This window comes from Pseudochaenichthys georgianus, unplaced genomic scaffold (genome assembly GCF_902827115.2).
Source record: "Pseudochaenichthys georgianus unplaced genomic scaffold, fPseGeo1.2 scaffold_907_arrow_ctg1, whole genome shotgun sequence".
NCBI lineage: Eukaryota > Metazoa > Chordata > Actinopteri > Perciformes > Channichthyidae > Pseudochaenichthys > Pseudochaenichthys georgianus.
In genome coordinates, this window is record NW_027263441.1 from 1 (window position 1) to 58,208 (window position 58,208).

Consider the following 58,208-nt stretch of genomic DNA (forward strand, 5'->3'; position numbering starts at 1 on the left):
TTTTTGTACGACTACCCCTCTAAAGCACAACATGGGTCAAAAATGACCCGCATTCATTTCCTATGTTATTTCATGCATGGCTGTGTTTCTTTGCTATATCTTTTAAAATCTATGTATTTAACGATTTCATATTACAAAGTATTTCTTAAATATCTTGTTTTTGATTATCATAAATCATTATTTTCATTTTCTAAATTGTCTACATTTTGGAACTAAAATAGTTTTTGTATTACTACATCAAATTTACACACATGGGTCGAAAATGACCCGCATTCATTTCCTATGTTATTTCATGCATGGGCATGGCTGTGTTTCTTTGCTATATCTTTTAAAATCTATTCATTTCATCATTTAATATTGCAAAGTATTCATTAAATATCTTGCTTTTGATGACCATAAATCTTTTTTTTTTCATTTTCTCTGTCTATATGTTGGAACTAAAATAGGTTTTGTATCACTACATCAAGTTTCCACACAGTGTGCATCTAGACCGGGTGACGACACTACCTATTGACGCAGCAACCACTGTAAGTTATGTGAAGGAAATATTTTGTTTAAGTGTTTGTACCAAAAAGCATTTTGTGTTTCACATAGGTCTGCCATAACTTAGAGCAGGGGTTTAAAGGTTTAAAGGTTAAAGGGTTAAAGGTTCCGCTTTCCTGTTGGGGGACTGTGACTAACTGCCAGAGGACTTTAACAGACTGTCTTTGTCTCTGAATCCAGGTGTTTGTAATTATCGATCAGAAGACGCGCGAAATAGAGGCTCCTCCTTGATTATCTGTGTAGATTTGCGCTGTGTTTCTGTGTAATCTTCAGTGTTGGCTGGGGAATCACATGATGAAGTCGTGTGAGAACCCTGCCAATGCTCCCGGCCGTGGCTCTCAATAAACTCAGGTGTTTGATATAAAGCGGACTCCAGCCTCCATTCCTTCCATCAACATTGCTGAGCAGAAGTTTCTCTCACAGATTGGCGTCACGGAACAGGCACCTTCAGATCTTTGAAACATTGGTGAGTACATTTCTATTTTGAGATTGACTCGCCAGCGTTTGAGATCAACGGTGTATTAAAATTACCTGAGAGAACTGAGCTGCTGCATTTTTTTTGGGTTTCTCTACTCATTACATCTGGAGGCTAATCTATAACCTCAGGAATCGGTGTCAAGGGGATATTGTCCTGGCCGATTTCCCCGTGTTTGTTGCTGGGACAGGTGTCTACGAGCAAACACGGCTTATGTGAAAACTATGAGAATATTTGGGGCTAATGATAACCTAGGAATATCGAATTTCATCGATCTCCTCTGTGTGTGCTTCTTGGAATTAACTCACCAGGCAATTACACACAACAAATATTCAGAGAAACTTTTGAGAGATGCACCAGCAAAGTGGATTTTCTGAATTAGAAGCAATGTCGCAAGATTTGTATTTAAACAAATCGCCGAATTTAGGAGTTTTCAGAGGATAAATAGCATTTCTGCTGAGGTGCCGATTCTCCGCCCCCTGGGGAGAGCTGCACGTAGAAAAAAGGAGCATACAGCATTATCCGCGATTATTGACGCTTTTGAACTAAAGAAAGTGCTCAATGTGTGGTTTGAGAATGTTGTATGAATTGCTGAATTTGGCTGTGTTTGCTGATACACGGGAATTATGAGTATTGAGGGCTCTCATAATTAGTGGCCCCTCTGAAAGTCTCCCTAATTCGGATTAAAATAGGCTGGAAGAGTTTTTGTCAGGCTGAGTTGTTGAGAGTTTTTATGTTTGTTTGTCTAACTGCAGTGTTTGTTTGTATAATTGTTTCGTGTTTGTTTGTCTACCCGCCGTCTTGTGCATGCGTTGTAACAACTCATAATGAATCAGTCCACAGCCAGGGTAAAATGAACTAAAACTTCAGTTATTTCACCAAAATTAAATGACTTGAGAGAAATAAAACAATAATGTAAAGATGAAAAGCTCAAACAGCTCAATGTTGTATTATTTGTTTCATTTATTCTTAAATCTATGTATTATATGGTAATAATGAATAATAAAAAAACCGTAATGTATTGAACACATTCCAAAACAAAGAAGATAAGACAGAACCAGACTCAGACATGAGGACTGGCTTATCTATAGCCAGTTGAGAAGCACTTGAGGTGCTTGGCTCTGTGAGGCCTGATGTACTTATAGGGTTCTGTTTTCTTCAAGGTTGTGTCTTCCTAGTCGAATGTACTTAATGTAAGTCGCTTTGGATAAAAGCGTCAGCTAAATGCAATGTAGTGCAATATAGTCAGACAGTAATTGAAACTTTTGCGCTGTTGCTGCAAAATGAAAACCTTGTTGATTGTCTGTTTCCAACTGGCCACTGGAATCAGATAATTGATATACGTTGAAGTTCAATTACAGTTTAAATATAGTTTAACATTCTTTATTAAACTGTTTCAAATTATTTCTAGTACAATTGGTCTATACAGACATTACTATAATCCTAATAGTTGTCAAATACTGAGCTTATGAACAATAGAGTAAAAGTCACTGGTTAAGCCAGGATCAATATACTTGTTGAGGTTTTATTGTGCACATAATAAATGTGTTTAAATGAATTGAGCAATTTTTTTAAAGGAGTATAATGTTGCAATTTTTAAGATAAGTAATTGCAGTTCAAAGGTAGATGTTTTTTTCTCCTTCTCTCGTTCACGAGCACACAAAATAAATCATAAACATTTCCAAATCCGAACAGACAGAGAAGTAAACTAAACTATTTTGCTCTTCATTTTTAAATGGGATTTTCCGCTACATAACAGAAGACTTAATACAGGACTTAAAGAACGTTTTAAAGACAAGTCATGGAGAGGTTTGCATTTTGGACGGAATCTCCCCTTTCCTCTGCTCCTAAAATCCTGCACCCGAGGTCAATCACAGGCGTGACCTTTGGAGGGGCAGAGAATCTGAGCAAGACCACAGAGCGACCATTGGGGGTTTTATGGCCTAAAGGCACAAAGAAGAACATCTGGCTACCCCCAACCAAACAAACAAACACACACACACACACACACACACACACACACACGCACGCACGCACGCACGCGCACGCACGCACGCACGCACGCACGCACGCACGCACACACACACACACACACACACACACACACACACACACACACACACACACACACACACACACACACACACACACGTGTAAGCAGTGGTGGGCCGTCAGGGCCAGCAAGGCCTTCTCTGCTGGCCTAAACATCATCAGAATATAAATTTAATTTTGATATATTTTTTCCACAAATATGTATTAAATTATTCCCCATAGTCTATTCTTTTCATTTCATAGCTTTCCTCTTGGTTGCGCTGCTTCCAGCCTCAGAACAAGATTTGGAGGGCTGGCCTTTATGTTAGAGCTTTTATCCAATCATATTTCAGCCATAATGTGTTGCCAGGGTCCAAGAAATCTGCCCTTAGGCCTTCAGAATCAACAGTGCGGGCGCCTGTAGCTTAAAGTGAACGGAAACAAAACTGTGGCGTTAACCAATCAGATTTTGAGTTGGCGACAACGGGCCAGCTAGCAGGCGTACGATGACGTCAGCACGTGCACGTCTTTTGATTGGATACGCACTATTGAGAGGCAGAGCTATGTAGAGCTAGCAAACTGAATTTGAATTTGAACGAGCTAATTTGTGTAGATTTCTACAAGCTGTTTTTTTTCAACCCACAATGGCTGAAGGAGGAGAAGAGATCGATTTGGTCGCAGATATAATTACAACGCCATTTTCAAGACGAACTTTTCAAGAAAAGCTAGACATTGTGAGAAGAGAACGGCCAACCCCGACGCTAGCGAGCCTATCACAGCTGGGAAAAGGGTTTGTCCGCCACTTTCAAATCACTAACTACGAGCGGTACCCCTGGCTCACAGCCTCCGAGAGGCACTGCAAATTGTACTGCTGGGAATGCCTGCTATTTGCAAATGATCGATTTGGTGTTTGGAGCCACACTGGATTTGCAAACTTGAGTTGTCTAACCAAGGCAGCAATGAGACACCAAAGCACGGCTGGGCACTTACAAGCAATGGTGCTTTTGAAAACCTTTGGGGACACCCGAGTGGATCTACAGCTCAACGAACAAGTGCGCCGGGAAACGGAGCTCCACAACGAAAGGGTGAACACAAATTAATTGTTTTCTTTTATTTTCAGTGAATAGTTTGTGTCTTTATCGTCACGTTTCTTAAATGAAACTGCTTTGGGTGCGACAATGCGCTGTTTAGTGAACAAACTTGTTAAAGCTCACATACTTTTGGTGGACTTAATAAAACTTTGTAGACTAATGCCTTAAAAGCCCCTTTTATTTTTAAGTTTTGACAGTATCCAAGCGATCTTAAAGCTGGTAGTTTAACACTCTTAATTGTAAATGCGGATATATTGATTATAAATGCTTCGGAAATATTAATATAACTCTGTTGTACTTGACTATGTTAAGGTGATGCAAGGCCCGGTTATACTGCGTTTCTGTCTAAATGTATAGTTTCTAGAGCCATGGCGTCATAATGATGGTATTAAGAGGTGGAATAATTCAGGTAGGACTGTGTCGGACATCACTGAAGGCCTAGGTGTGAAATGCACGGCCCGCCACTGCGTGTAAGTGATTTACAGTTACTAAATCAGCCTACTATCACCTAAAGAACATATCTAGGATTAAAAGACTAATGTCACAGCAGGATCTGGAGACACGTGTCCATGCTTTTATCTTCAGTAGACTGGACTACGGCAATGGTGTCTTCACAGGTCTCACTAAAACATCTATTAGGAAGCTGCAGCTGATTCAGAACGCCGCTGCTCGAGTCCTCACTAACACTAAGAAAGTGGATCACATCACTCCTGTTCTGAAGTCTTTACACTGGCTTCCTGTGTGTCAAAGAATAGATTTCAAAATACTGCTGCTGGTTTATAAAGCACTGAATGGTTTAGGCCCAAAATACATTTCTGACCTCCTGCTAAACTATGAACCATCCAGATCTCTCAGGTCTTCAGGGACTGGTCAGCTTTCTGTCCCCAGAGTCAGAACTAAACATGGAGAAGCAGCGTTCAGTTATTATGCTTTTAATTGAACTAGTCATATCTTAGACCGCACTGTAACTTTTATCCATGTAACTTCTCCTTTTTAATGTTAAATTGAACTATTCATATTTTAAACTGCACTGTAATTTTTATCCATGTATTTGTCCTTTTAATGCTTATTTTATTAGCTTTTCTTTTAATGCTTAATGTCTTTCATTTTTTTTAAGGCACTTTCAATTGCCTTGCGTTGAAAGGTGCTATATACATCTGATGGAGATGGATAGAGGCATTTATTTTAATTGTAGCAGTCAGTTTGTGGTTCTGGCAGCATTGTTGAGCATCTTTCATAGATGTGTTTTCATGGTTCGGGCACCTAGTTAGGATGCCACCTGGGCGCCTCCCTAGGGAGGTGTTCCAGGCACGTCCAGCTGGGAAGAGACCAAGGGGTAGACCTAGGACCAGGTGGAGGGATTATATCTCTTCGCTGGCCTGGGAGCGCCTTGGGATCCCCCAGTCAGAGCTGGTTGATGTCGCCAGGGAAAAGAAAGTTTGGGGCTCTCTGCTGGAACTGCTACCCCCGCGACCCGACCACGGATAAGCGGGAGAAGATGGATGGATGGATGGATGGTGTTTTCATGCCTCTGTGTAAGGCTTAGTCTTTCTATCTGTATAGCCACTGGTGTAACTAAGTTCATAAACTCAACAGGGACTATACTTGAGCACTATTTTGAGATACTTGTACTTTAGTTGAGTATTTAAATGTTTTGCCACTTTATTCTTCTACTTCTACAGTTCAGAGGTACATGGTGTATTTCTACTCCGCTACATGTATTTCATACCTTCAGTTACTTTGCGGATCTGGATGAATTATGTGAAATATAATCAAGTGTTAAATCAGACTTTAGTTCCACCTGGAGTGAATCCACCAGCTACCCTGCAGTCTACAAAGTACTTCAGACTAGCTGCAGGTCTACCAGATCAATCATTATAAAACACATCATATATTATTCTGAAATGGACCAATCTGCACAACGACTACCTTTACTGTCGCTATTTCCACTATATTTTGATGAGAATACTTTTCTACTTTCACTTGAGTAACATTTTTAATGCAGTACTCTTGCTGTAACGTAGTATTCCTACACTCTGGTACTTCTACTCAAGAACAAGAATACTAAAGCTAACGTTAGCCGGAAAGGTTTTTCAGTTCGCTTCATGCTGAAAATGAAATAGGACCCCACGGTTTGATGATTGATAGGTGTGGGCTGTCTTCCATTTTTCACACACAGGACAGTGGGGGATATCCACCCTTATCCACAAATGTAAAGTAGTTCACACAGCCTTTTTCCTCTGTGAGGAGCAGCAGGTTCAGCTTCATTTAAATATGTCGTGTAGTAATACTGTCGATGGATTTATTTTTCATCTCAAGAGAGAATGTGTATTTTATGTTAGTATTTCAAAAAAATCCCCCCAGACAGCGCCGCTGTGGGGTTGGGTTTTCAGCATGTCAATTTTGTCACACAAATGTGCCTTTTTATTTCATACAGTTCCATTTGGATTGAGACAGGGAAATAATCCAAACCTCATGCGTGGCGTTTCACCGTCAAGGGGGCGATATAGCCATCTGTATGTCAAATATGTCTTATATGTCTTAAATGACATGATGAATTGGAAATGGGGGACCCTGATGTAAACAAGACGAAAGTCTTTCTCTGGTCTGCATCCCCTTGACAATTGTATTTTTTGAGCTGTACTGTACCCAATATACAAGCTGTTAATAAACTTTTCAATCAATCAATCAATATGTAATTACATTTCAAATACTGATTTGAGCCCCACCACTGTATGAGTTAGCCCTACCATAGATTACCCAACAAAAAAAAAAAATACTCAGGAGCTGATAAGTCAATTAATTGCTTATCATGACAGGCACACAATAAAACAGTGGAAACAAACATGTGTTTGACTTTCATTAGTGAATGAAACTGGGTGCCCTTTTATAGTCTGTGTCCAATATTGTGCATTTATATATATATTATATACATATCCTACATATATGCTAAGGTCCCGCTACTGACACGATAGCAGTCATTTCGTGCGCATGTGTGTAATTAAACCCATGATATCGAAATCTCAATCCAGCCAGGTACCCAGAGTTGGCAACCTTGCCCATGCCCCAAATAATATTTGTATTGCAGATCTACATGAATCACACAAACGACCTATTTTGGATTCAAAAGGTGACAAGTTTGCATACCTGCTTGTCATCCATTTCATTACAGAGCTGGGAAAATGGTGTATTGATTAGATTCTGATCCGTGCAAGTCCTATTTTAACTGACTTTAGTTTCTAATATTAATGATAATTTGATTTCATCCCATAAGTAATTATTTAAATTAACTCAACATTTCACATGATGGATTAGTGTTCCACATTTCCCCACTAATTTCTTTTATGATTGAGCCACTGGTAAAGAGAGACATTGATGATCCTGTGTTCCGTTTGTTGTCTATGGCTTCGGACGGCTTCACTAAAAGTCACCCAGCTCTGCCCTACTACAGACCGGCTGAGTGCAGTCACAGAGATGCTATGGCTGCGCTACATGACATTAATGGTCTGGTCCGAGAATGGACACCATTTCCTGCTCCCAGAGAGAATGACATTCCTCAAACTGAACTTTACAGCCGTTGATACTGTCTCACATGGGTTTGCTCCCCCCACCGAGCCATGAACTGAAAGCTTGACGTCTGCTCTGAACACTTGGAAGCCTCCCTGTCACACCAGCTCCAAACCCTTGGGTCAGTCAGATGAGTCAAACGGCTTCACTTGGGCACAGAGGTCAGAAATATGACTCTCGTTACCACAGAGTGGGTTTGTTTGTTTTTTAAGGCTATCCATACTGCTATGCAGAGGATGCCTGCAGGTTGGCAAGCTGTGAAAAGCCCCTACCATTTTTAGTATAGGCCTGTTGTCAGGGGCCTGTTACTGTCTACTACATATATTCACATTATATAGACCATGAGGCTGCACGGAGCTTAGGCTAAAAATACAACCATTCTGTTCTGCTCTAAAGATTCAATTTATAGATTCTATATCAAAATAGTTTGTTCTTATTGTTTCCAATGATAACGTCACCTTAAGTGGAGGAATGCAAACCTGTTTTCAAATGTAAGGTTTTGAATTTGTTTGACATTTCTCAGTAAAGACACCCTCAGACGCCCACTATCATTCATGCTATGCCTTCAGTGGTGACTCAGATGTTAAGGGGGTTGAAGCTGTTCCTCCCAAATCAGAGATGCTTTTTTTTTTTTTTTTTTTTTTCAACAAAGGTGTGCATTTCCTGCATAATATATGGTTCTCACAATTGTTTTTGTTAGTTGCGCACAGCTGATACTGAGTTTTCTCGAGTGATGGATTATGACCTCTACCATGCTTACATGGACTCGTATGTTTTATTTCATATCTAACTGAAGTAAGAGACAATAGAGAGAGCTGTGGAGGAGAGAATAGAAAGAGAGAATAGAGAGAGAGAATAGAGAGAGATGTGGAAGAGAGAATAGAGAGATGAGGATAAGAGAGGGATAGGAAAGAGAGAAGAGTTATTTGCAAGTTGCGTGCTGATACTGAGTTTTCTCGATTAATAGCTTATAGACGATACCATGTTTAAATAGACTCCTACGTTGTTATTACATTATGTGACATATGTAAGAAAAGGGAGGGGAGAGTCAATTATATTTGAGTAATTGATCTCATATTGAAACATTAATTTCTCAAACCTATGTTTATGGAAGAGGAAATGTACTTCTGATAAACTAATCTTTTATCAAACGGTAAATGGTGAATTAATATAATATTTAGAATAATTGAGAACGGGTTATATCCACAGGGACTAGCTCACATTTAACTTAAAATAACATTTCTCTGCTTTGGACTGATGAGTATATGATTCTTGCATGTTAAATGACTAACACAAACCTTACATGTATGCATGTGCATGTGTCAGGAAGGCTCCCAAATAATTCTGAGGGGCCTATCGTATTTTTGTAATTGAATGATAATGTGCTAATCCATTACTTTGAGTTGTCTGCACTCAGGAAAACATCCCTATCAAGTGTTAACCCAATCACTAGGACAGCTCTGAAGGTCAAGGGTCAGAGAGAGAGGGTCACACCCTCTGGCTGCAGAGAGCACCCCCAGCCACGGGCAAGGAGGCACGAGGTCGTTCGAGATGAGAGGATTCTAATCTTCAACTTTCTGATGGGATGGGATGCTTCTTCATCTTTCTGCTCAGACAACTCTGCAGGACGAGCGATGGCTTCAGAGGCTCCATGGTTCTTGGAAGGGCAGATTTCTTCCTAACCTCTCCCATCACGGGGGTGGCATCTGGATGTGCCACTTGGAATAGGCTCTGCTCTCAAGCAGATAGCAGAAGGAATGCAGGCAGATGAGCCTCTGGTTCACTGGGAGATCATAAAGTGCTCACTGAATGAGCCACAAAAGCAGAGCAATTGGGGGGTTTGAAATATGGTGCTCTGGGGAAGAAGAGTTTTGAGCCAATCAGCACCTCAGTGCTAATCTACAGTATCGGGATGCCTTCACACACCAGACATTCTGTGTCATAAAGAGAGGAGGAGAACGAGTCAGGAGGACATGTTCTTCGAGCTCTTGTACAAAGATAACATTTGAATTGAATGACCAGATGATTACAGATGTACAATTAATGATTGTTTTTATATTTCCGATGAACAGATATGTGTTACATAGTGGTGACAAATATATTTTGTCAGATCAGATTACACTTTCACACTAAACAAAATAAATTAATTGATATTTTCAGATTGACAATGTATTGAACAATAAGATATTTCTAATATTATAACAGACAATGTTACTATCCTTAATCATTACCAGGTAAAATGTACAACGAGGAAACCAGATTACCAGGTTCCCAATCCAGGTGCTACTGCATGCTACATTTAGGTAGAAAAACAAATGTTCTATCCACTCCACTTAAATACTCAGCAGGTGATGTAGATTTTTCAAAAAGGCCTTAAATCACTCCTTTTAAACGAACTAAAACTAATTCTGCAGCAAGTTCAATGTTAGACTACGCACATGAACACAATATTAGCAACTGTTTGCTGTGCCAAAATATGCCAGAATCTATGCATTCTCCCATGTTTAGCCCAATTCCTTTCACGAAAGCTGGTTTAGTGAGCTGAACATAGCATCCAGAATTAGCGAGGAGGCTGAGGATTGGTACATCTTTTCCCCACAGACTCTGAGCAATCTTAACAGTACGAGGGCCTAGTCTCTCTCATTGTTGATACAGTAAATACAATTACCTGCCTGACGGTTTCACACGAATAGATATTTTGACTTTTCTTTCCTCAGGTTGTTGAAATAAAATGCCTAACTTTTCCTTTTCAGATGTTAAACAAATGTATTTGAATAAAATGTATGTAGTAAAGTGCCTTACTCTTAAATAAGTGTATTGAAGTAAACGAAAAGTAATGCTAAAGATTGAGGACACTGTACCTTTACAGATTACAGATTGATCGATTCATCACTGTGAATTTATACCTTAACTGTGAATTTTTAACTGAATCCCTATTGATTCTGATTTTATACCTCAATTGGATTTCTTATAATCCTACATTCTAATTGTGTTTTAATTATGAATTGCCTTGAAGTAAATCTTTAAAGATGTAAGCTGAATTTGAATTTGTGTTTGATGAATGAGATTAACTGAGGGATAAATGATAAAAGATCTTGTTTTTGAAACATATATTTTACTATTATATTTTTGTATTGCATATGTGTTATTATTGTGCTTTTTGACAAAAGAAATCAAACACTGAAGAAAGATGATTTTTCTATTATGGTTGTCTGTATCAACCATTGTGATTGGCTGTTCCAATCTTATTCTGTTTTTGATGTAATTAATGTAATGAGGAATCCACCCAACTCTGAGGACGTTTTATTTGATTCAAGTAGTGACTGAAATATTCTTAGACTAATGTTAATTGGTTATCAATGAATTGATAAAAGCGTGGATCTGTGAAGGAAATATTTTGTTTAAGTGTTTGTACCAAAAAGCATTTTGTGTTTCACATAGGTCTGCCATAACTTAGAGCAGGGGTTTAAAGGTTTAAAGGTTAAAGGGTTAAAGGTTCCGCTTTCCTGTTGGGGGACTGTGACTAACTGCCAGAGGACTTTAACAGACTGTCTTTGTCTCTGAATCCAGGTGTTTGTAATTATCGATCAGAAGACGCGCGAAATAGAGGCTCCTCCTTGATTATCTGTGTAGATTTGCGCTGTGTTTCTGTGTAATCTTCAGTGTTGGCTGGGGAATCACATGATGAAGTCGTGTGAGAACCCTGCCAATGCTCCCGGCCGTGGCTCTCAATAAACTCAGGTGTTTGATATAAAGCGGACTCCAGCCTCCATTCCTTCCATCAACATTGCTGAGCAGAAGTTTCTCTCACAAGTTATATTCTTGTTTAATTAGACTTCTCCGTTTCATTTATTCTACTCTGTATAATTGTTCTGTAGTTATTGTAGCTAAAACGGCGCTTTTGAGAGATTTTAAATCTCAGATCTGCTCAAGTGAACCTGTTACACAGGTCTCAGTGGGGCACTCAAGCCTGCATTACAATATAGGCAGGGCCACTCTGCTGTCGCCCATCAGCTGTAGAGAGTTAACTAATTAGAGGGGCGTGGCCCCACAGCTGTGAGAACTCAGCAATCAGGCGTCCATTTTAGGTAGCTCTTTCCTGGAGCGTCAGCGTCAGACAGACAAAGACATTGGAGTCCTGCGGGAGTCACGAGGGTGGCAAAGAGGAGGCAAATCCTCCTCTGATTACGCTAATTACCGCTGGTGTTTTATTTTCTTTAGTTTTCTAGCCCCTCACGCTATAATCATGTGTATTTTCTCCATTCCTGTTCATGTGTCTTCTCGCAATTATCACTGGCCCCGTGTATCTCCTAATCGCTATAACCGGCCTGCTCTCGTCTATCCCACATGCTCCACTGAGATCCAACATCTAGTTTCAGGCGGCCTGTGGAACTGCCAGTCAGCTGTTCCTAAGGCTGACTTCATCTCTGGCTCCGCCTCCCTGCAGACCCTGGATTTCCTTGCTCTCACTGAGACGTGGATTACTCCATCCAACACATCCACCCCAGCAGCTCTCTCCACAGCATATTCCTTCTCCCATACACCCAGACCCACTGGCAGAGGAGGTGGCACTGGTCTCCTGCTCTCTCCCAAATGGAGCTTTTCCCTCTTCAAGCTTCCTAACTTCACTCCTTCCACCTTTGAATTCCATGCCGTCACAGTAACCCATACTATACAATTAATCATTGTTGTTCTCTACCGTCCACCAGGCGCCTTGGGGGACTTCTTGGAGGAATTAGATCATCTCCTCTCACACATCCCTGAAACTGGCCCTCCCGCTGTACTTCTCGGAGACTTCAACCTCCAGACAGGGAAGATAGACGAACTAACATCTCTGTTAACCGCCTTTGCTTTCTCACTGTCTCCGTCGCCACCAACTCATAAAGCTGGCAATGTCCTTGATCTCATATTCTCAAGGAACTGCACTAGTTCTAAACCCACTCCACACATCCGATCACTTCATTTCATTCTCTCTACCCCTTTCCAAACATAACAAACTAATCTCTTCTCATCCTACACCTGTCCGCCGTAACCTTCGTTCCCTCTCCCCCTCTACCTTGGCCTCATCGGTGCTCTCAGCCCTCCCTTCCTCTGACTCGTTCCAACTCCTGCCTCCAAACTCTGCTGCAGAAACTCTCCTCTCTACTCTCATCCTCTCTGGACTCTCTCTGTCCTCTCACATCTCGGCAGGCTCGTCATTCCCCTCCTGCTCCCTCGCTAAATGACGCACTGCGTGCTAATAGAACCATCCTTCGGGCAGCAGAGCGGAAACGGTGGAAATCCAAACACCGTGACGACCTCCTAACCTATCAGGCTCTCCTCTCCTCTTTCTCTGCTTCCATCTCTCAGGCAAAAAGCACTTTCTTTCAAGATAAGATCCAATCTTCCTATTCCAATCCCAAAAAACTATTTTCCATCTTCTCCACCCTCTTGGACCCTCCCAAAGCCCCTCCCCCCCTCCTCCCTTCTGTCAAGCGACTTTGTTAACCACTTTGAAAAAATAGTTGATGATATTCACTCTTCTTTTTCTGACTCACCTTTACTCACCGCTGGGTCACCAGACCCTCCTTTCACTCACACACTGACCTCCTTTTCCCCTCTATCTCCAAGTGAGGTTCTTACCCTCATTACCTCTGCCTGCCCTACCACCTGTCCTCTGGACCCTATCCCTTCAAACCTCCTTCAGGCTATCGCTCCTGATATTCTACCGTTTCTCACCCATTTCATCAACATTTCTCTAACTTCTGGTCACTTCCCAAATAGTCTTAAGGAGGCAAGAGTAAACCCTCTCCTAAAGAAACCCACTCTCAACCCGTCTGATGTTATAAACTACAGGCCTGTCTCTCTCCTCCCGTTCCTGTCTAAAACACTTGAACACGCTGTCTTTAAACAACTCTCCTGTTATCTCCATCAGAACAACCTTCTGGATCCGCACCAGTCTGGTTTCAAGGCAGGTCACTCCACAGAAACTGCTCTCATTGCTGTCACTGAGGAACTGCACACTGCTAAAGCAGCCTCCCTCTCCTCTGTCATCATCCTGTTGGACCTGTCTGCTGCATTCGACACGATCCTCCTTCGCACTCTCCAAGAACTTGGAGTTTCAGGCTCTGCACTTTCCCTCCTCACCTCATACCTCAAAGACCGTACCTACAGGGTACCTTGGAGAGGGTCCGAGTCCGACCCTTGTCAATTAACAGGGGTCCCTCAGGGCTCTGTTCTTGGTCCCCTCCTCTTCTCCTTGTACACTCGCTCGGATCAGTCATGAGCCCGCATGGTTTTTCATACCACTGCTACGCTGACGACACCCAATTAATTCTGTCCTTTCCCCGCTCAGAGACCCAGGTCGTCGCACGCATCTCTGCTTGTCTAGCTGACATCTCTCAGTGGATGTCTGCTCATCACCTCAAGCTCAACCTTGACAAGACTGAACTGCTTTTCCTTCCGGGAAAAGCTTGTCCCACTCTTGACCTAACAATCAACATCGGCACCTCTGTTGTTTCCCCGACTCAGACTGCAAGGAATCTGGGTGTGATCCTAGATAACAAACTGTCCTTCACTGCAAACATCGCTGCTACAACCCGTTGCTGCAGATACACGCTTTACAACATCAGGAAGATACGTCCCCAGCTGACCCAGAAAGCGACGCAGGTTCTGGTCCAGGCTCTCGTCAGCTCACGCCTAGACTACTGCAACTCACTCCTGGCTGGTCTACCTGCATGTGCCATCCGACCTCTGCAGCTCATCCAGAATGCAGCGGCTCGTCTGGTCTTCAACCTTCCTAAATGTTCCCACACCACGCCACTCCTCCACTCCCTCCACGAGCTTCCAGTAACTGCTAGAATCCACTTCAAGACACTGGTACTTGCATACCATGCTGCAAATGGATCTGGCCCTTCCTACATCCAGGACATGGTTAAACTGTACACCCCAGCACGTGCACTCCGCTCTGCAGCTCGCTGCACCCGCACTGCGAGGGGGACCCAAGTTCCCATCAGCAAAAACACGTGGGTTTGCTATCCTGGCTCCAAAATGGTGGAATGAGCTCCCCATTGACATCAGGACAGCAGAAAGCTTACACACCTTCCAGACTGAAAACTCATCTCTTTCGACTCCACCTCGAGCGATAGAATTACTAACAAAGAACTGCTAACAGAGCACTTATATACTAATAAAGGTCTGGCTTATCTACAGCCAGTTGAGTAGCACTTGAAATGTTTGGCTCTACTGTATGAAACCTGATGTACTTATATGATTCCGTTTTCTTCAAGGTTGTGTCTTCCTGGTCGAATGTACTTATTGTAAGTCACTTTGGATAAAAGCGTCAGCTAAATGCAATGTAATAACATGGGTCAGAAATGACCCGTGCAAGTGTGCATTTGATAGGAACCTTTCATTTATAAAATGTGTGTAGTTAGGAACATTTTTAATGTGGACAACTTTTCACTTGTCAGAATATGGCGCTGGTCAGAACTAAACAACTGGACAACATTTCACATTCCACTCTTGTCAGAAGGAAACAGGCTGCGTCTTCAGATCTGATTCATGTAAGTCTTGTTTTACCTAAGAAAAAGATATTGAGAAAAGATAACTGCACATAACATTTGAACATTATCCCTACCTGTTGGGAAAGAGAAATATTACATAAGCATATTCTATTCTAGCTAGCATTACATTAGCATATTCTATTCTAGCTAGCTAATGTTAGCTTGTGTTAGCTAGGTCAATTCTAGATCGCGGTCGTTAATATTAGCTAATGCATACATGCCAACTCTCTTGCCAGATCATGTATGAAATGTAATCATGTCTTACACAATAAATACGCTATACTATTTTCAACCCATTTGTCAATCTGGAAATACATACATAATAATAAATAAATACGTTTAAATACAGTCATATAAAGGTATAAGCTAATGTCAGCTAGGGCAGCAAAATAAAACTTGAATTAGAAAAGTGTACTGTATAATTTATCAACTGATGTTGTAAATATTATTTAGATTTTCTTCATCCACAGTATGGCTCGTCACACTCATTCACGTTTCACGGCTGAAATGGTCATCGAGATGTTACATCAAGAACAGGATAAGGAAGATGGAGCAATCCTTGATTCTGACTCTGACCTCTCTGATGATGACGTAGACTATGTGCCACAGGGTCAAGCTGAAGTTGCTGGTGATGAAGAAGACTCCTTGGACGAGCTAGAAGACTCGTCTGATGAGTCCTCTGAAGAGGAAACTCAGATCCAGGCCAATAGGATAAGTAAAAAGGGGTCTTACTGGAATGAGCAATCCCCCACTCAAGGCAGAGCAAAAACCCATAACATCCTGAGGAGGTGTCCAGGACCCGTATCTGGTTGAACAATCATTTCACCAAAAGATGCCTGGGAGTTGTTCATTAGTGATAACATCATAGAGGAGGTTTTAAGATGCACTAACTTAGAGGGACGCAGAGCCGCAGCAGCAAAAGGAAAAGAGTGGAGATGCCTCGACAAAGTGGAATTCACAGCATGTATTGGTTTGACCCTCCTTGCAGGGGGGGACAAGAGCTGGGATGTGGCCTTGCGGGAGCTCTTTCTGGATCCCCTGCACAATCTGATGTATAAGGCCACCATGGGGTTCCACAGATATGAGGATATCCGCCGCCTCATACGGTTTGATGATAAGAGGACTAGGGCTGTTAGACTGGAAACAGACCACATGGCTGCATTCAGATATGTGTGGGACTGTTTCCTGGCCAATTGCAAGAAAGTGTTCGTCCCCAGTGATTGTGTCACTATAGATGAGCAGCTTGTGCCATTCCGTGGAAGGTGCAAGTTCTTACAATACATGCCCAGCAAGCCAGCAAAATATGGGATCAAAATCTTTTGGATGTGCGATGCAAGGGTCCATTATGCATTCAATGGCATGATCTATACAGGACGACAGCCAGGAGAGGATGTTCAGAGGAACCTTGGCGAGAATATTGTGCAACAGTTGTCCAGCGGAATAAGACACACAGGTGAATATAGAATACAGAGTATACATACAGTGAATATACTCTTGAAGTTCTAGCACAATACCTAGATCACTTTTCCACTCTCTCATAGTGTCTATTTCATTTTGTATTACCATTGTGAGAAATTGATTAATTTATAAGCATAGAATGGAATAAAATACAATGCAGTACTCCATAATAATAATAATCAATATCCCATCAGGTTTATTTTAATGTTAGAATTTAGAGAATTACATGTTGACTAAATTGACCATTCATTTTTTTTGTTCTGTCCATAGGTCGCAACATAACCATGGATAACTTCTTTACCAGCATTCCTTTGGCTGAGAAGCTCCTAGAGAAGAACCTTACGCTTGTGGGGACTCTTCGCCAGAACAAGCCAGACATACCACCTGTCATGAAGCCAAACAAACTGAGAGAGAAGTACAGCTCCAAATTTGGATTCTGTGGCAACATGACAATGGTGAGCTATGTCCCGAAAAAGGGGAAGGCTGTTGTGCTGCCAAGCACAATGTATGATGACACAGCAGTGGATGACCAGAGTGTTAAGAGGAAGCCATAAGTGATCCAATATTACAACCACACAAAATCAGGAGTGGACACAATGGATCAAACGGTTCGCACGTACACCTGCAAGCGGAGAACACGGAGGTGGCCCATGGTGCTCTGGCACAATGTGCTGGATGTTGCCACCCTCAACGCCTTCACCAGCTACACTGCACAACACCCTGGTTACATGGGTGGTGTGACTAATGCACGGCGGCTCTTCATAAAGGAGCTGGGCAAAGAGCTGGTCATGCCACACATGAGGAGACGCATGGAGGGCACGTCCCACCTCCAAACCCATATCACAGAGGCAATGGAAAGATGTGGGTTAAAAAAGTAAGCGCAGCCACCAGCCAGCCACAGGAGGGCCAAGTGAAGAGGAAGAGGTGCAAGATCTGCCCAACTGCCAAAGATCGAAAAGCCAGCAGCTGGTGTTCCAAGTGCACCAGCCCTGTGTGCAAGGAGCACACACATGTTGTTGTGATTTGTGAGGCATGTATGCACTAGATTGCAACTTACTCATATGAGTTCATTTCCTGAGTTTGTTTCATGAGTGTCATGAGTTCATTTTAAACATTCAGCATTCACCACATCACTGCAGTAACAATACAGTTCAAAAAGTTCAAAGTTAGTTTGATCAGTTGTATGGTGTATGCTATGTGTGAGTGTGACAAAGTCACAAATAAACATTTCAAATATTAAATGTGTTATTCTTTGGTCCAAATCACTGCTAAAATGTTTTTTGACAAAATCATTATTATAGTATGTCTTTTTTTTTTTTAAATACCATACTTGCAGACATGGGTCATTTTTGACCCATGTCTGTAAACTTGATGTAATATTATAAAAACTATTTTAGTTTAGTAATTAGCAAAGGAGAAACAAAAGTAATGATTTAGGCTTTTCAAAAACAAGATATTTAATGAATATTTTGAATATTTATTTAATGATGAAATAAGTTGATTTCCAAAAATATAGCAAAGAAACACTCAACCATGCATTAAATAACACTGTAAGTCAATACGGGTCATTTTTTACCCATGTTGTGTCTTAGAGGGGGTTTCCATAGCTTGTGTATCAGAGGGTTAAGTAAACTGCTATGGTTCACGACCGCAGACAGCAGAGGGACACTTTAAAAAAAAATTACTGATATTTGAACTTTCTAAATATCTACAGTAGTTTCTTAATTGGGTTGTCATACATTACATATCAACAAAACCTATTGTGTTGTATTTCTTATTGACATTTGGCCCATACTCTGCATGAGATGCCACGAGTCATTAAATGGATAAGGTGTTTATTTGAGAAAAATTATAATGAAAACACAGACATTCGACCAAAATGTATACTTTTTATGTTATCTCAATCCTTTTTTACAATAATAATAATATTACATTTATATAACAATGTACCTCAATCTTTCAATGAAAAAAAAGTAACATATTCAAGGAAAGCCTTCCACGCATAGAGTGTCTCAGAGCAGTGGTCTTTACTATTGTGTACATGCGAGCCGCATTGATAGGACAAAGTCAATAGGAGAGCCACTTATACCGCAAAGTATGAAAAGCGGCATACAGTTTTAATAAGCATGTCTGCTTCCGATTTAGGAGGTGCACACGCAGCGTCTCGTTCTAACTGACTAATGGTAATGTTTACATGGATTTATTCACCCCTCGATTCTATTGGCTCTAACGGTTAGAAAGAGGTGTCAATCACCCAAATCGACTAATGGGTTCCAGAGATAGGGCCCTGTGTAATGCATGCAGGTCTGCCTGGCACCTGGCAAAGCATTACGCATGTGGACAAAAGTGGTATAGGTCAGGGAGAATATTTAAAAAATGTCAAAAACAGTTGTATTTGAATGGAATGAATACCTATAGTGATATTTCAATTACATAAAATGAGTTTTACACTGTGGTACCTGAGAAAGGTCAAATGGCACTGATGGCACCAAATGTACACAAAGGTGAGTCCGCCTGGGCCTACATGTGCCAAAATATTCAAAACAAATTCAAGTTTCACTAAATTATCATCAATCTTGACACAGGGTACTTATGATATATTGTGGTTTGGATCCCTAAAGGTTTTGGGCTACTATCCCATCATTCAAGGGTGGTTTTCACTATAGTTAATGGGTTTATTTTAGACAGAGATTAGAATTTAATTAGTTTTACTATGTTCCAGAGGTGGGACCAAGTCATTGTTTTGCAAGTCCGAGTCAAGTCTCAAGTCTTTGCGCTCAAGTCTCAAGTCTTTGCGCTCAAGTCCAAGTCAAGTCTGAAGTCAGGATGGGCAAGTTCAAGTCAAGTCCAAGTCCTACACTTTGACAAAACGAGTCTTAAACAAGTCATTATGTGCTTTTAACTATATGTAATGACATTGCTCAACAGAATAATACTTAATAATCAAACTGCTTTTTCTTCTATTTTAAGAGGGATCAGTAGGTAAGGCTACCGTGACGGTTTGATTCAGAAGGAGTTTAATGTATAAGATCCCTGATGTTGAGGTGACAGAATGTTTATTTCCACTGTGTACAACATGTTATAAGGGACCCACAATCTTTATGATAATGTGCAGCGAGGCGGTCTCTATGGGGAAAATAACACCTGAATCTAGATCCCTCTGCAGGTGGTACTTTAAAGGAGACTATCATGCTATATTTGAACAATATATTGTAGGGCCATACCTATATAAAGTATATAAATATAGTTTTTTTTTCAAAATACCAAACAGATCCTGCATTTCAGCCATGCCTCACTTTGATCTATTTGCTCTTTCCAGCGCTGTTTTTGCAGGGGGCTGATGCTGTGAGCTGCAGCTGACCACGCCCCCCTGCAGCTGACCACGCCCCCCTGCAGGAGAGGGGAGCATGCTCTGAGATCAGCTGCTGGGCTGCAGCGGGGAGAAGAGGGGGAGAAAAAGAGATCTCCGTCCACCGTGTTTTATTCTTATAGAAGTAAGAAGCGGATGCTTGTCAATTTAAAAAATATTTTTTAAATCAATAAAATCATTTTCTAAATCCATAAAAACATTTCAATTAATATTGGGAGTCATGTCGTTACTTTGTTGAGAATGTGGCCATGTAATAAGCGGGATAATGATAATAACATAACGGGATAATAACACCTTCATGCCGATCTAAATCCCTCCGCTTCACGTCGGGCTCCTGATCAGCCTGTCGGTGTTCTTTTCCCCATAATGACCGCGTCGCTGCACATTATCCCATACATGTGATTATATAGAGTCATTATTCATTTGTTTTAAAGCAGGAGGCGCAAACGCTTGCCTCGGGGAGGGAGAAAAAGAGCCACAGCGGAGAATAAACAGAAGGGCAACCATGGCAACCATGCAAGGGAAGTCTTCTTCGCTGCTTTTGTGGCAGACTACAGCGCCACTTACAGGCCTGGCATATGTACTACAGCGTCTCCAGCGCTTTCGAGCGGCAATGGCCGGCCGTGGCCCAACCTCTCATTCCCCTGATAGGTGGAGAATTGACCAATAGCCATAGAGCCACTTTACTGACGTCAGTAAAGTGTTCACATCTGGATCAGTCTGTATCAGATCCGTTTGCAGCCCCTTTTTTAGAGATTTGGGTATGGAGGAAAAGTGCATTTTGCATGATAAGTAAGTATGATTAGCATCCTTTAAGTATATTTTGATGCTAATACTTTTGTACTTTTACTTGTAACATTTTGAATGCAGGACTTTTTATTGTAACCGAGTATTCCTACACTCTGGTACTTTACTCAAGTACAAGATCTGAACTTCTCCCACCACTGACAATAAATCCTGAGTGGTTACCAAAAAAAACCCTTCTTCTTTCGGTTTTCGCAAATGTCTTCACTTTTTCCGACGCGCATGTATTTAAATCCAGCTCCCCGTCTCCCTGGCTGCTTCTCAGGTCGACTATTTTCATTTCCTCGCTCCTCTGTCTCACCGGAAGTTGATTTGCCTGCGCCATCTTGAGTACCGTCCCATGGCTCATATTTCTGCCGGAGGACCGAGGATCGAGGAGCGATCATGGAGGAGCGATAACCGAGGAACCACCAGACCATCCTCCGATGAAATCCTCAGATACTCACCCCGCCCCCTTACTGTGTATCGCTCACTGATTGGACGAGGCAGTGCATGCACTGATCTGATGCTTCTTGACATGAGAGCAGTTTCCCAGCGGAGTGAAGAAAATACATGAACCTCTACATTGTAGTTTTTCACTGACCTGCTTAGCTTTTAATTCAGCTGCCAAACCGCAGTCATTAAAGGTGGGGTAGGTAAGTTTGAGAAACCGGCTCGAGATCGCTAGAATTTGAAAATACACAACCGGAGAAAATCTGCCACTTCCTTACAGAGCCCCTCCTCCAACACACACGAACGCGCACATGACCAATGAGGGCAAGAGATAAGTTTGTGCCCCGATGGAAGGCTGACAGGCAGGTAGGCCATCCAATCCGTTTAGCCGGGCCGGCTAAACGGATTGGATGTACTTTTTACAGTATTACGGCTTCTACAGATGACATTTTTTTATGTATTTGTTGTCAAAGCACTTCAGATATTCATTGCTATCGGGATGTTAAGAGCATTCCATGGAATATAACAAAAAGTGTATCTCGAGCCGGTTTCTGAAACTTACCTATACCCCACCTTTAAGTCCAATTTAAAATGTTAATTTGCTCCACACAAACAAACAAAGTGTGCAGTCCAATGAATGTTAATCTAACTGGGTTTTGATAGATAACATATCTGTTTTTGTTCTCTGAATAATTGTATTCCTATTGTGCACTCTAATCAATATTAATCAAACTATTGTTCGTTTAAATACATTTTAAGAATGGCGTTTATCTTTTTTGAGAATGACTTATTTTATTTCATGTATTTGGATCTACAACAGATGATACTAATGTTTATGTCAGTAAATGTGCACTAACAGAGGCGGGGGTGTTTGTGAAAACAACGGGTACAGAGCTGGCTGCTGCCAGACGAACAGCTGTGCAGCGTCATCACAAACGGACGTCGCTTCACGTGACGTTCCGGAGGAAAGGACCATAGATATATATAAACACTAGATGGCTCATGGGAGATTTTCCAGCGTAGCTGACCGGCCGCCATCTTGCTACAGTCAACAGTTACTCTGATTCGCGTTATGGTAGCTGTTGTAAGGTGAGTGATCTGCACAAAAATTAACTCTTAACTCACTGAAATCTTGACTGATTTACAAACGGTTTGGTTTATTATAAACATGATTAGCATGGCTATGATACAGGATACTTGGACATGTTGAAATTGCAGCTTTTCTTTGTGTATGTGGTTGTATTTATTAGCTGGCTAATAACAAGAGGCTGTCAGTGAGACCTAGTATTACAAAGTTGACCCACAACTCCACCAGTGGGAGAGGCAGAACTGCTCTTTCTTTCAACACAACTTAAGTTACACATGATTTCTTCCAAGTGGTTTGGCTTGTTAAAAACATCTTGCATTATGATACAGGAATTTGCTGGCTTTGTGTTTACAGAAGTACCTGACTATGCCGGACTTTTGTGCAGCCTACGGATGCTCTAATCACCGCAGTCTGGAAACAAGAACCCGTGGGATCACCTTTCACGTGTAAGATATGACAATATTATGACTACAATTAGGATAATCGTTAATTACTTAGTGGATGTATGTACATTACAAGTCCTGCTACACAGGATCAGTGGGGCTATGTGAGATAATAGTATTGCAAGATTGTTGTTGACCCAGCCTCTTTAGAATATGTTGTTACCATTTCTTTACACAATTATTTAATGTTTCTATTGGACACCTTTTTTATTACTCTTAGTGTGGTTGTCTTATTCTTAAAGTAGGCTATACATACATGCATACATACCAAAAATATGATAATTTCGGTGTGTATTTTTGTCCTACCCTTAATGTTAAAGGAAAGAAGGGAGGAACATGTTGACAATCATTTATATATCTGGCTACCTTTCTCATGTTTTTAAGGTTTCCCAAAACCAAAGAGAGGAGGAGGCAGTGGGAACTCGCCCAAAGAAGGGACGGTTTTGTTTCCTGTGACAGGACACTGCTCTGCAGTGAGCACTTCAGGAGTGAGGAATTTGACCGGACAGGAGACGCAGCACTATGTTCCCCACATATGTTTATGTTTGCTCAGTCTAATAAACCCATAACATGGTTGTGAAAGAATACCAAAGCTGAGGCTGGACGGTGATTGATTGTTGGTGTGCCATGTGTTCTTCTTAATAATAATAATACATTTATTTTGGGGGGCCGCCTTTCATAACACCCAAGGACACATAGGATAGTTTATGTTTAAATTGTTCCCTATATTGCATAGGGGCAATATAGGGAACAATTTAAACAGTGGATTTTGTGATATATCAGCCGGGGTGAGACAAGACAAACCACAAATGGACTACAGAAGGACACATGGTACAAAACTTTATATTATTCTTGGTCTTTTTTCAATAACATATTTCAAAGGTTCTGGATTTGTTTACAAATCTAGAAACTAAATACAAAACTAGGATGATATGAAGATCTCATGTCAAAAATAATTGTGATAAATTAGACAGAACTGGCCTGTCTGTGAGCACATTTTATGTTGGTTTGGTTCTTCTGATAAAGGTGTGAATATCTAAATAATATACCAACATATGCTATTGTCATTAGTTGTGTCCCTGTTCTTAAAGCTAAGGCATTGCTAAATTAACAACTCTTGGCTTACAGAGTGGTAACATGAGACCGATTTGTATATATAAAATATAAATGTATTTTAATTTTATAATTTATTTGAAATATTAACAATATAATAAAATAAATGGAAATATATACACCGGCAAATATTTAATATAAATACCTTGTGTGTGTGTGTATAGCTATTGCTTTATCTGATTAATGTTATTTTCAAAATGAAAGTCCATGATTATAAGTATGCAGTATCATAACTACATCTTTGATGTTTATAAAAAACCAAACCGTTTGAAAATTGGTTGAAAATTGAGCAAGCTATGGTTATTTAAATAGTAAACCATAATATTATGAATGAGAGAACTGCCTGTAGCAAGATGGCGGCCAAGTGGCAACGTCGGTCTCAATTGGCCAGCAGCGCGGGTGAGTCATCTAGTGTTTATATATATCTATGTGTTAAATGCCCAGCATTCTGCGCCACTCTATGACGTAGTATACTTGAAATAGTGGCTCTGCAGTATAAACGGCCCGGGTCGCTACACTACCTTCGGTCAAAAAATATATAGAACTGTGCTTACATTATAGGCCATGCTATTTATAGCTAAAGAGTACGAAAAATTATGGAAGAATGTCGAACGAAGCTAATGTTATCAGTGTTTCACACGTGCTAACCAATGCTAACGTTAGCTCTTCACTCGAGCGTTCACATTTCGGCGATACCTTTAAAATAAACTTACCACACAGTCATCCAAGAGCACATCAGCAAGAAATATGGCGTCATTTTCTTCCAGTGGATTCATTGTGCAAATCAGAATGTATATGACGACTTTCCAATTGAACTGCTAATGTCGCTTCTGAGACTTTCTGCCTATTTAAAGAACTTCCTAAAACAGGCTGAAACCGGTATTGTAGCATGCCCGTCTCTCTGCCAATCACAGAGCTGCACAGTAATGCTGGCCGCATAGATGTGCGGGCCTGTGGTTGATTGTGGTTGGAGCAGAGGGGGAGGGCTGGAGAGTGTGTGACGTTGACCCTGTTGTGTGACGTTAAACCTGCGACCTGTAACCTGTGACCTCTGAACCTGTATGCTACCAAAGTAGCTATTAAACCTAAGAACTTGAGGCCTGTTTTCGACTCCTATTGTGGAATATTACACTATTATGACTTCCGGGTTCACAGGAAATGCCAGGCCTGTAGCGTTGCCATTAAGTACACAACAAATACCTGCGCATTACGAACATGGATGTACAGCTCCTTATCCGTTATCTGTTAGCGTAGCTAGCTAGCACCAGATGCTAACACTAACAATACACGTAAGGTCTCACTCGGGCCACACTTAAAATACGTTAAATGTACACAATTTCCTGAGGCATTTTTGTTAAACTGCTACGTTCGAGTTGTGCGCTAACAGCAATATAAATAAATGAGGGCAAAGACGTTATAATATTACAATTTCAGAGCATACACTGATAGCAGCGTCCCTAGCAACCACCTTCGTAACACTGAATGGACACAATTTCCTGAAGTAATCTTGGTAATAACTAGCAAACTAAAGATCATGTACACCCACTGCACACATAATCTTAAATAACAACTCATATTTCTCGCATGAAATGACATCAAAACGCATTTTAATGACCTAACTAACCTTAAAATAGGCATTTTACACCGAGAATAAAACGGAGGTCGGCCATGTTTCTTTTTCTGCAGAGAGAAATTTGAAGATCACGTGACATAGAAGCCAGCCATTGGAATGAATGGTGAAAAAAAACGTAGGCATTTTACGTTTTCAGAGGCGTTTTCGTAGAACTACTACGTCCTGCGTTGTGGACCAACGTAGCTATTATACGTTTTTTTGTGAGACTGGGTTGCAATAACAGACCTACTCTCTTTATTTGCTTTAGTTTAGTAGATATCTACAAACAAAGAGTCGATATTTTTCTAAGACCATTTAGTGCTTCACATAATAAAATACACAACGACTGTAGCCTGATTATGCTTTAGGAGCTGTAGGTGTGTGTGGTACAGTGTGTAGGTGTGTGTGTGTATGTATTCAATGAATTCAAAGTAAATATGTGGGGGAACAATGTTCAGCTGATCCAGCAGAGATTATAAAATATGACAAAACACTCGACAGCTGATGCAGCTGTTGCCACGTAATAATGAACGGACGTCGCTTTAATATGACCGCTCAGAGGAGAGGAGTTCTCATTTCTTTAAACGTCTGCTGCTTCACCTCCTCTCTCCTCGGTTCCCCTCCTCGGTCCTCCGCTCGCATCTCCTGTGGGCGGGACTAAGTCTCGAGGAGGGGAGTCGAGGAGGGGAAATTTAAGAATTGAGAAGCCTCTATATTCATGTATTATAAACGACGTACAAAAGTGCATTTTGCATGATAGGTTCTCTTTTTGTTATGCCTATTTCTTTTCCTCTTTGTGAGCGGCTTTTGTTATTTCCAGAACCTACTCTGTTGAGAGGGATTACCTGATCTGTGAAATTAAAATTAAAATGTTTTACATTCAAGACTTTGTCTCTGGGTCGTGCATTTGGGTTCATCAGTTTGTGTCGAGGTCCTGACACTAACTGCATATTACTGACACATCAGGAGATACTGATCAACATTACTTCAATCAGGAGGGACTTTCTTTTGATTTAACAATATGTTTTTATTGCCAAGAATACACAGATGAATAATAAAGATGATACAGTACATCTACTATTTTACTGGAATAATACATACATGGAATACATAATATTGCTTTTCTCAGCTGCTTGAGTCTGATGTACAGTTTCATGGAGTGTGTGTGTGTAATGTCCAACGGTGATATGTAATCACAGTGTTGAAGGAGGGGTACCAGTGCCAAAGCATCAGCTCATTTATTATTATGTTTAAGAACAACACAAATATGTTTTAACTGTAGTCTTTAATTGTAATGTCCTCCTATGCTTGGAGTGATTATGCAGTGTGCACTATCAGTGGTGGGTGAAGTATTAACAGGTAAATATAAGTACAATACCACTGTAAAAAATACTTGGTTACAAATGACAGTCCTGTTTAACTGGCAATAATCTACTGCACTTTCCAACACACTGCCTGTAATGCCTCTGCCTTAACTTGCTGCTTTCTTCTTGCTATGTAATATGTACGTATGTTTGTTTTTACAGTGTATGTTGCATGTTTTTACTGATTGTATTTACTTGTTACTTTAAAGGTCCCATGTCATGTCCAATTCTACTGATCATAATTCCATTGTTGAGGTCTACTAAAATAGATTTACATTGTGACATTTTCCAAAATCGCATTGGTTTCTCACAGCATCTCTGTATAGTCTGTGTATTCACTCTCTGTCCTAAACGGCCTGTTGGAGCTCCTGCCCCCCCCCCCCCCCTCCCTATGAGCCCAGTGGCCGTCTGCGAGACAGCGAGACACAGCTAAACCCAGCCCGAACACACACACACCCGCAGCCTGGCTGGGTGTTTGTGTGTGTGCTCACACACCGACTCACAGCCTCGCCGCATCCCGCCGTCTAAGGGAGGAGAAATCGGCGGAGCTGCAGCTGAGAAAAGATTGAGTGTGTGTGTGTGTGAGGAAGTCCGCGGATTGGTCAATTAGGACCAATGGGTCCATTTGAGTATGGGCACGTCACTGTACCCAGTAAGAAAACAATGGACAAAGATAAATCTCCAATGAGGCGTTCTGGGGCAGCACAGACAGGTATTTTCTGTGTTCAGGGTGCACTTTGAGGGTGTGTGACTCTGCAGACCGTTTACATGCAGAACAACCTTCATAACACAAGGGGACGGGTAATAACCAGAAGAGCTTCACATGGGACCTTTACATTTAATTTGTTTTTAGCGTGACTTAAAACATCTGTCCAGGGACTACAGATGAACAATTGCTTCTTGGCTAACAACACAGGTATTGCACATAATGTGTAAATGAAAAGAGTATAAACAAACATAAACAGTAAATATACACTTTTCAAAATACAACATAAAATGTAACTCAAAATATATGCATATTGACAGTGAAAGATATATATATATCTGTAGACTATCTGTCAAATATACACTATGAAGCGCCAATTTACAGCTCAACATTTAATCATAGAATATCATTCACATCAAGTGTGCAAGAAATAGCATTTTCAATTCAATATAAATGTCCAAGGTACAGTGTGAAGACACTATCGGATTAGTGACTTATGGTTGAATCAGAGTTCACACAGTAGGGATCACAGTTTCTTGATGTCCTTGTTGCATTCAGAACTTGAATGAATCGATAAATGCAATGCTAGCTTTGAGTTTTTTGAATGTCAGAGTTTGTAGTCAGTGATTTGGAACTCTTGATCACTATCAGCTGTCTGGTGTTTAACGGAACACAGGCATTCCCTCATTTGCATAATTCCGTGACAGGGATTCTAGAACCTGTTCTAGAACATAGAGTGTCACAGAGGGCACCTGGCTTTGGTCTCAGAATGCAGAGGAACACTGAGAGACGTAGGAAGCAACAGTTGTTCACACATCTGTTGACAGACAAGGTGCATTACATTACATTAGGTGCAAAGTGAGATTCTAACACAAGAGGAACGATTTGTAGTTTTTTAGTCAGCCTTAAGCGTCTACTCGCTGTCTGTGTGGAGAGCTGAATTGTGTCAGCATTTGAGTTTATTTACAGAAACAAATATTGAAATTCCTGCTCTCATAGTTGTTATCTCCGATTTCTGGAAAAGTGGGAACCCATTACTGAATACAATATTTATTCGCTTCTAATATTGACCCTTTCACGGATAAATATCTCAAAACCGAGATGGCCGACAGAACGCCAGTCAGACACAGTCACTCTGTAATATCTTTCCAATCCTTCTATGGAGAGCGACTCTTGCAGGTAAGAACATGTGATATCAATTAACAACTAAGGAAGGAAGGAGGAAGTTGTCCAAGTATTGTTTTATATCGGGAGGAAATTAAGATTAATCTTCTGTCCACAAAATCTGACATCATGCATAGGGTTGGGTACCGAGAACCGGTTCCGGTTCGGAACCGGTTCCAACATTTCGATTCCAACGGTATCATTTAGAAATGTGAATTTCGGTTCCGCTTTTCGATTCCTGAGGAAATGTTTCTCGCCGCTCTCCGTAGCCTACTGCATGACTGCAGCGGGGCGGGAAATGTAGCGTTGTATCTACATTTCCTACAGTGTAACCTGAGACCAGGGCCGGCCTGTCGCACTGGCATTATAAATGTTCGCCTAGGGCGCCAGATCTGTGGAGGCGCTGCGCTGACAGCTCTGGGAGAAAAAATAAATGTTTTGACCGTTGGTGCTCATCCTAATTTTCGGCCTTGATGTAACAACATTCATAATTAAGTAAATGTAACACCCTTTTCATCCCGGTTACACTTTTCATTTGCCCTGTACGTTGGGCGCTGCAAGTGATGAAAATGGGGGATGTTGGCTTATCTGGCAACCGCAGCTCACGAGGGTGCACTGGAACCGGCGCTGTTGTTATTAGCATCTGGTGCTAGCTGCTCTGACGGAAGAAGAAGATGTTTCTACAATGATGTGGAGGGAGAGTCCTCTCCAGTCAGACTGAGAGGCTGATAACTTCAGCTCAGTGAGGTAAAGGACTCTCAGTGTTTAGATAGTTCACTTTAGTCTAAGTTATCTCAGTGAGTCTCAAACGGCTTGATCACAATTTACGTAAACACATATTTCCAAGGCACTCCTTTATAATTATTGGGATAAAACAGGTTTGAAATCATTCCAATGTATACTATAGGACAGTAAACCAGACATATCGTTTTAAACTGGAGAGATAAAAAAATATGCATAAATAAAATAGTAAAATAAGATATGAATGAACAACAAAAATAAAATGCATTACATGTAGGCTATTTGTTATTTAATTATTCAAATGTAAACCGATCTTTTTCATATGGGTGTTTGGAGTTGTACCCCCTAGATCTAGTCTCTAGTAATTCTGCGTGTGCACCAGATTGAAGCATTTTACTTCAAAATGTATAAACATTTCTTCCCGGTATGCCTGAGAAGGCAGATATGCTTGTTTTTCTCAACAAGAACTGTTTTTAAAAGTTGAACTGTTGTAGCTTCAGGGGTTCTCAGGTTAAAGTTACATAGCAGTGAATATAAACAGACTGATTAATGTGAATATTACTTTAAACTAACCTGTGTAAAAGTTTCTCGAATAAATGTAATTTTTTTGGTGGAAGAAGCATGTATCATTTTTTTACCCTGCCCCTCAAAGAATCGGAATCGAGAACCGTTAAGAACCGGAATCGAAAAGTAGAATCGGAATCGGAATCGGAATCGTGGAAATTCAAACGATACCCAACCCTCATGCATCACTGGCTATATTTCAACTACAATTCATACGACCACTGCTGTCTGTTGTTGTTGAAAAAACATAACCTACAGTAACCTTTTTAGCTGTAAATCAATACACTTATGTTATTAAGGACTGCAGATGGAAATTAGCTGTAAACTAACACACGCGGACAAACGGACGACTGTTTTACAGACACACAAAAGTCATAATTTCTTGAATAATCTGATGGTGTTGATATCCCCAATACGTACAGACAACACTGGGCTGCATTAACATGGTGTGAACAAAGAGGTTGAATGATAATATGGACACAACATAGAATTATATTTTCTTTTGGTCTTTTGGTTTTTCTCCTACCATGTTCTGAACAATGAAGTGAATCCCAGATAAAGTGTTCGTTAAAGGGTCTTGAACATATTATAAGTGAATGTTATATAATATTATGTTAAAAGTCTGTGCATATGTTTCTTGGCTTAAATGATGTCAATTTATTGCTGATCATATTGTTAATTTTCCCAAACAGCAAAGCTCTCAGCCCTTTTTTGGCTCGTGGCATGCGCCGATGTTTGCATCTGCACATACAGATGTTGTGCAGGGTCACAACAATGGAGAACATCTTGCCATGTCTCCTAAATCCTTGCTGCAGCCTCTGGATCTAGTTCTTCTCTACGCTCAGGAGAAGCTCAAGAAGCAGAGCCTTGAGGAAGTCGCCTTGAGGGAAGAAATGGCCAAGATGGCACTGAAGCAAGTCAGCACCTCTAAAGCCCTCGAAGACCTAATGGGCCTTCAGACCCAGGCCAGGTTGGAGAAGATGGAGGCAAATATCAATGAGATGGAGGAGGACTTAAAAAAAGAAAAGACAAGATGGTCGGATCTGAGCTGCCAAAGGCTGGAAGAAATCAGTAGCTTAGGAACGGAGCTGTCGGTTTTTCAGTCACACAACCAATACTTGAAAGAGGAAAATACCAGGGTGACACTGAAGCAAGTCAGCACCTCTGAAGCCTTGGAGGAGCTGATGGGCTTTCAGACCCAGGCCAATGAGGAGAAGGAGGCAATGGAGGCCAAGATAAATGAGATGGAGGAGGACTTTAAAAAAGAGAAGACAACATGGTCGGATCTGAGCTGCCAATGGCTGGAAGAAATTAGTAGCTTAGGGACGGAGCTGTTGGATGCTCAGTCACACATCGACCACCTGAAGGAAGAAAATGCCAAGCTGACGATGAAGGATGACAGCACCTCTGAAGCCCTCAAAGAGCTAATGGGCCTTCATACCCTGGCCAAGATGGAGAAGGAGGAGATGGTGTCAAAGTTAAATCAGATGGAGGAGGACTTTAATAAAGAGAAGACAACTTGGTCAGATCTGAGCAGCCAACGGCTGGAAGAAATTAGTAGCTTAGGGACGGAGCTGTCGGATGCTAAGTCACACATCGACCACCTGAATGAAGAAAATGCTAAGCTGACGATGAAGGATGACAGCACTTCTGAAGCCTTCAAAGAGCTAATGGGTCTTCAGACCCTGGCCAAGACGGAGATGGAGGCCAATGTTAATCAGATGGAGGAGGACTTTAACAAAGAGAAGAAGAGCTTGAGGACGGAGCTGTCGGATGCTCAGTCACACATCGACCACCTGAAGGAAGAAAATGCTAAGCTGACAATCAAGGATGACAGCACTCTGAAGCCTTCGAGGAGCTAAAGGGCCTTCAGACCCAGGCCAAGATGGAGAAGGAGGAGATGGGTGGCAAAGTTACATGAGGTGGAGGAGGACTTGACAAAAGAAAAGATAAGCTTAAGAACGGAGCTGTCGGTTGCTACAGTCACACATCGACACCTGAAGGAAGACAATGCTAAGCTGACGATGAAGAATGACAGCACATCTGAAAACCTCGAGGTGCTAAAGGGCCTTCAGACCCTGTTCAAGACAGAGATGGAGGCCAAGATAAATCAGATGAAGGAGGACTTTGATAAAGAGAAGACAACATGGTCAGATCTTGAGCTGCCAACGGCTTGAAGAAATTAGTTAGCTTAGGGACGGAGCTGTTGGTTGCTCAGTCACATATCGACCACCTGATCGAAGAAAATGCAAAGCTGACGATGAAGGATGACAGCACTTCTGAAGCCTTCAAAGAGCTAATGGGCCTTCAAACCCAGGCCAAGATGGAGAAGGAGGAGATGGAGGCCAAGATAAATGAGATGGAGGAGGACTTTAAAAAGGAGAAGACAAGCTTAAGGACGGAGCTGTCGGATGCTCAGTCACTCATCGACCGCCTGAAGGAAGAATATGCTAAGCTGACGATGAAGGATGACAGCACCTCTGAAAACCTCGAGGAGCTAATGGGCCTTCAGACCCAGGCCAAGACAGAGATGGAGGCCAAGGTAAATCAGATGGAGGAGGACTTTGATAAAGAGAAGACATGCTTGAGGACGGAGCTGTCGGTTCTTCAGTCACACATCGACCACCTGAAGGAAGAAAATGCCAAGCTGACGATGAAGGATGACAGCACCTCTGAAGCCTTCGAGGAGCTAAAGGGCCTTCAGACCCAGGCCAAGATGGAGAAGGAGGAGATGGTGGCAAAGTTACATGAGGTGGAGGAGGACTTGACAAAAGAAAAGATAAGCTTAAGAACGGAGCTGTCGGTTGCTCAGTCACACATCGACCACCTGAAGGAAGACAATGCTAAGCTGACGATGAAGAATGACAGCACATCTGAAAACCTCAAGGTGCTAAAGGGCCTTCAGACCCTGTTCAAGACAGAGATGGAGGCCAAGATAAATCAGATGAAGGAGGACTTTGATAAAGAGAAGACAACATGGTCAGATCTGAGCTGCCAACGGCTTGAAGAAATTAGTAGCTTAGGGACGGAGCTGTTGGTTGCTCAGTCACATATCGACCACCTGATCGAAGAAAATGCAAAGCTGACGATGAAGGATGACAGCACTTCTGAAGCCTTCAAAGAGCTAATGGGCCTTCAAACCCAGGCCAAGATGGAGAAGGAGGAGATGGAGGCCAAGATAAATGAGATGGAGGAGGACTTTAAAAAGGAGAAGACAAGCTTAAGGACGGAGCTGTCGGATGCTCAGTCACTCATCGACCGCCTGAAGGAAGAATATGCTAAGCTGACGATGAAGGATGACAGCACCTCTGAAAACCTCGAGGAGCTAATGGGCCTTCAGACCCAGGCCAAGACAGAGATGGAGGCCAAGGTAAATCAGATGGAGGAGGACTTTGATAAAGAGAAGAACATGCTTGAGGACGGAGCTGTCGGTTCTTCAGTCACACATCGACCCACCTGAAGGAAGAAAATGCCAAGCTGACGATGAAGGATGACAGCACCTCTGAAGCCTTTGAGGAGCTAATGGGCCTTCAGACCCAGGCCAAGATGGAGAAGGAGGAGATGGAGGCTAAGCTAAATGAGATGGAGGAGGACTTTGAAAAATATAAGACAAGCTTAAAGATGAAGCTGTCGGATGCTCATTCAAACATCCACCATCTGAAGGAGGAGCTCTTGGAAAGCAGAAGAGAAGCAGAGAGAGAAACTCACATCTCTTCAGAACGTTCAGCATTCAGATACAGGAGAGTTCTGCAAGGATTTCTGCCACTGTGGATCACTGGAGAGAGGTGATCCGAGGCACAGAGGAGGAAGCTGCCACAACATTAAGGGAATCGAAGGAAGTGTGGCAGGCGAGATTTAAAGAGCTGGAAGAGAATATTGAATCAAAAGGAGGTCTCATCTCCAGCTTGATTGATCAATTGAGAGCCGCAGACAGTAAACACGAGGCCCTGGAAGAAACCTACCAGACGGAGCTGACGGAGAAGGAGAACAGAGTGGCAGAGATGGTGAGCATGACAAACTGGAGAAGGTGTTGCTCCAAAAAGAAGCAGAGGGCGAATCAGAGAGAAAAGGCAGCTGCAGTTATGACTGCTCTACTTTCAATTCACATTTTAGGATATTATATTAGTTTGAACATGAGTAGGTGTAAACAGCTACAGACTTTATGCTAAGTTAAGCTAATGTTGCAGTTTTATCTCCGTCAAAAAACAGGCATGGTATTGAAGTCTTGGGGAAAATTCAAATAATAGCTAGGGCTAGCGGTTTTATCCTACTTACCCCCCTTTTCAAAACCAGGGCTTTTTTATCTAAAGACATTTATAAGCATTTACAGAAACAATTTATTTGGAAACAGCATGCGATGACTTGGGTGTGAGAAGTTTTGATTTGATTTTTAAATGTACTGATGCTTGTCTAGGTCTTGAGGTTGTGGCTGGTTCCAGAATGTATGCTAAACTTAGATAGTCTTGCAGTTCTAGCTGTTGTGTTAAACACAGACATGAGTGTAAAATAAATATTTCATCTATCTCTTGGAGTAGAAGAAAATATGTGGTGTTCTTATCTGATGCTATTATAAGCAGGAGGACACAATTGTTTTCCTGTATTCAATTTTTTTTTTCCAACACCTCGGTTAGGGTTTAAACACCCTGATATCTTCCTTAAGATGACATCTGTCTTTCAACTTTACAGTTTTTAAAAGCACAGCCGATAGTACTCTGTGAGTTTGATAACAAACGAAAATGTTGGACCACACTTTCACTGGCTAGCTGTATTCAGATTGCTATTCAATTCATTTAAATCAGAAAGCAAAGATATAATACATACTTTTTTCTTCAGATGCTTCCCAAAAAGCCGAAAAAGAAATGGTGGGAGAGACGACTTCACCTCAGGAGGCAGCTAGATCGAGCCATAGCTGGTACCTCCAGAGGCGGGCTCCGTTATGCCTCATTCTAAGTAGTGGTCCATCTTAAGCCTTAAATTACCAACTAATTGCTTGCTATTTTCTACATACACTGTTATTACATCCATATTACACATACGTACACCGTTGTTACACTATTATTACAGCCATATGTACACTGTTATTCCACTCACATTACACTTTTATTGCACCCATATTACATTGTATGTTGGTACCCCATATTACCCTTTTATTGCACCCATATTACTATGTTATCGCACCCCAGATTACTATGTTAATTTCTGACTGAACGGGTATACCAGGGCCAAAAACAGCATTTAAAAAAGTGTTCAAGTAGAAGATGTACAGCTTACTGTCAGCGATTCTTTATGATTGTCACGTTGTAGTTTTGTATGTCTCGTTCTGGGTATTTTCCTCTTGTGTATTGTCTGGTCTTTCTTCCTGTGTTTTCCCCCTGCCTGTCGTTAGTTTCCCTGTGTGTCTAGTCTGTATGCATTGTGTTCACCTGTCGCACCTTGTGTGTTCTCCTCCCCCTGCCCGGCTGTTTCTCGTCCTCTGTGATTACCCCTCCCTGTATTTAGTCTCGTCGTGTGTCAGTGTTGGTTCGTCTATTTGTTTGTGACTGAGTTTCACCGGTTGAGAGTTCTGTTTTGCTCCAAGTATTTTTTATTGTATCCTTGAAATAAAGACTTTTTTCAGCGTTATACTGCATTTGGGTCCCTGCTTGCTTCACTCACCGTAACACTTACCTCTGCACCCTTGGAGATAACAAATAACCATTCCTAAAATCAGTTCAGCCTTTCAACTTGACCCACACTGCTCACTAAAACAGGATTCATTTGTGTGAGGACCTCCATCACGGTCAGAAGACACATTTTACAAACATTAAAAAAATATAGGATTAGAGGATCTTTAACTTGTTAATATGTGAATATATGCTTTTTTAGTCATTTGGGCAACATTTAACATACATAAACTAAATGATCAATTAACTATAGAAGCAGACAGCAGTACAATACATTATGTGGTGTGTGTGTGTGTGTGTGTGTGGTGTGTGTGTGTGTGTGTGTGTGTGTGTGTGTGTGTGTGTGTGTGTGGGAGTGAGAACGTGTTGTGAGAACGTGAGAACGTGTTGTGTGTGCGCACAACACGTTCTCACTCCCATCCCGTCACATATTGACGGACGGTCAGGGCCCCTCCCTGTCGCTATATTACATACAGGGTACCCCTTGCCCGTCAGGCTTCTACGGGCAGGGCGTCCCATAGACCTTCATTGCGGACAGCGGACCCCTTGACCGTCGGGCTTCTACGGGCAGGGCGTCCCATAGACCTTCATTGCGGAAAGCGGACCCCTTGACCGTCGGGCTTCTACGGGCAGGGCGTCCCATAGACCTTCATTGCGGACAGCGGACCCCTTGACCGTCAGGCTTCTATGGGCAGGGCGTCCCATAGACCTTCATAGACCACGTGATCAACAACGATAGCCGACCTTCATGTTATTCTCGGTGGAAAATGCCTATTTTAAGGTTCATTTGGCCATTAAAATGCGTTTTGATGTCATTTTATCGAGTAATGGTTTTATTTCTGATTATTTTTGCAGTACATGTACATGATGTGTAGTTTTCTAGTTTGACGAAGATTACTTCATGAATGTGTACACATGAATGCTAACGTTTTTTTGGTGGAAATGTGTTTTTTCACAGCAGAGTCACCCTCTGTACTTGGACTTATTGGGAGAATCTAAAGGCAAGAACATCCCAAATATTAATTTAGGTCTTTATTTTAGACCTTTAGTGTTGCCGTCTGTGAGGGAAATAAATGGGGCTCAGAGCCTCGTATTTTTAAAATAATGTTTTCCTTCTAATTTGTTATTCTTTTCAAAATAACACACTGTGATTTACTCACCAATAACACACAATTATCCTTGCTTTTATTTATTAGTTTAATTCCATAATCTCGGTCTTTTTTGGCGTTCGTCAGGAACTGAATTTCAAAATAAAAATAACCGGAAACAGACGTAGGCATTTCGAGCGATTACCCAAGATCCTCAGCTACGCTGATTGGATGTTTTAGCCGCAATGCATGCTGGGATTTGGTGTTTATATTATATGAAATCCGGAAAACATTTTAAAAGAATAATACTTAATTCCGAGTGCTCTTGCTTTTCTCTTTGAAAGTCATCACATAACGGCATTGTAATACACGGTTCGGCTGCATTACATATTACAGATCTGCCATAGTTCTTTATTTAGAGAGCCCTGATGAGAAGACCTTTGGAAAAACTGAAGAAATGCCGCTGAAACTGAATACTTGACGTGGATCATAAATATATCAACAATTAAAAAACATCTTCAATTACTCTTCAGACAATACGTCTCCTTGCAGTATCAACACTAATTCGGCTGACTTTTACATTTGATATAATTCATAGATAGGTTATATTTACACCATAACGGTGCACAGCTGATATAAAAGGACTTGTAGTTTTTAAAGATATTACTGATTTGAATTGGATTGAATTTTGAATGTAAATACTGAGTCTGAAATAGTATAGCAATATGCTGTAAAATTATGTGAAAGCATGAATAAAACTACACATCTTCAGATGTTGTACATACAAGTGTCTGTGTGTACCTTGTGTGCACCGCCTAGTGGTTAAAGCACGTTATTGAATTATTGTTTTTATGTGTTATATTTGATTAAAAAAATATTAAGAGTACATATACTTTCATAGGGGAAAGTAGAAGGTCTGTGATAGAAATATAGAATATAAAAAATCAAGAAGATACTATAAGTGATCTCATCAATAAAACAGTTTAGTGCAGGATGTACAAAGATATTAATAGGAGGAGGTGCAAAACAGAAAAACGAATTAACCTTTATTTAAACATTAAATAACAAAAATAAAGAAATAAGAAAAAAACTTTGGGGGTATCTATCTACAGATAAATATTAAGCCTGACAAAGTACTTAACGTCTAATATATTGCTTTCCTGCAATGTTAACTATGTTGAAGCACTTATTTTAACTTATATTATACATATGGATTATACTCTTATGTATGTAGATAGAATAAGAAATGTGCAGAATATGACAGTTTAATGGTGGAGGTACACACATATTGATAGATGTCTTGTAATGCACTGTTGAGGAACCTGTGACCCAAGTTTTTCATTCATTGCATAACTACACCGTAGTTGTGTATATGATATGTCAATAAACCTTTAAAATCTTGAAATCTTGAAAGGGATGTGCAAAATAGCCATAATATATAGTCTTTAATTAACTATTAGTAGAGAATAACGAGTAATTAATATACTTTATTACTCGTTTCCATTCATGTCAATTGCAGATACATGTTTAGTCTTCTCAAGCACCAACTATCAAATATCTCTCCTGATTGTTGGCACTTGACAATCACCTTCCCTGAATTTTACTCAGGTGTAACTAAAGTCTGCTTTAAGGGTTGTTTATATTTCACATCATTCATCAGAATCTGCAAAGTAACTCAAATAAGTGTAGTGGAATAAAAATCAGGTTAACCTCTGAATTGTAGTGGAGTAGAATTACAAAGTATCAATGAGCTGTCATGTGGGTATATATTAACGCTATATATTAATGCTGCGCATTATGGACACAAGCGATTTTCACCCATTTATTAATTATATGTTTTACATTTGATAACACCAATGTGTTTAATACTGGCAACTTCTAATTGTGGGAAAAACGAAAACGTTCCATAGAGACGTCCCATAGAACATTTTGCGAAACACAATAGTGTAGTGTGTAGTTCTGGGGGGGCGTTCGATTCCAGTTTTGGATAGTCTGGCGTGGTTTCGTTCCATTTCAAACAGCTGTTTGACGCTCGGCGTAACCTTGGCGCACTGCCACTCCAACATCCAATCCCAGAGCTTGAAGAGTAATCACGGGGACTGTAGTCCTAAACGATAGCTGGGGATTATGGGTAGTGTAGTGTCTTCGGCCATCCTAAACTCAAAAATGTTGACAATCGCAATGATGCTCGAAATGTCCCTTATAGGCCTACGTCTGTTTCCGGTTATTTTTATTTTGAAATTCAGTTCCTGACGGACGCCAAAAAAGACCGAGATTATGGAATTAAACCAATAAATAAAAGCAAGGATAATTGTGTGTTATTGGTGAGTAAATAACAGTGTGTTATTTTGAAAAGAATAACGAATTAGAAGGAAAAAAAGATTTTAAAAATACGAGGGCTCTGAGCCCCATGTATTTTCCTCACAGACGGCAACACTAAAGGTCTACAATAAGACCTAAATTAATATTTGGGATGTTTCTGCCTTTAGATTCTCCCAATAAGTCCAAGTACAGAGGGTGACTTTGCTGTGAAAAAACACATTTCCACCTAAAAAACGTTAGCATTCATGAAGTAATCTTCGTCATAACTAGCAAACTAAACATCATGTACATGTACTGCACAAATAATCAGAAATAAAAACTCATTACTCGCATAAAATGACATCAAAACGCATTTTAATGGCCAAATGAACCTTAAAATAGGCATTATGAAGGTCTATGGGACGCCCTTCCCGTAGAAGCCTGACGGTCAAGGGGTCCGCTGTCCGCAATGAAGGTCTATGGGACGCCCTGTCCGTAGAAGCCTGACGGGCAAGGGGTCCGCTGTCCGCAATGAAGGTCTATGGGACGCCCTGTCCGTAGAAGCCTGATGGGCAAGGGGTACCCTGTACGTAATATAGCGACGGGGAGGGGCCCTGACCGTCCGTCAATATATGACGGGATGGGAGTGAGATGTGTGTGTGTGTGTGTGTGTGTGTGGACGGCCATTATCAAATGTCTCTCCTATTGTTTACGGCTTTTGAAGCTTGTTAATGTTTTAACCATTTATTTTATGTAAGTGTAACATCTTCACATTTTGCTTTCACTAAAGAGTTCAAGTTTATTGTCATAGTGTTGAGTTCAAAGAAGTTGAAGATAAATATAGGCGTTAAATACGCATAGTACACCTCTCGTCTAGCCAGGGCTTTGATGAGCCATCAATAAGTCCGTAGGAAACAAGTGATGTTGTGACTCTTCTTTCCAATTGGACGGTCAAGCATGAAGTTCAGCCCTGAGACAGCCTTGTGCCTCACTGCGCCAGTATTGTCAATTTCCTGACTGCGCGAAGACATACAACCTACATAACTTATTTTTTTAAAAGCAAGGCCCTTTGAGAGTGTCCGTGGCTGAACCATATTTAACCTGTGTCAGACCACCCGCCAGTGACTGGGCCTCTGGATGCCATTCACCACCGCAGTGGCACCGAAAAGCTATCCGAATATGATATAGAGCTGGAACGCAGACGAACATCACAATTTATATCCCACGAAACGCAAACATCTTTAGAAGATGTGTTGTGTGCCGCCTCACAAAGGCTCTGTAGGCCACAATGCCACAGCAGCGGTATAAATTATCTTCAGTTAGAGGTTATGGGTTTTATGTAGAGAACATCTACACCATGCTTTTCCCATGATAAAAAAGACAACTTCTCCCAGGTTACACACAGGGGGCTTGCTGAGGAGCTATATCACTGGTTATTGTCATTTTTGATAATGTTTGGTTTGGATCGTGAAATATTAAAAGCACAAAACTATAAGTGACATTTAGAAGTGTATTTGGAAACTCTCTATAGAAAAATAAAACACAAACACTACAATTGTACACGCCACTAATGATTGCATATTGTTTTCTCTGCCATTAAAACTTATTTAAAAATAATAATTTTTTGAAGCCCATGACATATTTAAATGTTTCCCCACAATTGATAAGCAATTAATTGATTAGCAAGAAAAGTGACTTAAGCCAATAATTGATTGTCAAAAATAGTTGCCAATTAACTTTCTGTCACTCAACTAATCATTTGAAGACACATTCAGATGTCAAATGCAGACTCAATCGTTTCCTGCATTTGGTCAATGATTATGAATAAATTAAAAATAAATAGAGATTCAATAGGTTTTAGAATCTTATATGACTAAATTATTCATTACTAAATAAATGGAGCAATTCCAAGAAGAAATGTTGAATGGCAGTCTCCTAATATTTCTTTACTTTCCTACCCAGTCTATGGCACTAAGTCCAATTATTTTTATTAGAGATATATATATTATATAAAATACAGGTAGCAGATTTTTTTATTAAAAAATAAATGCTTTATGATGTCTCAAATAATCGTCTCTGCTCATGTTTGCAAACGTTACGCAAACAGGAGTAAGTAGGATGGTGCGTAATACTGTAAACCAGTGTGTGTGTGTGTGTGTGTTCATTTCAATAACACAAGATATGACCATGTGCAATTGTGTGGCTCATGTTTGTGTGTTCAGTTTTTGGACCACAATGCAACAGTCCATCCTTCCTTCCATCCATCTTCTCCCGCTTATCCGTGGTCGGGTAGCGGGGGTAGCAGTTCCAGCAGAGCCCCAAACTTTCCTTTCCCTGGCGACATCAACCAGCTCTGTCTGGGGGTCCCAAGGCGCTCCCAGGCCAGCGAAGAGATATAATCCCTCCGCCTGGTCCTAGGTCTACCCCTTGGTCTCTTCCCAGCTGGACGTGCCTGGAACACCTCCCTAGGGAGGCGCCCAGGTGGCATCCTAACTAGGTGCCCGAACCACCTCAACTGGCTCCTTTTAACGCGAAGGAGGAGCGGCTCAACTCCGAGTCCCTCCCTGATGACCGAACTTCTCACCTTATCCCTAAGGGAGACACCAGCCACCCGGCGAAGAAAACCCATCTCGGCCGCTTGTATCCGCGATCTCGTTCTTTCGGTCATGACCCATCCTTCATGGCCATAGGTGAGGGTAGGAACGAACATGGCCCGGTAGACAGAGAGCTTTGCCTTCTGGCTCAGCTCCCTTTTCGTCACAACGGTGCGGTAGAGCGACTGCAGTACCGCTCCCGCTGCTCCGATTCTCCGGCCCATCTCACGCTCCATTGTTCCCTCACTCGAGAACAAGACCCCGAGATACTTGATCTCCTTCACTTGGGGTAAGGACTCATTCCCTACTTGGAGTGGACAGTCCATCGGTTTCCTGCTGAGAACCATGGCCTCAGATTTGGAGGTGCTGATCCTCATCCCAGCCGCTTCACACTCGGTTGCGAACCGATCCAGTGAGTGCTGAAGGTCGCAGACCGATGAAGCCATCAGAACCACATCATCTGCAAAAAGCAGTGGTGCAATCCTTAGTCCACCGAACTGCAGACCCCCTCCCCCACGACTACGCCTCGAAATCCGATCCATGTAACAATGCAACAAAAAAAAAACAAATCTTGATAAAAAAGTGTAATTACCGATAACTCAACAGCAATATATAATAGTTACATCACTCTTTACTTTTATTACGCAGCACCACTCTGTCAAAGATGCCTTTAAAAGACAGATATCCAACAACCAGAGCGTTACTTGGATTATAACTGAATTGTAATCCTTTACACTAATTATTTCTAAAAAGTAAAACAATTACTGTGACAAGTTAGTGACTCTGAGGTATGAAGTAAAGCCTTACTGCCGATGAATACACTCTGTTATTCTGCTTTTAGAATCAATGTATTGTTGGTTTTACTCTTTTCATGGGATTTGTTGACCATAACAAACTGTAATAAAAGCAGATTATCCTTAAATGCTTGCACAGAGAAAAGAAGTGTGTAATCCATGATCCACGCCTCTTGTTGTGAAAGTGGTCAAATGTTCCAGTTTGATTTGAATTCATCAGTCAGTTGCTCTCTCTCTGCCTTTTTCTCTCTTTTTTTTATCACCGTGCTGCCTTGTCATGACCTTTGCAGATTGACACTCAGCAGTCCCAGATGACCACAGGACTGCGAGACAATCCCAGTGGGTTAATAATTACTCCCAGGCCACAGTGAGGGAAGCTTGACCCCAAACACGGCACAGCAAGGCATGGGCAGCCCGCCGCACCGCTGATAGATGAGCGACAGCTACCGTAGCGTCTCTCAGTTGTGTGTTTTGAAAAGCAGAGTATAGGCAACATACCTTCAAAGTGTTCCCAGATTTGCACAATTGTCAGAGTACAAAGATGTTGGGAATGAGTGGGAATGTCTGAATATAGGTTCATAAGCGACGGCACAATGGAAAGGAATTTAGGGCGTTAATACCTTCAAAGTGTTTCCAGTTTCGCACAATTATACACAAGACATTGGGAATGTGTTGGAGGCACATTAGTAAGGAATCTAAAGATACTTTTATTGCTTTGCATCATCACAATTTTCACGAGTTTGGTGCTAAAATTGTCCTGAAGTACAAATCAAACACTGTGAAGATCTGACATATTAGTGTTAATATTAAACTGGTTAAGTGGAATGAAAAAAGTGAATTTTTTCCTTTGCTGTTGTGTATGTGCATGTGTGTTTTACGGAGAGAATACTGCATGGAGATATCAGAGCTGCATGGAGATAAAAGTACGACAGAGAGAAAGTCCAGCAGAGAGAAAATGACAGAGCGACGCAGAAGCAGTGAGGCAGAGGCCGTGGCTTTTCTCAGAGATGAACATTAATAATATGAGGAGCCACAATAGAAGCCCTGAGATCAGAGAGATCACCTCCATTGTCCCGCCATCTCCTACTGACGCCGACCGCTCTGCTGAAGGAAGAATAACAAGAATAGAGGAGCATAACCTGGCCGCTCTCCATGCCCCCCTTTTAAAATACATAATGGCCTGCGGTCCTCTGTGGTCTACGCCTTTTAAGAGTGTTGTTTAAGACGTGATGTGCAGGGATGCAGAGGTAAAGGCCTCTTTTAAGCACAAAGTCACCACTGACTCTGATCTCTGTCTGCAGACTTTGAGACATATTTCTAATTCACCACGGCACTATAAGAAAGTATTACTAGTAGGGCTGTCAAGTTAACGCGTTAATAACGCGTTAACGTAGTTTCAGAGCGCATCAAGTTTAAAATACCATCTACAAGCTGATGCTGACAGCCCCGCTCCTGCTGCCCGCTTGTGGCAGACCACACTTCCACGCTCACCGGCAGGCACCGACTGGCCATCGGGAGGACCGGGAGGGTGTGTGTATGTGTGGCGCGAGAGATAGAACACGCACACCTTAGGTGTATTGTTGTTGTTAGCATCTGGTGCTAGCTAGCTGAGCTAACGGATACAAGGAGCTGTTTCAATGAAAACAGAGGAGCGACATTTCGCCGACAACTGCGCCGAGCACTTGACTTGAAGCCAGACAGTGGGACATTGTACGAGAAGTCATCACACTCAGCACGGATAGTGCGCAACATGATTGCAGCGTCCAGGCAGCTCCCGTTCGAGCATATGCCTTGAGTTGCACATAGCTCCAACGATCCATCACAGTGTCTCACCACACACACACACACACACACACACACACAAACACACACGCACGCACGCACGCACACACACACACACACACACACACACACACACACACACCACACACACACACACACACACACACCACACACACACACACACACACACACACACACACACACACACACACACACACACACACACACACACACACACACACACACACACACTTTGTATGGTATTATTGTATTTATGAGAGAGGTTCCAGGTTGTTGTGTAATATTCATGAGGATATTTGTCATTGATCAAATGATAATAAACAAACATTAGCATAAAGCATATTTGTCCACTCATATGTTGATAAGAGTATTACAAACTTGAAAATATCCCTCTAAGGAACATTTAGAACAGATAAAAAATGTGCGATTAATTTGCGATTAATCACGTTTAACTATGTGTAACCGGTCTGGTTTGACGCCACATGTGGTCTCTGCGTTGTGTTGTGTTGTGTAAATGAGAACGACTTATTTCTTGCCAACCGGGATTTATTCTCTGTGCAAAACAGAATATAATAATTAGAGCAGGAAATCGCTTCATCAGCTTTCTAGCTTCACACTTCGCCGTGACGTAATCTTCAATGAGAGCCCCAGAAAAACAACACAGCCGTTAGCTCTTAGCACTCAGAGCTCACAGCTCCTCATATCTGTTCAGAAACTAGACAAGCATTAATTCATGGTTTTTACTAACCGGTATCAGTATGTTGTTACTTCGGCATCATTTTAAAACATGTATTAGAATTAAATCACGGTCAAATATGTTCATCTTGTTGTAGTTGTAGCCCCCTTGCCAGCGATTATCTCTCTAGTTTAGCATACTCAGCCCGACTCAGCCTGGTTGTTCCTGGCCCTAGAACCACGATTTAGTCGGGCCAGAAAAAAGGTGAAAAAGTAGCCCCGGGCCAAAACTAGGCCAAGTGGAAACGCAACCAAAAACGGGCCCCGCACGGCTCGGCACGCTTAAAGCGAGCTACCTGCTGCAGTGGAAACGCGCCATTACAAGCCTTCAATCTACGGCCCCCGTAGTTGAGGGGAGAGTGGCTGCCGGGCTGGCCCCCGGACCTCCGAGGGACGTGAATTAAAAATAAGAATTAAATACATTACTTTTTAGAAACATTTGTATATAAAACTTGACCATAAATATTGAATTAAAAAATGTTTTACAGCAAAAACTAATTAAAATAGCAATTACAATTTTGGTTTATAAATGGGAACAAAGATTTCTGTTTGCTGCTTTTTATACGAAAATATACACAAAGGTACAGGTCTTTTTATGTTTTAATTCCCTATATAATCTTTGTGAGTTTTCATGTTTTGAGAGATTTTGTGTCCTTGCCAGCCGAAAGGGGACACCCCCTACCTCGGAGGGACAAAAAAAAAAAGGTCATGTGTTCTAATGATATCAAATCAATCGTCCCTACTTAAGCTGCTGTATAGCTCAAAGCAGCTAGTTCATATCTAGAATTGTATGAGATGTGGGTTAAAATCCCCAGCCTGGTAGAACATTTTGGGCTGTATATTAAAAATAAATAAACAGTTTCTTAAAGAATATTCAATAAAATTAAACAAATGCAATAAAGTTACTTGCAGCTTAACGGTTGAAACTGTGACCGTCAGGCCAATGGATGCATGCTTCTTCTGCATGTGGATGAGGCGCTGGGGCCAGAACCAGCTAGGTGGCGAGATGCAGCCTCAGCACTTTTCTTTCCTCTGTTTTTTGTAAACATATTTTTTGTATGTATTTTTCCTCAAGGTTTTCCTTTCCATTTCCTGTATTTGACAGAGGCATAATTTTTGTTTACGCAGCTGTAACGATGTGTTGTGCATGAATGTTGCACCAATTTGTTTTGGAGAAAAATAGAAGTAAAACAACAGTATATTTGTGTTCCTGCACATATTTTTGTAGACTTGAACAATCTTTATATGCAGAATTCTCTACATACAGAACACCATAACAAATGTGTGTGCTTCAGATTGAGCACCAGTGTGTAGTTGGTTGGACAAAGAGTATTTTACTATAAATGAAGTGTGTGCCATTTGGTGCAAAAGTTTGGTTTTGGTAAGTATTTATGTAGTTCCGAGTGCAGTGCTTCATTTTGCAGTATACAGTATGAGGTGTTTTGCACTTTGTGTGTGTGGTTTTGTGAATTGTGTCTTTCAAAAAACGTGTTTTAGCAATTGAAAAAAACTGTAAAACAGAGTATGACTGCCCCCTCCTGAGAGAGTTTATTGCTAATGTTATGCTGGATTCGTTATTCTCGCGTCCAGGTAAGAAGCTTAAAAAGGAGACTAAATGGAGTCTCTGAGAAGGTTCAAAATTGGTACTTTAATTAATAAAAAGCGCGGTAATGTTACAAGCAGGATATTGTTCAGTCAGGAGAGAAAGTCTGCAGCATTCCTCTCCCAGGTGCTGGCCGTGCAGAAGAGAGCTTACAAGCCTTCATCTCTCCCACTTGCTGGCTGTTCGCTCCTCCTCTCTGGGAGCTGTAGTGACGCAGGGGACTTCCCCCCTCGTTCGTCTGTGTCCGATATCGCGTTAAACAGAGGATTTCGACATTTTACATTCATTGCTTACTTCCACATGCCTTTTCTCCTCCTTATCTCTTTCATAACATTATATGTAATACATGTTAACGGCGTCAATAGCCACTTTAATGATACTAATGGGCAGTAGTCCCGGATGTCGTCATGACGGATTTTCTGAATAAAAGCTTGGTATTGGGAACTTCCGGGTTTTTCCAGAATAAAATAGCATTTAAACTTGACGGTATGTTTAAGGTACATTATGCCATAAAACATTGATTTTAATTTCTAACAGTCCCTCCTTACACACCTAAAAGGTGTGTATAATACTGAAATCAATGAGTTCTTCATCTGAACTCTGCATAGTACATAACTCATATTAAAAACATACAATCAAAATGGAATGGTTCAATAGCCTCAACTTTACAAAAAATACTTTGACTGTGCTTAAACATAAAAGTGTTCCCTTGTGCATAACTTCTCGTGTTAACATTCAATATCATTCTTCAAAATGGCAGCAATGGCTTGGTATTAGAACATTTCTTCCTCCCTCCTTTCACAGAAACCTTTCCCATACCACGCTCAGTGTTAAGGCACTTGTTTTTACAAAGTGAAAAGAAACAAACCATTTTAAAATAGCAATGATTTATAAAACATGAGATCTATCATATTAGAATAGTTAAAAAATAATAAAGAATAAATAAACTATCTTGGAATAAATGGATTCACTCAATTTTAGCATTTTAGTTTGCTCACTTCTTCACATGATTTCATAATTTAAAGTATCACATCAGCTGGACATTCATTGAACAATCTCATCAATATCTGTATATGGGTCGTCTTGTTCTGCTAGCATTTGTAACCGTCTCCTCATGAGAAATGTACCCTCCCTCCTTTCATACCATTTAAGGTATGAAAGTAATATGTTCTCTAGAATAGGCCGTCGTGATCAATCGGTACGTTAGGACATGGAAATGCAACATCTAGGCCTCTCCTGGGCCCCTTATGCTATCCTTGTACACTGTGGAGCCTAAACTCCCCCTGGGACTGGTCTCTTAGCCCTACTGGCTTTGGGGGGTTTCGCCATGTTGATTAACTGCATAAAAAACATCACTGGCTGTGCTAGTGCACAGGTCCCAGTCCAATCCTGTGGCAAGACTGAGTACAAGGTTTTAGTTCCATGATACCACCAAACACCTACTCTGGGGTACGGCATTCTAGACAGTCATTTCTGGGAGAAGTTTTTGGTCAGTTACAACAGTTGTAGAGTTTCATCACTTGAAAGTTCCCACTTCAGTAGCTTTGGGTGGTCTGTTCTAATGATGTGATAAAATCCCTGAAATGGTGTGAAAACCAGTGGAATATCACCAACGCATTATACTAATTTATCTTCAATTCTGGTCTACTTGAAGAACCATGCTAACCCCTTTAACAGTGTGTGGAACCTTGGGTGCCCGAGCATGTGATAATTAGTCCCTCCTTTAACAAGGACTTTAAAAACAGAAGTGGTTTCTTTAATGGTTTGTAGTTCAACTCAGGTATGTTCACTCATGGCAGATATGTTTCTCCTTTTAAATAACGTCTCTAAATGTCAGGTCATCACTGATTAATGGATGAGCATTAGGAGGTGGTGGCACTTGTCTTTTAAAACTCATACTCTGGTGCCGTGCGCTCCCTCTGAAGGGGCAAGTAAGATTTAAAACATCTGCAGGGTGGGTCGAGCAACCCCTTCTCCCTGAACCATATTTGTTGTTGAAAATATGCACCATTAAAATGAGTGATCCAAGGCCCCGCATGCATTACTCCCAATTATACTAGTTTTTCAGAATTAAAATTTGCAATCGCTCTTTGCCTAGTTTCTTTTTAAAACTCTACATCTGGTTCGACAAACAAATGTTGTTTCCACCTTAACAGTTCTCCTATGGTAATATCCATGCTACAATGGAGACATCAATACTTCATATTGGAATACTTTCTTTGGCTTGGTTCTAGCTCGACCTTTAACATTTTCCATTCAAATAAAGATTTGTCTGCTTTCTATATTGTAACTAATTAAATCTTCCCCAAATTCTCACATGAATAAGAATCTCTATAAGAATAATTTGTTTATTATGATGAAAAGATTGAATAATATGTTCTACCCTCAGTGTGTTTTTAGGATTATTTTCTAATAAGTGTGTTTATGTGTAAACTCACTCACTCCCGTGTTCCTTCTCTCCCCCTCTGGTCGTCAAGCCACGACCCCCTCAGGTTCTGCTGGCCCGTGCCAACTCCTCCGTCCTGTCCTCTCCTCCGTTCTGTCCTCTCCTCAGTCCATCCGCTCTTGAATCCTCCCGCTGTAACTCTTTCCAGTGGCCCAACTGCTTTGCATTTCATCTCCTCCTTTTCAGTCTCTACGCTGTTGCATGGAGGGCGTATTCCTCTCTCATGTCCCACACTCTGATGTCCCACACTCTGCTCTTGTGCCAAATGTCGTGGCTCAGTTTGGTCCTGATTGAGGGACCGATGAGAGTTTGCCTCTTTGTCAGCATGCTGGTTTGGTTCTGGATGCCTCAGGTGGAGATGGTTCTGGATGCCTCAGGTTGTTGTTGGTTCAGCTCGGGTTCTGTGTCTGTTCGATGGAGGAGGAGTCTCCTGCGGTGAGGTCATTTGTCTGAAGATGGGGTCGTAGCAGTCTGACAGGCAGAGAGAGAGAGAGAGATCTCGGGACGCATTACCGATAGCTAATTCCAACACACTGAGGAAAAATATATCCAATCCTTTCTACTCCATTTTCATAATCTTACTATCTGTCTTAGATGTTAAATGTCATCTAAACCCAATTAATGTCTACTAATGGTTGTGCCATATCCCTAAACATTGCTTTCACCCACTGTAACATGGCTACTCCAAATAACTCTTTCAGGAAACCATTTTCTTCTATAAATTAAAAATATCTACATGTTTCAAGCACCACATATTTCACACACTATAAAATAACGTCCCCATATTTTCTCCATTACTCTAAATCTCACTGTTATTTAGAACATAAGTAAGTTTTGTGACTGGACATATCTGCAATGTCGCCACAATCTGCAGCTGGGGAGTTTGTAAGTACAAAGCTGTACTTGTGGGCTAGTAGCCAGTTTCTACTGTAATCATTTTCAATAATTGTGCTCAGGTCACCGGTCGGTTGTCCATAAACTTAACAGGGAGTGTTTCTGGTACAGACTAAAACATGGATCCAGTGTATTTGGAGATTCCCCTAATCTGTAAATCCCCATCACTGATTATCCCGATCACTTAAACCCATCTCATCATTTGATACAAGAACTGCATATAGGGGTGAATCATCTTGATTGTAACCGCCTCACCTTTGGGACCGAGTATTTCTAACTCCTCCTCTTGTTGCTCAGCTGATCTTTTGGCTCTGGGGATAAGTGAAAGTCTCTGAAACACAGCTGGAGTTTTGTTAGTGATGTGAGCATTCTCTATGAGTGGACTAATGGATCCATGTCTTACTTGATATTGTACTCCCCATCCAACCAAAAAGGTGCCAAGTGTAATGAGCACAATCAACAATGCTATTCTAACTCTTATCCCTAGGGGACCCAACAATTGATTTGGCTTTGTTCTTGATATCATCTCTATTTTGTCCATGGTTGTGTCAGTTACAGAATTTAAATAATGAGTACTATAATAACGTATACGAAAATTGGACTCTTTTTCAGATGTAAAACAAAAAATAGGTTTTCACTTTAGTGTACAATCTATAAAAATATATAGACAATTCGTCTTTTGAGCTGTTTCTATCTTTATCTTATTTCTATTTATTGTTTTGTTCCAGCTCTGCCAAATCAGTCCTAACTCCCAATAATGTTCTGGAAGTTGCCGGTGAAGGGTGACCATGTGTGAGGTGGTGTCAATTTGCTCCTTTTTCTTTACCTTTAAACCGGAGCTCGTGTGAAGTGCATTACAACTTCTCACTGTTCCGTCCACCGGGATCAGCTCACTTTGTGAACTTTCACCCTCACCCATTCACCTGGCCGAACAGGAGTCTCTTCTGGTGTCTCGTCTGGTATCTCTGTAGCTTTCCCAGCCTGTGTAGACAAAACTTGGATAATATTACTCAGAGTTCTGACATATTCATCACTTCTATTCATCTAATATCTAAAACTGGAATACTCCCTCCTTGGAGGAGGCCCAAGCTTCAGCATACCTTTTGTCGTTATGTGACCTATTATTAAATACATGTTATTATTCATTAACTACAACGTCACTGAAATCAACATATCTGTATAATCATGACACTCCCTCCTTTGAGCATAACATGCTCAATCAATATTGCAATGATTACCCTATTCTGAACAGGACATGTAAAACCCATAACGTTGCACAAAATAAATATAACTTCTCCGTGTAGCCATAAGGTGTACAAAATATATCATATGATGTATGGCTTTCTGATGGTATACAAACATATTCACTAAAATCTGCCATTAGCACAAACATGTGTTTACTTGTTTCAGGAAAGGCTTTTGTCCTGGTATTATGCATCTGGTTGCTGCGAAAAACAATACCCCTGGTGTCGCTAATGCGTCTCAATAACTCTAGGATTAGAGGATTGTTTGATACCGCTGAACAAACATATGATAAAATAATATTTCTCCAAACTAGAGGGAAAATACGAACTATTCTCACAGAGGGTGACATGCATGGAGGGCTGGTGCCCCTCACTCAAAATGAGATATTGCCTTACGCACTACATTATAAATCAGTAAAGTCACTCAAGAATAAATAAATAAAAACTGATTCTTGAAACTGTTGTAAACACCCTACAACTTCTTCATCCAAGCTCTCAATCAGTGTTATGTTATTTAGTTTGCAGCTCATTGCCTTAAAACAGATACTTCTAACCGATTATAAAATTTTGTTTATGAGAATAATGTAATCTGACTCCAAAAATCACATAATTTTTTACTAAAAAACTACACTTCCACTAACACAGCCCCGGTCTTCTGATGGGGTCTATCTATGTACTGGCTGGAGAATGTTGGGCCAGTCTCTGTCGCTCCGTCTCTGTTCTCCCGCCAACAGTCACTCTCTAGTTCTGCTGGGTTCTTGTTGACTTCTTCACTGGTTTGAGACAAGCGACCCTATCGGACACCTCCCTTTGTAGCCAGACTTCACCACAGCAGAATCGAGTTTCTGTTTTTAGGTCTCAACGGTTCCACGTCTGGTGTATCGCCGCCCCTTGAACTGCAGTCGGTGTAAACAGGAGGTAAGGATCCTCCGTCTTGGGAGAGTATTAGGTTTCCGTCTTCATATTTTGGGTAGAACCCCATCGTCTTGACCTCACTAGCTGTGTGGACACAATCGTTTTCTGTGTAGGGGAACAACATCACTCGTAATCTCTTTCCTTCTCATAGTTACAAAAATAGTCTGCTAAATGTTCTAATGAAGCTTAGCGCAAGTTCAGACAGGAAGACCTAACACTCTGTATTGCTCGTCATGGCAATACTTGCTCCCTGCATCTAAATGACAGGGAGCGCCTCTCCTCAGCTAAACCTATCACGCCCCTCCATTTACAAGCCTAATCATCGCACCTGTTAATCCCTCTATATATGCTCTCCCCTGTTCTATCAGCTGTCTTCCAGGTGTCAACGCGCAAGCAGCAGCAGGGCTTCGTCCCAGCTCCAGACATTAATCATCAGCTCCGTAGTCTGGCGGATTAAGCTACAGGCGGCGTTCCCCAGTCGGCTAGCGGTTCCAGCCGGCCGCCCCGCAAACCCGGACGCGGGAGGAAAAGACAAGGAAATCGGGCTCCACGGAAGTTCCTCCGGCTTAATGGAAACGGGCTACTTCACCCAAACAATTGATGCACGCCTTCAGTCTCTCAAGAGGGTATCACTGGCTTCAGGGCCGCTCAAATGCGGCGCTTCCGGCTTCACGCGGAACGGGTCCTCATCGCATGCGAAGCTTTACCCATTCTGGCTTCAAACCACAACCCCTCCTGCAGGCAGGCAGGGCTCAAGCTACATCCCATTGAAGCTACTTCCTCCTGCGCCTCACTCTAAAATAGGCGTTTGAGTAGCGCTGGCAAGAGGGGTAAGGTGAGTTCCAGGCAGTGTTGGGTGTAACGCGTTACAGTATGGAGTTTCAGTAACGTATTACTTGCATTACTAATGCAGTCGGGTAATTACTACCCATTACAATGCTCAGTAACTAACGCAGGTTCAAGCTTCAACACAGCGTTACCTGAAATGAATGGTGAAACTCATTTCTAATATGCAAAAGACAAACAAATGCGTCTATGGTGTATTTTCGATCAGACGAGATCTCTCTCCCGGTCTGCGTGCGAGGGGGCGGGGCAGTTTACACACACGCAGCTGCTACATGCAGCGGAGCACTCTGCGGAGGTGGCAGAGAGAACGCTCTCCGAGGCGTGGTTAAACTTTACCCGTCTCGACGTGGAGAATGCTCGTTGCCAAAAGTGCAATAAGAGTTTAGCTTTTGTCTAAACATTTATCAAAAGTGCAGCACATTCAGACAGAGGAATGCACCGTTTTCGACTGTCTAGCAGCTCTGTAGCCCCATCCACGAGTAACGTTTTCACGTCAGGTGTCATGTATGCTGGCAGCAACACACAGAGTTCACTAAATTATACAAACATGGGTTAATGATTAGAGGTAACGGAGTATTTATTTTGTTGGGCTAGAGTCTTTCCCATGCTGTTTTCCGGGAATAATAGTCAAAGCCGTCAGGTGCAGCATAGGCAAGATGACAAGATTTGTCATAACTTTAACGAAAACGTCTGCTACCACCCATATCGTACATTCCTCCACACCTGTAGTCCTGCAAGGACGCTCATCCGAGGTCTGTATGCCCCAGGCGCAACGCAGCTTTGCCGGTACCTCGCGCCAGGAACCACATGGAAAATAATCTTTCAAACCCCCCCCCCCCCCCACCCGCATTAACGCCACACATTAGCAGCGGCGTAGCTACTCACTCAGACACTCAATGAGTCTTCGTTTTTATTCACGGATGCTGCCCATCCGTGGGGTTTTGGGGAGTTTCTTCAGGGAGAAAGAGAAGTTCACGTAAGATGATAGAAGACAGTCTAATCACCCAATCAAGTGCATCTATGTCTCACCGTGGGGTAATTAAACTGCTAATTAAGCTAGGCCCATATCATGGGTCATGTTTCAGTATTTACCATACATCATTTTATGCTGCGCATATTGTCTCATTTATATTGGTTCATGCTCACATGGCTTACAATAAGCCAGGGTATAACATTCATGTATCATCGTACTCAAGCTAACAGCTGCATTACATTGTCTACATCTCCCTCTTCCCCCGGACATCGACTCGTGCCGGCTATCCTAGATCTCTCAGTTTACCTATGGTAAACATGCATATAACTGGTGGTGGTGTCTTAATAGCATTCCAGGGCTTCGTCCAGGATAGGTGCAGCAACCCTGCCGCAATCAAGGTAATTATTCCTCATCCCTACAACAACCAGACGGCCATCCAAGATCTCTCTTCCCTGGTATTTATACATTTAGTGGTAGTGTTCATCTGTGCATGTTTAACCCTGCATCGCAGGTCATCGACCATCGTGTCGGCAATGTTTAGTGGTAGTGTTCACGTAAGCCCGGCGCTGATCCGGCCGTTGTTTAGTGGTAGTACGTAAGCCCGGCCTGATTCCGGCCGGCGGCTCTCGGGTCAAGCATCTTATGATGTACAGTAAGCCCAGCAGAGAACAGTAAGCCCGGCAGCGATTCCGACCGTTGTCTAGTGGTAGTGTTCTCGTAAGTCCGGCGCTGATTCCGGCCGTCGACCTTCGGGTCAGCATCTGATGATGTACAGTAAGCCCGGCAGTGATTCCGGCCGATTGTTTAATCCACATGTTAATCTCTCATTTCATCCATAGATCACCGCAGTCAGCCCGCAAGACGTTCCGGAACCTCTGCCCAGGAGCCAGCGCTCAATCCGTCAGGATTCCTCCCCTGCATCTCCTCTCTCTCTCTTAAATAGAAGCCCCCTAGAAAGGCACCTCGAATCAGCAGGTTTATGAGGAAGGGCTTAGCGCGTCCACCCTCAAAACATATGATTCGCTTGGAGAACGTTTGCGACGTTTTGCTTTCCGTAGGCTTCACACTTAAAACTGTTCTCATCTCCACCGTGTGTGCCTTCATGTGCTACTGCGCCACTGATCGCCACCTCAAACCTCAATACATCAGGGGCCTCTTAGCGGGAATTCAGTTTAACGTTCGCTGTTCCGATCCCGGCTTTCCCAGCCTGTTCACAAACCAGTCAGTCAAACTCATCCTCAAAGGTCTCATTAAAACTTCTCCCCCCGTTTTAGACCGGAGACGCCCTATTACACTCTCCACTTTATGCCTCATGCTCTCCAAGCTTAGAAGTGGGGCATTCTCCCCTTATATCGATGCACTACTCTACGCTCTATTTCTCCTAGCTTTTTATGCCTTTCTCAGACCAGGCGAATTTACCACCGCTTCCCTTACTTTCGATTCCAATCGAGACGTCAGATTTTCCGACTTATCCTTTCACGCTAGCCATTTTAGTTTATATCTTAAACACTCCAAATGCGGCGGCGCCTGCTCCGTCATCGCCGCCCGCATCGATTCCCAGTTCTGCCCTTATAAGGCCATGATCAAGTTCCTACGGCTTAGACCTACCTCTAATCCTCTCTCGCCATTATTCCTTATCTCAGGGAATTTTCCTTTAACACAACGACAGTTCAATGTCTACTTAAAACAAGTCCTCATTAAATCCGGGTTATCACCCCTTCTATACACGGGTCACTCCTTCAGAATAGACGCAGCTACTTCCGCTGCCAATCAAGGCGTCTCATCCTCATCCCTGCAACAACTCGGACGGTGGTCCTCCTCCGCTTTCTCATCCTACATTCGCCCTGACCTCAATGCCGTGCTGGCTATCCAAAGGTCTCTCCAACCTTAAACAAATTGGTACGTATGCATATAACTGGTGGTGGTTCTTAGTATGTCAGCACGTATGTCGCCCCACGGCTCATGTTTATTTTTGCATATCTAAACCTGTATGTCCAGGCTGTAAAACCTTCGGGTCTGTATAACGTGTCCCTGCTAAAGCAGGTTGCCCCGCAAGAGAAAAGTTCGGGAAGCCTCGCACGTTCCGGGCACCCGGGGCACTGGTCGGGTCGCTCGGTGTGTCCGGGTAGTCCCCGCTCACCCGGGATGCCCCGTACGTCCGGGACGCCCTGTACGGCCAGGATGCCCCCTCCGGGATGCCCCGTACGTCCGGGAAGCCCTGTGTGGATGCCCTGTACGATCCAGGATGCCCTGTACGGCCAGGATGCCCCGTATGTCCGGGTTGCCCTGTACGTCCAGGATGCCCCGTATGTCCGGGAAGCCCCGTATGTCCGGGTCGTGAAACCTCCGGTCCGTATAATGTTTCCCTGCTAAAGTCAGGTTACCCCGCACATTCGGGAAGCCTCGCATGTTCCGGGCACCCGGGGCACTGGTCGGGTCGCTCGGTGCGTCCGGGTAGTCCCCGCTCACCCGGGATGCCCCGTACGTCCGGGACGCCCTGTACGGCCAGGATGCCCCCTCCGGGATGCCCCGTACGTCCGGGACGCCCTGTATGTCCAGGAAGCCCCATCCGGGATGCCCCGTCTGTCCGGGATGCCCCGTACGGCCGGGAAGCCCTGTACGTCCAGGAAGGATGCCCGGGAGGCATCAGTCGCTTAAATCCTCACATGTATTAACCTCTCCTTTCCATCCATAGATTTCCGCTGCATCCCACAAGGTAAGATTATTCACATTCAGTACTTCATACTTCATTCTTTTGGGGGTTCATCGGAAACGGTTCTTCCCTTCCCGATTGATATCCTACTAAAACCTGGGCCTAATCGCCAAAACAACATTCATTCATTTGTGATGAACTGTCATCATTATGTTTCATTGATATAATGTGACCGATAATAAACATGTATTCCATACATCATGTCTCTCCTGATTGAAATGAAGCTTAGCGCAAGTTCAGACAGGAAGACCTAACACTCCGTATTGCTCGTCATGGCAATACTTGCTCCCTGCATCTAAATGACAGGGAGCGCCTCTCCTCAGCTAAACCTATCACGCCCCTCCATTTACAAGCCTAATCATCGCACCTGTTAATCCCTCTATATATGCTCTCCCCTGTTCTATCAGCTGTCTTCCAGGTGTCAACGCGCAACCCTCCTCCACCCCTTCGCCTCCGGCTTTCAACTCCATGCATGCACACACATGCATTTCCAAACATTGGACTACCTATGCTGCAAATGTATTATCTTTTCAATTTACACACGGCATCTATTGCACGTCTGTCCGTCCTGGGAGAGGGATCCCTCCTCTGTTGCTCTCCCTGAGGTTTCTCCCATTTTTCCCTTTAAACTGGGTTTTCTTCGGAAGTTTTTCCTTGTACGATGTGAGGGTCTAAGGACAGAGGGTGTCGTATTGGCATACTGATATTCTGTACAAACTGTGAAGACCACTGAGACAAATGTAACATTCGTGATATTGGGCTATATGACTAAACATTGATTGATCGATTGATTGAACTCAGGACCAAGCTTAACCTTCTCCCTTCCAACCGGACCTAACCACTTATCACCACCACCAGTGTCTAGACCCGGGGGGGTTCATCGGAAACGGTTCTTCCCTTCCCGATTGATATCCTACTAAAACCTGGGCCTAATCGCCAAAACAACATTCATTAATTTGTGATGAACTGTCATCATTATGTTTCATTGATATAATGTGACCGATAATAAACATGTATTCCATACATCATGTCTCTCCTGATTGAACTATGTTTTATGCTTTATGTGTAAATGCAATATGCTACTCACTATCTTGTTTTACATTAAACCTCTCCCTCCTGTGGTGACAGATATGGCTCAATGTAGCTGGATTTCAAAATACCCTTGTGCTGAAGATGCATCACCTGGTGGTCTGGTCCTCTGAGCTTCCTCATTGTTGTGGTTGATGCCAGGGTGTCAGTGGCATTTGGGTCATGGTTGGCACCCCTGTTCGCCTTTGACATCGCTGGGACCCCCTGCCTCCATCGTCATCATGTAAACCTCCCCGGGGTATCTGCATGGAGGGCCGTTGTTTGGTGCAATGTTCTGCGGACACTCTCTGGACCAATGTGTCAGCTGACCACATTTGTAGCAGCCTTCATCTGTTCTTCGTCTTGATCGTGGCTCTCCTCCTCTGCCACTTTGTCTTCCTCGGAATTTTTATTCTGCA

The 58,208-nt window shown here is 42.1% G+C and overlaps 2 protein-coding genes and 1 long non-coding RNA gene across 3 annotated transcripts; all 3 read left to right on the top strand.

Annotated features, from left to right (window-relative positions):
• The first annotated feature begins 22,313 nt into the window (after positions 1-22,313).
• On the top strand, positions 22,314-23,670 carry LOC139433667 (uncharacterized). The gene is made up of 3 exons (XR_011643056.1): positions 22,314-22,404; positions 22,757-22,848; positions 23,230-23,670. It is a non-coding gene; the product is annotated as an uncharacterized lncRNA (long non-coding RNA).
• A 641-nt stretch (positions 23,671-24,311) lies between these two features.
• LOC117444725 (putative leucine-rich repeat-containing protein DDB_G0290503) lies at positions 24,312-33,639 on the top strand. Its single transcript, XM_071202776.1, has 3 exons — positions 24,312-24,362; positions 32,113-32,258; positions 32,300-33,639. Exons 1-3 carry the CDS (start codon positions 24,312-24,314, stop codon positions 33,567-33,569), a joined length of 1,467 nt encoding a protein of 488 aa, XP_071058877.1. The 3' UTR covers positions 33,570-33,639.
• On the top strand, positions 28,429-32,053 carry LOC117444724 (kinesin heavy chain-like). Its single transcript, XM_034080148.2, has 2 exons — positions 28,429-28,819; positions 30,802-32,053. The coding sequence occupies exons 1-2, from the start codon at positions 28,742-28,744 to the stop codon at positions 31,969-31,971; spliced, it is 1,248 nt and encodes a 415-aa protein (XP_033936039.1). The 5' UTR covers positions 28,429-28,741; the 3' UTR covers positions 31,972-32,053.
• Positions 33,640-58,208: the final 24,569 nt, after the last annotated feature.

Excerpts from the sequence above, each read along its gene's own strand:
- LOC117444725 (XM_071202776.1), top strand. The coding sequence starts at position 24,312 with ATGGCGGCCAAGTGGCAACGTCGGTCTCAATTGGCCAGCAGCGCGGGT. Across the intron at positions 24,363-32,112 it reads TGGCCAGCAGCGCGGGTGAG|GAAGACAATGCTAAGCTGAC; the intron begins TCATCTAGTGTT and ends CGACACCTGAAG. Across the intron at positions 32,259-32,299 it reads GATAAAGAGAAGACAACATG|CTTAGGGACGGAGCTGTTGG; the intron begins GTCAGATCTTGA and ends GAAATTAGTTAG.
- LOC117444724 (XM_034080148.2), top strand. The coding sequence starts at position 28,742 with ATGGCCGACAGAACGCCAGTCAGACACAGTCACTCTGTAATATCTTTC. Across the intron at positions 28,820-30,801 it reads ATGGAGAGCGACTCTTGCAG|CAAAGCTCTCAGCCCTTTTT; the intron begins GTAAGAACATGT and ends TTTCCCAAACAG.